Source organism: Salvelinus namaycush, chromosome 17 (assembly GCF_016432855.1).
Source record: "Salvelinus namaycush isolate Seneca chromosome 17, SaNama_1.0, whole genome shotgun sequence".
NCBI lineage: Eukaryota > Metazoa > Chordata > Actinopteri > Salmoniformes > Salmonidae > Salvelinus > Salvelinus namaycush.
In genome coordinates, this window is record NC_052323.1 from 25454757 (window position 1) to 25526845 (window position 72089).

At 43.3% G+C, this 72089-nt stretch overlaps 2 protein-coding genes across 5 annotated transcripts; one reads left to right on the plus strand and one right to left on the minus strand.

The window, feature by feature from the left end:
- Positions 1–4322: 4322 nt before the first annotated feature.
- Positions 4323–13503, plus strand: LOC120062499 (synaptic functional regulator FMR1-like). 4 transcript variants are annotated; one of them, XM_039012512.1, is made up of 15 exons: positions 4323–4621; positions 5050–5102; positions 5449–5551; positions 5809–5880; positions 5991–6139; positions 6463–6553; positions 6643–6759; positions 6889–7059; positions 7207–7285; positions 7384–7496; positions 8757–8843; positions 9094–9319; positions 9494–9673; positions 9882–9964; positions 10629–13503. In XM_039012512.1, exons 1-15 carry the CDS (start codon positions 4571–4573, stop codon positions 10815–10817), a joined length of 1764 nt encoding a protein of 587 aa, XP_038868440.1. In that variant the 5' UTR covers positions 4323–4570; the 3' UTR covers positions 10818–13503. The 4 variants fall into 4 exon arrangements, with proteins under 4 accessions (XP_038868440.1, XP_038868441.1, XP_038868443.1 ...); XM_039012513.1 differs by having other exon boundaries at positions 9885–9964; XM_039012515.1 differs by having other exon boundaries at positions 5449–5542.
- A 27336-nt stretch (positions 13504–40839) lies between these two features.
- LOC120062161 lies at positions 40840–53153 on the minus strand. Its single transcript, XM_039011968.1, has 4 exons — positions 52951–53153; positions 51476–52338; positions 50961–51091; positions 40840–41166 (listed from the first exon to the last, which is right to left on the minus strand). Exons 1-4 carry the CDS (start codon positions 53130–53132, stop codon positions 40840–40842), a joined length of 1503 nt encoding a protein of 500 aa, XP_038867896.1. The 5' UTR covers positions 53133–53153.
- Between the last annotated feature and the right edge of the window lie 18936 nt (positions 53154–72089).

Genomic DNA, 72089 nt, shown 5'->3' on the forward strand with positions numbered 1-72089 from the left:
ACAAGGTTAAAAATCTATCGATGTGCACTTGAGCAAGACATTTGCTCCAAGGTGCTGCACTACATGGAGACATGGAATCACTGGTCACTTTAATAATGGAACACTAGTCAACTTAATAATGTTTACATACTGCTTTACTCATTTCATATGTATATACTGTATTCTATTCTACTGTATTTTAGTCAATGCCACTCCGACATTGCTCGTCCTAATATTTATATATTTCTTAACTCCATTCTTTACTTTAGATTTGTGGGTATTGTTGTGAATTGTTAGATACTACTGCACTGTTGGAGCTAGGAACACAAGCATTTTGCTACACCCGCAATAACATCTGCTAAATATGTGTATGTGACCAATAAAATTTGATTTGATTAGACTTTTACTATGACTGACCCTGTAAAACATTTCACGCAGGTTAGCGTTTTTCTTAATGAATCTTGTTCTAGAGGCAGCTCTGCAGAGAGCTCACTAGCTGTCACATAAAATCTGATTTGAAACCTAACCCGAACCTTAAATTTAGACCAAAAAGCACATTTTGTTGTCATACATTTTTACAATATAGCCAATTCTGAGCTTGCAGCTTGCCAATCTAAGGGGAAATCGCTAAATTCTGTCTCCAGGACAAGACTCATGACAAAAACGGCAACCTGCACATTTCACTGCACCTATCTGGTGTATATGACAATAATATATATATTTGTTTTACAGCTTATAGTTTGACACATGAATGAAAATGCAAAGAGTAACTGATGCCATAAACAGAAAAAACAGAAAAAAAATATTAACTATACACCTATCATTTCAGACTATGCATTGTTGAGAAAGTATTGTATCACAACCATTCTTTGAATTGCTGTTGACTAGCAAAATAAACCCAGACTATTAATCTATAACAGGTAGGCCAATAGCAAAAAGGGATACATTTTTTGTATAAAAACATTCTACCTGGATTTATAACGCAATTTCTCCAACAATGCCTTGACTTAGATATATTTTAGAGCCTCCTGTGGCAGTGTAAAATGAATCCATTCCACAAGACTCCCCAAACTGGAAGTGATTTGTAGCCCCACACAAACGTATTAACGCTGCTGGCAGCCTGCATATTTATGCCAACTAGATACAGTCTGTTTCGATCTACTGTCTACTGAAACCGCAGCAAATTAAACAGCTCATAGGCAAATTTGTCATGTCTCAAATTTAGGTTTCATTACATTACATTAAATGTTGCATATTGGGGACATCATGAATGTGTGTATGGGGATGTACGATGGACATAAATTCTTTAAACTTAACAACACCACCAAACTCAGCATTCATATTATTTTTCCAGGAAATATGTTCTTCAAAGTAGCCACCCTTTGCCTTGATGACAGCTTTGCACACTCTTGGTATTCTCTCTACCAGCTTCATGAGGTATTCACCTGGAATGCATTTCAATTAACAGGTGTGCCTTGTTAAAAGTTCATTTGTGAAATGTCTTTCCTTCTTAATACGTTTGAGCCAATCAGTTGTGTTGTGACAAGGTAAGGGTGGTATACAGAAGGTAGCCCTATTTGGTAAAAGACCAAGTCCATATTATGGCAAGAACAGCTCAAATAAGCAAATAGAAATGAGAGTCCATCATTACTTTAAGACATGAAAGGTCAGTCAATGCGGAAAAAAAGACCTTTAAAAGTTTCTTCAAGTGCAGTTGCAAAACCCATCAAGCGCTATGATGAAACTGGCTCTCATGAGGACCGCCACAGGAAAGGAAGACCTAGAGTTACCTCTGCGGCAGAGGACAAGTTCATAAGAGTTACCTGCCTCAGAAATTGCAGCCCAAATAAATGCTTCACAGAGTTCAAGTAACAGACACATCTCAACATCAACTGTTCAGAGACTGCGTGAATCAGGCCTTCATGGTCAAATTGCTGCAAAGAAACCACTACTAAAGGACACCAATAATAAGAAGAGACTTGCTTGGGCCAAAAAACACGAGCAATTGACATTAGACTGTTGGAAATCTGTCCTTTGGTCTGATGAGTCCAAATTTGAGATTTTTGGTACCAACCGCCGTGTCTTTGTGAGACGCAGAGTAGGTGAACGGATGATCTCTGCGTGTGTGGTTCCCACCGTGAAGCATGGAGGAGGAGGTATGATGGTGTGTGGGTGCTTTGCTGTGAAAAATCTGATTTATTTTTCATTCAAGGCACACTTATCCTGCATGGCTACCACAGCATTCTGCAGTGATCTGCCATCCCATGTGGTTTGCGCTTAGTGGGACTGTCATTTGTTTTTAACAGGACAATGAACCAAAACACCTCCATGCTTTTTATTTTAACCTTTATTTAACTAGGCAGGTCAGTTAAGAACAAATTATTATTTACAATGACGGCCTACACCGGCCAAAACTGGAAGACACTGGGCCAATTGTGCGCCGCCCTATGGGACTCCCAATCAAGGCCGGATGTGATACAGGCTGGAATCGAACCAGGGTGTCTGTAGTGATGCCTCTAGCACTGAGATGCAGTGCCTTAGACCGCTGTGCCACTCGGGAGCCCTAGGTTGTGTAAGGGCTATTTGACCAAAATGAGTGCTGCATCAGATGACCTGGCCTCCACAATCACCCGAACCTCAAACCAATTGAGATGGTTTAGGATCAGTTGGACCACAGAGTGAAGGAAAAGCAGCCAACAAGTGCTCAGCATATGTGGGAACTCCTTCAAGACTGTTGAAAAAGCATTCCAGATGAAGCTGGTTGAGAGAATTCCAAGAGTGTGCAAATCTGTTTTCAAGGCAAAGAATAGCTACTTGGAAGAATGTCAAACATAAAATATACGTTGATTTGTTTAACACTTTTTTGTTTGCTACATGATTCCATGTGTTATTTCATAGTTTTGATGTCTTTCCTATTATTCTTCAATGTAGAACATAGTAAAAATAAAGAAAAACCCTTGAATGAGTAGGTGTGTCCAAACTTTTGACTGGTACTGTGTGTGTGTGTGTGTGTGTGTGTGTGTGTGTGTGTGTGTGTGTGTGTGTGTGTGTGTGTGTGTGTGTGTGTGTGTGTGTGTGTGTGTGTGCTATCGTTCAAACGTGTGGGGTCACTTAGAAATGTCCTTGTTATTGAAAGAAAAGCCATTTTTTGTCCATTAAAATAACATCAAATTGATTAGAAATACAGTGTAGACATTGTTAATGTTGTAAATGACTATTGTAGCTGGAAATGGCTGATTTTTAATGGAATATCTACATCGGCATACAGAGACCCATTATCAGCAACCATCACTCCTGTGTTCCAATGGCACATTGTGTTAGCTAATCCAAGTTTATCATTTTAAAAAGTGAATTGATCATTAGAAAACCCTTTTGCAATTATGTTAGCACAGCTGAAAACAGTTGTTCTGAATAAAGAAGCAATAAAACTGGCTTTTTTTGACTAGTTGAGTATCTGGAGCATCAGCACTTGTGGGTTCGATTACAGGCTCAAAATGGCCAGAAAAAAAATACCTTTCTTCTGAAACTAGTCCATCTGTTCTAGTTCTGAGAAATGAAAGCTATTCCATGCGAGAAATTGCCAAGAAACTGAAGATCTTGTACAACGCTGTGTACTACTTCATTCACAGAACAGCGCACTCTGGCTCTAACCAGAATAGAAAGAGGAGTGAGAGGCCCTGGTGCACAACTGAGCAAGAGGACAAGTACATTAGAGTGTCTAGTTTGAGAAACAGACGCCTCACAAGTCCTCAACTGGCAGCTTCATTAAATAGTACCCGCAAAACACCAGTCTCAACGTCAACAGTGAAGAGGCGACTCCGAGATGCTGGCCTTCTAGGCAGAGTTGCAAAGAAAAAGCCATATCTCAGATTAGCCAATAAAAAATATTAAGATGGGCAAAAGAACACAGACATTGGCCAGAGCAACTCTGCCTAGAAGGCCAGCATCCCGGAGTCGCCTCTTCACTGTTGACGTTGAGTTGATGTCACAAAGTGCTGTACAGAAACATAGCCTAAAACGCCAAACAGCAAGCAATGCAGGTGTAGAAGCACAGTGGCTAGGAACAACTCCCTAGAAAGGCCAGAACCTAGGAAGAAACTTAGAGGAACCAGGCTATGAGGGGAGTCCTCATCTGGACTGGCCACCACCCACCCCTCAAGAATATATATATATATATATATATATATACATATATATATATAATTTTTCATCAACCTTTTTAACTATGACGATTAATCCAATGCACAGTGATCACTGAACCACTCATTCCTGATGAGAAACCAATGAAATGAAACTGAGTGGACATTATTAAAAGTTGACCTTGTCACGTGACGAGGGAAAGGGAGGCTCTTATGTTTACATCAATGCGTGCATTGCAAGAGCGGTTTACTGTGTATTCTAGCGTCATTTAAAAGTTTCGCTTTCATTTCTTTAGAAATCTTCAACTGCAACTTTGCAAATCGAAATATTAAAGAGATACAACAGGGAAACGACGTTACTGGGGGATCCTGGACCAGAGCTTTGCACGCACCCAGTGTTTTTAGCAAACCAGCTAAGTTAGCATTACATTAGCTAGCTTAGCATAGGCGTCATGGACGAGCTAGCGGTTGAAGTCAGGGGGACGAGTGGAGCTTTTTACAAGGTGGGTTGGTAGCTAACTGCTAGTTTTAATGTTTCTAAAAGTATTTTGATGATTTATTTATTGCAATGTATCATTCAGTGAGCTATTTACCGGCTAGCTAATCTATCTAGCTAGGTTTAACGTCAGGCCCATACAAGACAGACAGTACAGCCTGCTTCTAGCCACAGACAGCCAACCAATGCTAGGTAACGTTAGCTAGCTACAGTAGCATCCTAGTTATCTAGCTACAGTTGTTTCCAAAAAAATAGGCCATAATGAGTATATAGTTTCGTGTTGTTGGTGGCATTTGTTCTAGATAATTAGCCTTGCTTGTTATCTAGCTAGCAGCAGTCAACGAGATTCATCTTTAGGCTTTTACCTCTTGGCTAATGACTGTTTTCCTTTGCCTAAAAATGTATTGTATTTTCTCAACCATTTTCTCCTTTTAGGCCTATTTGAAGGATGTTCATGAAAGTTCTGTCACTGTCTCCTTTGAAAACAAGTGAGTTGCTAGTTAACTAGCTCCCCGGCAACATAATCCAGTCAGCAAGCAAATTAGCTCACTTTCCAAATGAATCGTAGACTATTCAGTTAGCTAAGTAACGTTAGCTAGTTAATTAACAACAGTAACGTTAGGCTACTTTGAGTCAGACCCAGACATGAGAGCCCCATTAACCACTATGTATTACATGTCAATGCATTTGCTATAACTAATTAGCTAGTTGTTCTTGCAAATAACACTTTGTTTCTCATTTAATTGAACTATAGTGCATGTGCACACTTGTTCAGTTGTTTAATTTCCCTTTGCGACGTACCCTGGTTTCATTTGTTTATTTCTATTCTTTCAGTTGGCAGCCAGAACGTCAAATTCCCTTCCATGATGTTCGATTTCCTCCACCCACAGGTTTTCAGAAAGAGATAAACGAGAGTGATGAAGTTGAGGTATGTGCTGTAAGTAATGGATAAGGACTTCCCTTCCCACTAGTCAATGTCAATTAAGCCTAATACTTTGCTGAGATCTAGTAGGCTAGATTATACAATAGCTGCTCGATGGTTAGACTTTTTTTGAAAGCAGAAGGGAACTGCTGTTGTTCTTTCTTTTTGGTTATTTGCAGGTTTTCGGTTAATGTGTACCGCAAACAATGGCCAGTTTAAATGCATATCAGTGAGAAGAACTCAACAAAATGTACTTAATCAATTATCGACAGGTTTATTCTAGGGCCAATGACAAAGAACCATGTGGCTGGTGGCTGGCGACAGTTCGGATGGTGAAGGGTGAGGTAAGACCAATGCAGCTGTTTGAGCGAGAGTTTACATTTGTTTATTATTATGTAGCAACTGTAATATTTTAATGATGATCCGTATAACACAGTATCTTCTTTCCTCTCAGTTTTATGTCATAGAGTATACCGCTTGTGATGCCACGCTAAATGAAATAGTCACATTAGAGAGGTTACGACCTGTGAATCCAAACAAGCCAGCTACAAAAAACTCCTTCCTGAAAATTCATCTGGATGTCCCAGAGGACTTGCGGCAAATGTAAGTGGGCCTATTCAAGGCTTTTTTTAAGTAAGGTAATTGTTGTATGTTGTCATTGCTTCCATGTGTGACTTCCATAGGGGCCCCGTGTGGCTCAGTTGGTAGAGCATGGCGCTTGCAACGCCAGGGTTGTGGGTTCGATTCCCACGGGGGGCCAGTACAAAAAAAAAAATATATATATATATATATATATGAATGTATGTACTTGTAAGTCGCTCTGGATAAGAGCGTCTGCTAAATGACTTAAATGTAAATGTAATGTAAATGTTGATTTGATGCTGATGTGACTTTCTATGGTGGGGAACTGTGTTTTTTGTTCTTAGGTGTTTAAAAGACTCGCATAAAGATTTTAAGAAGGCTTTGGGAGCATTCAATGTCACTTATGACTCAGACAAAAAGCAGCTTGTTATTCTGGTACGTTTGATTATTTTTCTGGCTTCTCAAAGTTTCATAACTCAGCCAATGTTAGATATTGTTTCATCATATCAGTCCTCTTGTTTTAGTCCGTGAATGAGGTTACATCCAAAAGGGTGCAGATGCTGAGCGACATGCATTTCCGGAGCCTGCGCACCAAGCTGTCCCTAATGCAGAGGAATGAGGAGGCTAGCCGCCAACTGGAAGTACTTACAGTTTAAACACACTCTCAAATGAAGGCTAAGCCATGTTAGCCTTGTTAACCTCCAATAGGCTATCTCTCTGCGTGAGGAGAACTATGGCTAAGCCATGCGTGGGTTATGGTTTGTGTGCAGAGCTCTCGGCAGCTGGCGTCCAGGTTCCATGAACAGTTTGTGGTCCGGGATGATCTGATGGGGCTGGCCATTGGGACCCACGGTGCCAACATCCAGCAGGCCAGGAAAGTACCTGGGGTCACCACCATAGACCTGGATGAAGAGACCTGCACCTTCCACATCTATGGAGAGGTAGGGCGCTTACTACACTGCACCTCACCACTAGCACAAATATAATGAATGCTCATAAACCTCTTTACTCACAAGGTATATTTACTTGGTCATACTAGTGAAAGACGTGCATGTATTTTATCTCCTCTGGGTATGATTCAATTGCAGGACCAAGAGGCTGTCCGCAAGGCTAGGAGCTTCTTGGAGTTTTCTGAAGATGTCATCAAAGTACCAAGGAATTTAGTGGGTAAAGTAGAACATAAAATGTGTTGTTTGAAAAGTCATCAACTCATTGTCTTCATGTTATCATTGTTTCCTATTCTAATACCACATCTCCTTCGCCAGGGAAAGTCATTGGGAAAAATGGGAAGCTGATCCAAGAAGTGGTGGATAAATCTGGTGTTGTTAGAGTTCGGATTGAGGCAGAGAACAACAAGAAGCCACCTCCATTGGACGAGGTAAGTGGCTTGAATTGACGAAAAGTGGGCAGGGGCAGAGTGTATCACCCATTGAGCCCGGTTATGCGTTGGGCAGACCGCAACACCCTCTGGAGAGCTCTGCGGGTGTTGCAGTTGCCGTACCAGGCGGTGATTCAGCCCTAGAGGATGCTCTCAATTGTGCATCTTTTCACCTTCTCCGCTGTGGTCCCGTCAATGTGGATGGGGGTGTGCTCTCTCTGTTGTCTCCTGAAGTCCACGATCAGCTCCTTTGTTTTGTTGACGTTGAGGGAGAGGTTATTTTCCTGGCACCACTCTGCCAGAGCCCTCACCTTCTCCCTGTAGGCTGACTTGTTATTGTTGGTAATCAGGCCTACTACTGTGTCATCTGCAAACTTGATGATTGAGTTGGAGGTGTGCGTGGCCATGCAGTCATGGGTGAACGGGGAACAGGAGGGGGCTGTGGGTCCCTTGTGTTGAGGATCAGCATAGTGGTGTTGTTTCCTAACTTCACCACCTGGGGGCGACCCGTCAGGAAGTCCAGGACCCAGTTGCACAGGGCGGGGTTCAGATCATCACTGTATCTGCAAACTGTTGGCTAGATCGCATGTGCCAAGAGCATAGTAGGCACATTTGCTATTTAACAGTGTCTGTGACAAAACTATTGGTAGAGTTGAAAATGCAATTGGAAACACATTGAACTTCAGATTTTTATTTGGAACGTGAAAAATAAAGCAAAAACAACTTTTGTGCACTACGTCAGCACTCAAGGGTCGGCAGTAGGCTACAGGACTTCTAAGGGTATTTGATGAAAACATAGAAGTATATTTTCCAATGTTGGATTCTAAATTACATCACATTGGACAAATCCCTGTCGCTCACTAGTTCGCTGGCTTGTAGACTACAACAACCTGAACTGATGGACAATGTTGATTGGCAAGTGGAATCATGTCCATTGAGGTTGCAAGGTTCAAGTGGGAGCTGGGATCAGGTCAGCCCAGTATTGTCCAATGAGGTTGCAGGATGAGCCCAAGCAAGTGTACACCGCATGCACACCTAACAGTTGTTTTCCTCTTTGTGCGCACACCTGCAGGGCTGGACAGCAGCCATGTGATACACGTGACGTTGTGCACAATTTTCAGCCACCTGTTTTAGCTTGAGCGCTGCTTTCAAAACTACCGGCTCAAAAGTGTAAAAAACCTGTATAATGCATCTTTAACTAGTGAGGACTCTGCAGCCACTCGGTCCTCATTAGATCCCGTCTGTTTATTTCTCTTACAGGGCATGGTGCCGTTTGTCTTTGTGGGGACAAAGGAGAGCATCTCCAATGCTAAAGTACTGTTGGACTATCATCTCAACTATCTGAAGGTTAGGCGCTTGCCCCTATTGCTCTAATAAAATCTGCAACAGAATTGATGCTTTCATTGATGTTGAGATGTATGCCGCTTGGCAGATGCTTTGACCCAAAGCCTCTTACAGTTGAATACTTAAAGCAGCAGTTAGTCTACACATTGATGGGTTGCTTAATCAGAATGGCAGATTCAACTTAACTTTCACTATTAGAGGTAGGAGTGACTTCTAAAGAAGTACGTTGAATACATACACCGTGTCCCTATAGGAAGTGGACCAGCTCCGTATGGAGCGACTGCAGATAGACGAGCAGCTGAGGCAGATTGGAGGAGGGGGCCCCAGGGGGGGCCCAGGGACTGGACGGCCTGACAACAAGACCTTCATCGTAGACAACGGCGGCCTGGGGATGATGGGCATGGGCTCCCAGAGAGGAGGGAAGCCATTCGTCAGGGGAGGAGGCCGTGGCCGACGCGGTGGTCCCTCTTTAGCCTCAGGTATGTATGGGACAGATGGAACAGTAGTATGTATTTCACTAAGTGTGTATGAACATAGTGGCTCATATCACCGTTGGCAACTGAGTGAAACGAACTGTGTCTACAAGAAGAACTCTGTAAGCTGAACTCCATTTAGTTCCTGGTTTGCAGAATAACCTCTATCCCTCTTACCAGGCACCAACTCTGAGGCTTCCAATGCCTCTGAGACTGAGTCGGACCACAAGGACGAGCTAAGTGACTGGTCTCTGGCCCCCACTGATGAGCTGACTGGGGGCTTCCCCAAACGACCCGATACACGCAAGAGAGGAGGGCCTCGCGGGCGGGGAGGGAGAGGAAGAGGAGGAGGCTTCAAAGGTCTGCACTAACCTTATTCAAGCTTGCCTGTAAATGGAACATTCTTACTATAATACCCTGCTGTACGAGGGCCTAGTGTCTCTGTCTGTAGATAAATGCATTCATTGCCTTAGGGTTTTATGTACTACTGTTTGAGTCAGAGTAATGATTTCATCCTGCCATGATAACATTTTGAGTTTTAATCCTGTCTGTCTCTCTGGTTCCTAAGTAGCTGAAGACATCCAGTGGACTGAGTCACGCTCACGGAATACCAGAGACCCTAAGCTGAGGCCTCTGGAAGATTCTTTGCAGGTGAGGAATTCCAGACGCATCATGTCTTGCAACGGAAACCGTTTCCTTTTAAAGAACCAAACTGAAGACCGAGTAACGGAACAGGGAGACCTACCGGAATTTTTCCAATACAAACTTGTTTTCGTTGCAAATGGTTTCTGTTGCAAAAAGTTTTACAACAGAATCGGTGTAATTAAGACACCCAAGCTTTTCTTTGTTCCTGACCGTGTCCCTTTTGGAATACCTGTTTCCATGCCACAACAGGACCACCCTGTACCCTCTTTTATATCAACTAGATCTCAGAGGAGAAATGTACATAATCATAACGTTTGCCCTTTGTAGGAACTTGATTTTGTCATTTGGTCATATTTTATGACATATCATGACACATTTAGCAACTTAGTCATTGACCTCTGACAGAGGCTTATGTTTTATTCAAATTGGGGAGATGCGGGAACGACAGTCCCAGCTCCCACGCCTCTGGACTTTTGCACCACACGGCCGAACCGCAATTTATACTGGTGCCGATTTTAATGGTCACACACAAACGTAAAGTGATAGCGCTCTCGGGTGACAACATTGGATAGAATTGCATCTAACTCTAAGTGACTGTACTTAATAGTCCTGCATATCCCCAATGTAATTTACCTTCTCATACAGTGTCCTCCTGTCTCTGGTCCCACAGATCAGAGTGGACGGTAACAATGAGAGGAGTGTTCATGCTGCAGCCAGAGGCCCCGCAGGTGATGGACCCGGCCCTGGAGCCAACCGACAGAGACCCATAAAAGAGCGACCTATCAAGAAGGATAACCAGGAAAGCCCTGGTGGTGAAGCCACCGCCATAAGCCTGGCGATGGTGAACGGGGTGTCATAGACGCGGCCGACTGAAGGCACCCTCATCTCTCTCACCACACCATCAATCCAGAAGCTTCTTCATTAGAGACACGTTAGGCCAAAGAGGAGCAGGTCAGGGCTAAAATGAAGCACACTTTGGATAAACCAACTCCAGCGGCAGGTGGATGGGGTGTTGGGTGGGTTACTGTGTACAGGGAAGGAGCCATCTAGGGTTTTAGGGGTTAACAGGAGAAGGCAAACGGCGACTGCAGTCTTTTTCTTATTGACATTGTTGACAACTACCTATCAGATGATTTAAAAGCTGTGGAAAGAGAATGTGTTTAAAACAAAGAGGGGCCAACCTGATGAATCTGTATTTCTTAAAGGATATGGTTTTCTATCGCTTGTTCATGTACTCGCCTTTTCTCCGGATAGAGGGTTGGATTGTTTGGTCCTTCCTGCCTTCTCTCTCTCATGGCATGTGTTTATGGAGCCCTGTGTCACAGTGGAATATAGAACTCATTATCATGTGAGGTCACAGCTGCATCATTAGCAACAAAAAAACATAACATAAAAAGAACCCCCCTCCTGTCTGATCTGTGCCTTTATCTCCTGTGGATAGTATCACAAATAGAAATTGAAATCAGGGAAGAAGACGACATTGGGAAAACGGTAATGGATTTTACTTGTGTGTAGTGAACACACAGCTCACCATCTAAAAAATGAGAACTGTCTTTTTAACCTTGCAATGCATGTTCATTATTATCATAGGTTTCCACATCGGGGAAGTCAGCAATCTGAGTTGTCACTTTGTTTCTGTTTCCTTGTGCTGAATATTGCTTGAATAGGGATGATGATGATTGACTTTTTCTAGCTAGTGATATAGCATTTCTTTTTTGGAAAAAGGGGAACGACAATGAACTCAATATCAATCTTTCCACGGGCACACTGGGTTTGTGTGGATTTTGATTCAAGGTCTCAGATTATTTTGTCATTTCACACCATGGCTACATTTAATGTAGACTACTAGTGTCATTGTCTAGACACTGAACAGTATCTTATGACAGAATCACTTCTATGGACCTTTTAACATGAACTATGTCAAACTGGGGGGAGATATTGAGAACATGGTCCTTTCACCATGCATTTACCAACAATCACTTTCCTGTTGGTTTTTTATTTCATAGTGTCAATGAAAAGAGTGGCACACCTCTCTCCAAACCTAACATGTTGTTCATATGATATTGACAATTGGTCATTAGATTGTAAATTATAAAGTGGGTAGCATACTGTATATCTAATTTGTTAAAATAATTTGCTATTGTTTTGGATTGAACTTCAAATGTGCACTTCATCATTTTATTTGTGTTATCTGCAACTACTAAATAATATGAACTATAATAAACTATGTGATAAGATTTCTTCGGCAGGTGAATCACATGAATGCTGTCAACAATATTACCAAGTTTAGATACCCTATAGCTAACAGAGTCTCCTGTACCTTCACCGTACAGAGGATGAAGTTTAGTCCCATGTTATAACTGTTTGTCTTATATCGGATCAGTGCTTGTGCATTAAAACCTTAGTTTACAGTTGATTCTTTAAAAAAAACTACTGTGAGGATATAGCTAGTGTCTTGTTTTAATTTATTTTGGGGTTTTCTTGTTTACTCTAAATTGCAATGTTGAATGGTGTACAGGTAATGGGCATCAGTCAACAGCTGTCAGCCTCTTGTCTCGCTGTAATTTTGCTCATGTCCAATTAACAAAATAGTATTTCAGCAGGCTAACAGCCACTGCTCTCCCCAGCGTTGACAGTCAACAATTGAACTGGCCCAGTCTGACTAAGATGATGAAATTACATAGATAGATTTTATTATATTAGTATTTTGTACTAATAGCAGCAAAAAAGTTAAAAAAAATGAAATGGTGGGTTTAGTCCAGCTGAGGGGTTCAGACTTGAAGAGAAGTTTGATGAGGTTGTTATGAACTGCCTGAGCAATGTGGGCCATTCTCTTCAGAATGGCACCAACCATCTGGGACTTTATCTAACCCTGCCAGGGGCATAAATTGTTTACTCAGCCATCTGGGACTTTATCTTACCCTGCCAGGGGCATAAATTGTTTACTCAACCATCTGGGACTTTATCTAACCCTGCCAGGGGCATAAATGGTTTACTCAGCCATCTGCGACTTTATCTAACCCTGCCAGGGGCATAAATGGTTTACTCAACCATCTGGGACTTTATCTAACCCTGCCAGGGGCATAAATGGTTTACTCAACCATCTGGGAATTTATCTAACCCTGCCAGGGGCATAAATGGTTTACTCAGCCATCTGGGACTTTATCTAACCCTGCTAGGGGCATAAATGGTTTCCTCCTGGTATTTGAATGATCTAATAAGATGCTGCAGTTCAGTCTACTCTTGTCAAGGACAAGCAATATCTCCGTGTTGCCAAACAGACTGTTTTCTAGTTCTTTAACTAACTAACTGTAAAACATTTCTTCTTGCACACATTGTAGGCAGTTTGGTTTGGAAGCAAAACTGCAACCAGAAATATTGTAGATACTGGACCAAGGTAGAATGACCTTGTATGTTACTGCACTTTGGGCAATATTTTCTTTGTACATATTAGCGAAATAGATTGGGTTTTATGTTGACATTGTTTGGTTATAGTGCGATATATTTTGTATGCAAGCAGTTTCAATAAATAAAGGTGGATCTTACTCTGCTAATGTTTAATTTAGTTTAAGCATTACATATATGTTGATGGCTGTCGATTGGCCAAAAAGGATCGTGAAAGTTAAGCATTTGTAGTCATATTTCTTCCAAGAACAGTAGCTGAATGATACACTATATATGATACACTATATATACAAAAGTATGTGGACACCCCTTCAAATTAGTGGATTCGGTTATTTCAGCCACACCCATTGCTGATAGGTGTATAAAATCAAGCACACAGCCATGCGATCTCCATAGACAAACATTGGCAGTAGAATGGCCTTACTGAAAAGCTCAGTGAATTTCAACGTGGCACTGTCATAGGATGCCACCTTCCAACAAGTCAGTTTGGCAAATGTCTGCCCTGCTAGAGCTTCCCCGGTCAACTGTAAGCGCTGTTATTGTGAAGCGGAAATGTCTAATTTATTTGATTGATTGATTCAGTTTCTTGCCCAAAGGAAACCTGACAAAGAACCATGGAGAAGGAGATAAAGGAAAACCATCCCCCAAAAGACAGCAGATCGGTAGTGGTGGTGCTTTCTCCTGGAAGCATTTTGTTCCATACAGGAACAAAGAGGATTATGTATCAAAGTAATGATTTAGTTTGATTCACTACACCTACATATATAGGGACTTGTGCAGGACATATTTCAGTACCACTGGTATATACAGTAGCTACTGTATGTCATTTATTTGAAGAGAGCCCATGGGAGTTTCTCTATTTTGACCACATGGTGGAGCCCTGGCACAGACCTAGTCCAACACAATTAGCCTTGTTCCAAAAATGGTTTGTTGCACATTGAGCAGTCATGACATGAACTTAAGCAATGCAACTTTTGCAAGAGATATATGCCAATTATACTGAGCACAGAGAGCCCTCTCTCTCTCCCCCCTCTTTCTCTCTTCCTCTCTTTCTCTAAAACTTTGGCAGAGCCATTTAATCTGTAATTTCTCTATCCCAGAGACTGACCTAGTTTTGGTCAGACTAAAAACAGGCTGCATTGAGCGAGAGAGACCTGAGATGGCCTCTTCTTTCGCCCGCTGCTCTCTCTCCATCTCCCTGCCCCTTTCCCTGTTGTCACTGAAGGCCTTGTCAATTGAACCCAGCACTCCAGAGCCCCTCTTCCCCTGCCAGTCCCCTCCCTCCCCTTCCCCTGGCCCACACTGCCTCTACTCTCATTAATACATGCATGGGAAAAATGTATGACAACACATGAAAATGTGCCTGGAGTAATATTTCATTATCGTAGGTGATTTTATTAGTCAAAATAGTGTTTGGGCTGAACTCAATGTGCTGCGGTTTTGAACACATGGTAAAGGCATTTAAGAAATCTCAAATAAAGTCTGGTAATGTAATGAAGCATTTTATAGAGAATGTTTTATTTGGTTTATATCGCTCTGTTAAAAGACGTTTGTTTTCAGTCGTTGAGCACAATAAAACTGAGGAGACCTTCTCATTTATTCTCTTCTGGCAGACTGGCACTCTACCAAGCTTTCCTTTGTCTCTGGTTCTCTCAAATGGGTCCAACTTTCTTGGCATGTCTGAAATACACACAGTCAATATAGTTGCTTTCTGAAGGACTATACACATCTTCAATGTGGCATGTTGGATTAGCTTTCCTTTATTGAGCTGCCAACTTCTTGCTAGATGCCTTGCCTCTCTCTTTCGTGTGTATGTGTGTGTAAGCATAATATACTGGGCAAAAATATAAATGCATCATGTGAAGTGTTTGTCCCATGTTTCATGAGCTGAAATAAAAGAACCCAGAAATGTTCCATATGCACAAAAATATTATTTATAATTTGCCTACTGGTGTCGTAAACGACTTCTGTGGGCAAATGCTCACCTTCGATGGCCACTGCCACGCTGGAGAAATGTGCTCTTCACGGATGAATCCCGGTTTCAGCTGTACCGGGCAGATGGCAGACTGTGTGTATGGCGTCATGTGGGCGAGCGGTTTGCTGATATCAACGTTGTGAACAGAGTGCCCCATGGTGACAGTGGGGTTATGGTATGGGCAGGCATAAGCTACAGACAAAGAACACAATTGCATTTTATCGATGGCAATTTGAATGCACATTAGATAACGTGACGAGATCCTGAGGTCCATTGTCGTGCCATTTATCCGCCTCCATCACTTTATGTTTCAGCATGATAATGCACAGCCCCACGGTCACAAAGATCTGTACACAATTCCTGGAAGCTGAAAATGTCCCAGTTCTTCCATAGATTGCATACTCACCAGACATGTCACCCATTGAGCTTGTTTGGGATGCTCAACATGTATGAATGCGTGTTCCAGTTCCCTTCAATATGCAGCAACGTCGCACAGCCATTGAAGAGGTGTGGAACAACATTCCACAGGCCACAAGCCTGATCACCTCTATGCGAAGGAGATCATGTGTCGCGCTGCACGAGACAAATGGTGGTTACACAAGATACTGACTTGTGTAAGATCTTATCCACGCCCCTACTTTTTTAAAGGTATCTGTGACCAACAGATGCATATCTGTATTCCCAGTCATGTGAAATCCATAGATTATGGCCTAATGAATATATTTAAATTGATTGATTTCCACATATGAGCTGTTACTCAGTAAAATCTTTGAAATTGTTGTATGTTGCGTTTATATTTTTGTTCAGTGTAGAATCAACTGAAGCCCATTATCCATTCCATACTCACCATGGCATCACAAAGAGTGGTCTAAATGTGAATTTGAACAACAAAACATCCTTGTTCCCTAAACTAGAAAACAAATGAGTTACCATTAGATTTGCTACTACCAAGGTCTGTGTATGTTATAATTAAACTGTTAATCTGTATTACTTACCTTTGTGCTCCCCATTTGGACGGAGACTAAAAAATAAATGACTCAAATGTAATGTAATGTAGATAGTAGAGTATGCAGTGACAGTCATTTCCGATGTGCACTACTGCTGATGGGCTAGCAGAGGGGGCCATGTTAAACATCAGAGCTAACACTCTCCTAATTGAAAACTGAAATTAAAGTATTGATTTAGGTTTTTTCTCCAGACAAATGGGCCATGTTTCCGATAAGCCAACATGATAGCTGAGAGCAGGGCTCTTCCTTTATCCCACATTCAACCAAACAAAGGTCTGTCTCATCTCGACTCAAGAGTCAGTCCCTTACCTAAATTGTGAGTAGTTTCTGCTAGTATAGAATAGACGCTTACCTGTGCGGTTAGTTAGCAAGTCTTTTACCCAAGTAATAAATTAAGTTTTCACTGAATGTGCTAAATCCTCTATGACTCATCCATTGAGTAAATCAGGCCATAACTCACACCGTCAAAATCAATTTGCACAGGAGCTATTTTAGAGCTGATGTCAGAAGCTTGTCTGCTAATGTATTTTGATTACTATGAAGTCTCCCCTCCCTAATGACTTGATGCTTGTGTAATTCTCAGCCATCAGATATCTTATCTCTTTGAAGAAGAAACAATGACTGAGTCTTTATATGCACATCAATGGGACTTAAACTGGCTCTTTTACATTCCACATCATCTGACTGAACGCCTCCTTGGTGGGATGGGATCCAATGTTTTGAAAGTGTCAATCATTTTCATTAGTGAAAAAAGCCCTTCGGTTGGCTCCTGTTTAGTAAGCGCAGTCATGTATAACTACTTACATAGTTTTTTTTAGTATCTGTACTTGACTTCACTATTAATATTTTTTACAACTTTTACTTTTACTTCACTACGTTCCTAAAGAAAATTATTTACTTTTTACTACATACATTTTCCCTGACACCCAAAAGTACTAGTTACATTTTGAATGCTTAGCAGGACAGAAAATGGTCCAATTCATGCACTTATCCCTGGTCATCCCTACTGCCTCTGATCTGGCGGACTCACTAAACACAAATGCTTCGCTTGTAAATGCTGAGTGTTGGAGTGTGCCCCTGGCTATCCGTAAATAAATAAATAAATAAATACAAGAAAATTATGCCGTCTGGTTTGCTTAATAATATAAGGGATTCAAAATGATTAATACATTTACTTTTGATACTTAAGCATATGTAAAAGCAAATAATTTTACACTTTACTCAAGTTGTATTTTACTGGGTGACTTTCACTTTTACTTGAGTGATTTTCTATTAAGGTATTTTTACTTTCACTCAAGTATGACAATTGGGTACTTTTTCCACCACTGATAATAGCTTTAGTTTGAATAAGCCCCTGTTCTTTGATTTGAAACCATATAAAGAACTATTCTTTATCACTCTAGGCAGGTGTATTTATCACTGAGAAGATTAAGATTACACAAGGCTGAGACTGAAAAACAAAAGTAATATGCTAAGATGTGATAGCCACTTCTGGGTGTTCTGTTGTGGAGTGCAATGAGCCTTTTTGAGTAATACTGTTTTCTAGTCAGGGAAGTTAGTGCAGCTGCAACCTGATATAATGATATACACTGAGTGTACAAAACTTTATGAACACCTGCTCTTTCCATGATATAGACTTACCATGTGAATCTAGGTGAAATCTATGATCCTTTATTGATGTCACTTGTTAAATCCACTTCAATCAGTGTAGATGAAGGGGAGGGGACCGGTTAAAGAAGAAGCTTTACGCCTTGAGACAATTGAGACATGGATTGTGTATATGTGCTATTCAGAGGATGAATGGGCAAGACCAAAAATGTAAGTGCCTTTGAACGGGGTATGTTAGTAGGTGCCAGGAGCACCGGTTTGTGTCATGAACTGCAATGCTGCTGGGTTTTTCACGCTCAACAGTTTCCTGTGTGTATCAAGAATGGTCCACCACTCAAAGGACATCCAGCCAACTTGATACAACTGTGGGAAGCATTGGAGTCAACATTGGCCAGCATCACTGTGGAACGCTTTCGACACCTTGTAGGGTCCATGCCCCGACGAATTGAGGCTGATCTGAGGGCAAAAGGGGGTACTCAATGTTAGGAAGCTGTTCTTAATGTTTTGTACACTCAGTTTATAATATAATATATATAAAATATATGCCATTTAGCAAATGACTTACAGTCATGAGTGTATACATTTTTACATATGGGTACTGTTGTCGCCCACTCCATGATTGATGGTTCCTGTGTCCAGTAATATATTTCCAACCAGAAATGGGTAAAATATTTAGAGCAGGAGGAAGCATACCATACCATACCATACCATACCATACCATACCATACCATACCATACCATACCATGGAGTTAAAGGCAGTTATTCTGAAACAGGTTCCAATCTCTCAGCGTTGATAGACTCAAGGCAACATATTTTCCCCTGATTTGAAAAAAAGGAAAATGTCTTGATGCTGAATTCTGTGAAATGTCAGGCTCAGTCTCCTACTCCTGAAGTGTAGGCTGGCTTTGGCTGCGTTTCTCCTCCAGTGCATCCAGCATGTGACAGCGCCTCTGTATCCAGGGCTGTCGTAGGAGGCAGGGCGGAGACAAGTGGATGATAGGTCCTGACAGGTCTCTGGCCTTACACCGGGAGCGGGGAGATAAGGCTTTTGTCACGCCCCATGCCACAGCCTTCGAAAGGCCCCTATCCCCACACCTCCCACAGACAGACAGATAGACAGACAGACAGATCCTCCCATGCTAACTGTTTTCACACTCTGATGGGCTACAGCAGGGACCAGGCAGGTGTGACATGAGCGTAGCGTTTACAGGGAGGGAGGGAGGGAGGGACAAACAGAAAGAACATGGATCTGCTCCATCCTCCTCTTTTCTCTGGGTCAATCCCATCTCTTTATTTTCAGGCTGCCTTTCATAATTTTAGCAACATACGCCTCCATCATCTTTTCTCGGCCAAGACAATATAAGCATATTCATTCTCTGTTAAATACTGTATTTAGCATAGGCATTTGAGAACTTTCACTGTCTACATTCTAATAATACATTGGAATTAATCTGATATACAAAATGTTCTCTCTTTTCCCTCGCTGTCAGAGTTCTAAGTCACCATATTGGCATCTACAATCCGTTAAATCTGTAGTGTCCTCCAGAGTCTTTTCACATTAGCAGCAGTCAGTACAGTGTTTGTATGCAGTTAGCCCAGGAGATTTTCTTCACAGTGGGAAGGGGAAGGCATTTCCCTCTGGATCCAGCAGGGAGCACTCCTCCACAGCAGCAGGACAAAGCGGGAGGTCGGAGAAGCCGGAGCACGTCAGGTGGGATCCATCTGGGACACACAACTCACAATCGGGGAAATGACAAACAGTGTACATGTAGCTATATTCTGCCGGTGGCGTCTGACTGCTGCTCAGAGGCAATGTGTGTCTCTGGCTGTCAGGCCGAAGGGTGTGTGAGGCCCATTCATATGAGCTGGACGACACTGAATAGTAACGTGCTGATAAACACTTCCAGACCTCTTTTTCTCTCAGTCTAGAGTCTGTCTATCCATTTTTCCTTCCTTTGGTCTCCTCCATTCATCCCTCTATAAATGTGGTGCTGGTGACAAATAGCAAATGTGTATTTCAAACAGGAAATTATTGCACCAGGATCATGCATTGCAAGAATTTATTAGGACTGTTTTCCTCTATCAGCAAGAATGAGCAAAACACAAATTCGGCCATGATTTGGGGTGGACAGTCCATAAACACTAACTTTTGACAGAACTTTCACTTTGTGAGATGTATGGACAGCTGGCAAATGGGAGCAGGCTTTGGAAGCGTGTGTCTGATTGCCGGTATATGACTGGCCCAGATGGGTGAGTGACAGCAGTGATGCTTCACACCTTCACCTTGTCAACAGATAGTAGATGGATGGTTCCTTCAGGTGGTTGAGTAGCTGGACAGTGTGGATGCAGCAGCATCCAGATGGCCCATTACTACTGATAAAACTTTGTTTTATCCCCCATGTTCACTAAAAGGTCACAGTCTCTGCTGGTTCCTTTTCATACTCTGGGCGGGAGGGGGGGGGGGGGGGTTATTGAGCGCTAATTAGTTTATTTTTCTAATTTGATGTAACAGTGATAGTAAGGGAGGTAGCATCTTACAATTCTTCCATTAATTCCATACTCCTTTGATATTGCAACTTTTCATTTTGTATGGAAGATTCTGTAGATGTGTATTCTAGTTTGTTCTAAGTAGGCTATTCAAACATATTTCAACTTTATACAACAGGTGGGTCTAATCCTGAATGCTGATTGGTGTCCAGTGTTTGGGGCCTATGATGCTCTGTGTGTTCAGACTGCAGGAGGCTGTAGGATGGCAGGGCTGGTGTATGTGCACCCCAGGGTGCATTGGCTCCCAGCACGGCCACAGCCAGCCTCAGACAGCAGCCACAACCATCCTCAGATCAGCCTGAGAGCGTTTAATGAGGCCTGGCTTGGCTGTACTCACACCAGCAGCTCCCATGGAGCTCAGCGGTACGTTCACGCTACAAGAATTAGGAGGGACAGAATGTTTGGGCCCTTTTCTCCTCCTCAGTCTATGACTAATCCCGTCATCCCGTCATCCCGCAGAAAACACTATCATTATCAATTCCCCTGGATCCAGTGGCAGGATTTCTGTGATTCTGTTCTTCAAAGCCTCTCCATCTATGTGGTCATTATTTCTGCTGGGGAATGTTCTCTCTGGCTCCACACAAACAGATGATGCCAGAAATGAAAAGAGCTAAGGGAAAAACACAAAGGGAAGAAAAAAAACATTCCAAAACTAACACAGAGATTTCACCACAAGAAAATAATTGATGGTTTATAATACAATGCAGGTGGTGGTGGTATAGTCTTTCATAGGACATGCTGATAACTACATCATGGTTATTCTGACATGTTGAGGATGACAGGCAGATGGCACATATAGAACTGTGGCGTATCTGCTTCGATTGTTTAGATATGGAACGGCTTCTATAAATGTAACATTGTAACATTTATTCATATTGGCATTCTGTATCCCACATGCCTTTTCTATCTTGGACAGGCACTGTCTGCAACACCAGGATCTGTAGAATATCCCCTTGATTTGTTTAGTTATGGGATGGCTACCAGGACATTTACAATGAGATAAAACACCATTGCATGTATTCCACAGTAGTTTATTATTTTCATTGTTTGTTATTGGAGCTTTGAGCGCACAAAAACAGTATTGAAAAACCTATCAATGCCAACAAGATTTCACTGTTGAAATTAGCCAGAGGCACTTCGGTTTTGTGCACAGCATTATAGCTTTCTCTCTATTTTCACACTCTGAAAGCGTTCTGGATGACTGCTACATAAGAGGGGCTTTCTAGACAAAAGAAAAGAGACAGAAGAGAATATGGAGTGTACAGTGAATAGCACTGGGCATGGCTTACAAACAAAGAAAAATTACACCAGTCACTCAGCGGCACAGAACTAATACTTATGTTATTTGGCCACTGTTTTGAGATAAAATAACCAAAGGCATGTTCATATCAAGTGCAGCCAGTCGATGCATTTGTCAAACGTATATTGAATTTGGGGTGGAAAGTGGGGTGGGCTAAGGTAAATAGCTGTTGAATAGGTTTGCAAAAGGAGAGGTTAATTCTATTCCATTCAAATCTTCAATTCTGCCACACAAAAATACTGTAATTTATAATGAAGAAATGTAATAATGCACCAGGAGAGTCAAATGAGTTTCACTCTGACAGCCAGGAGTGAGAGAGAGGATTATTCTCTGTGCCTGACAATAGCTAATTAGCATCTGTCACTCAGCAGGCAGGATTGCCGTGGAGAGGTTGATGTAGTGCCCCGCTGCAATGCTACTGCCAATTATCAATGAACACATTGGAGAGTCTTGTTTAAGAGCTGTGCTCATATAGGAGAGCACATTTACAACATTCAAATGACTATATTCTTGGGACCATGAAAAGAAAGGCAGTTTAACACCGTTTCTCTAGAAACTGCATATTCACATCAACACTTTATATGAGCTGAATATATGACACACACAGGCCGAGTGATGCTGTTGCTTAGGCCTGTTGTGGAACTCATGCATAACGCATTAATGTTGTGAGCCAAAATACTCAATCAGAAATGCAATGATACCAGCTAAATGGATCCAGCCAACCAACAGTCACCTTCAGGGAGTTTTGACTGGACCTATGGGTTTGTCATTTTTACTTATTAAACTGCCAGACATTGGTAGCATACACTGCTGCAGTCTGACAGGATGACTTTCATCAGACTCACCTTGATGTAGTCTCCACCTCCCCCCAGTCAGTCAGGTAGGATCCTGAGCCTCCACCTCCCACCCCAGTCAGTCAGGTAGGATCCTGAGCCTCCACCTCCCACCCCAGTCAGTCAGGTAGGATCCTGAGCCTCCACTTCACCCTGTGAGCCAGGGTTGAGGAGAGTTGAGATTGCGGTAGGAACAAGCTGACACGAAGAGAGACGTGAGCGAGATAATTAACTCTGAAATTACAGTGGTATAATTAGGAGATGATCCCCCTCAGACCATATCAGCTTAGCCCATAATGACTCTTATTCATTTTAGGGAGATGAAAAGGGACACGGAGACAATTGCAGGGCCTCCACTCGCTCTGATGAGGTATTTTCCAATCACTTCTCACAGCTTCTGACAAGTGATTTAACCACAGGCAATTTCAACAAACGGCTGCTATGATGTGTGTCTCTCGCAGTGAATTATGTCCAAAGCGATTGTCCAAAGCGATTGGGAAAATTGTTGATGAAAAATCGAAATGTTTTATTTTTCACCCATGTATGGAAGGATGATGAAGCCATCTATTTTAAAACATAATTTTGACAAGTGTATATAAAGATATTCTACATCATGTGTACATGTGTATGCACTGTCAAACCTACATACACACTGTACTGGGTACTGTAAGGTCTTCAGTGGTAAGGCAGTACAGGCTGATACTTCAGATTAGGATTTGGGAATGGTGCTCTCCCTCTATCCCAGCTGCCAGTGTAACTCTGTGTTTCCCTGCAGCCAGTTTATGGGTCAACAATCTAAATGCAGGGGGACTAGGAGGTTCTGGGAGGTTCTGGGAGGCTCTGGGAGGCACTGGGAGGTTCTGAGAGGTGCTGGGAGGCTTGTGGGAGGCACCGGGAGGTACTGGGAGGCACTGGGACACTTCTGGGACGCTTTTGGGACGCACTGGGAGGCACTGGGAGGCTACTGGGAGGCTTCTGGGAGGCATTGGGAGGTTTCTGGGGGGCACTGGGAGGTACTGGGAGGTACTGGGAGGCACTTGGAGGTACTGGGAGATACTGGGAGGCACCCAGCGCATTACGCAGAGCAGTGCTGGAATCTACCCCAGACTACCCAAACCAAACACCCAACCAGCGAGAGAGACTGAAAGGCCCTTTCAGTCTCTCCAAATAGACTCCCACAGCTAAATAGACTCCCACAGCTTTCTCTATAGTCATCACACATTACCAACTACACCCCAAACTGAATGACAAACCACAAATACAGATTAGTAACAGCTTACTAAAATTCCTGAACATCTAATCAAATGGCTATCCAGACTATTTGCATCCCCCTCCCCCCTCTATTTTACACCACTACTACTCTCTGTTGTTATCATCTATACATAGTCACTTTAATAACTCTACCTACATGTACATATTACCTCAACTAACCGGTGCCACCGCACATTGACTCTGTACCGGTAGCCCCTGTATATAGTCTCGTAATTGTTATTTTACTGCTGCTCTTTAATTACTTGTTACTTTTATTTCTTGTTTCTTATTGTTATCCGTATTTTTTTAAACTGCATTGTTGGTTTAGGGCTCGTAAGTAAGCATTTCAATGTAAGGTCTACACCTGTTGTATTCGGCGCATGTGGCTAATACAATTTGATTTGATTTGATTGTATCATGCTTTATATGCTGTTTAGTTGATATTGTATTATTTAGCATTTCCCTAAGGCTGTTTGTCTTTTTTTCTGGGTAGAACCCAGTACTGTGGTGAATTGGCTGTGTAGTTGAATAAGCCTTTAGTCATGATAAAGGAGATGTCTGCTGCTCTGAAAGGCAACATTCCCCATGTGAGGCAAGGTGTGCTGTGTACCTGAGCACCCTGGCATAACGACCAACACAATGAATTATCCACCCCTCCTCAGCTTTACCACTGGCCATACAGAACAGGTAATAAAGCAGACACTACGTGTTTCCATTTGGGCCATATGGGTTCCAGATGGTTCCTCCTGATACTAGCTGGCTAACAGAAGACCAAGTTGTTCTAATCGCACGCCATCCAGAAAGCCATTTGGGTCCCAGAGTGTGTCTGACCGAAACCTAGGTCCCTTTACTATTCTGGAAAATTCATATAAACTCGGGGGCATATGCCATAAATCCAAATAGACTCCCAGCCTTTACATGTGAGGTGGAGAGATGTATCATGATAAGGCTTTGTATTACCTTTGGCACCACATGGTAGCCAGGCAAATCATGATACAGTCATGTAGGCTAACATGTCTCTTTTACTGTGGCCTACACTCCTGCTCCATATTACAGGACCCATGCAGTGTGCTGTTGATGGAAGCAGACAGTCCTTCTAGACATACTGCTGATGTTTCTAATGTTTCCATCACAGCTCCCTCACTACAGTATACATTAATCTACAGAGCTGTTTCCTCCACTGCCGTGCTGCCGCGCCGCCTGTCTGTTCCCCACATGGCCTATGCAGCTATAGCGCCGCCAAATAATTTATAGCAGACCTCTTTTCATTGTTATGATTACACAGGAGATTGATTGGCTCAATAAAAATATGAAATGATATCATCTGTCTCAAACATATATCCCCATTACTGTGAACCTTTATCATTTCTAACACCTCTGTCTGCTGTGAGAATGTAGAGCCCAATAGGTCACGGTGCTGTCAACAACACCCATTTATTCAGTCAATATGGGTCATAGATACTCTAAACACAACTCATGAACTTGCCCTAGTCTATGATCAGTCAATATGGGTCATATATACTCTAAACACAAATCCTGGTCCAAGCACACCAAGACAGTCGTGAAGAGGGCATGACAAAACCTATTCCCCCTCAGGGGGAATATGGCATGGGGCCTCAGATCCTCAAAAGGTTCTACAGCTGCACCATCGAGAGCATCCTTACTGGTTGCATCACTGCTTGGTATGGCAACTGCTCGGCTTCCGACCTTCAGGCACTACAGAGGGTAGTGTGAACGGCCCAGTACATCGCTGGAGACAAGCTTCCTGCCATCCAGGACCTCTATACCAGGCGGTGTCAGAAGAAGGCCCTAAAAATTGTCAAAGACTCCAGCCACCCTAGTCATAGACTGTTCTCTCTGCTACCGCAGGGCAAGCGGTACCGGAGCACCAAGTCTAGGTCCAAGAGGCTTCTAAACAGCTTCTACCCCCAAGTCATAAGAAATAACCTGCCCAGGGACTGCGGTTGAAAACTAGCCGGCTGGCTAAAACCGGCACTTTTACTGAAACGTTGATTAATGTGCACTGTCCCTGTAAAAAATAAAATAAACTGAAACTCCTGAACATCTAGTCAAATAGCTACCCAGACTATTTGCATTGCCCCCCCCCCCCCCCCTCTCCACACCACTGCCACTCTCTGTTGTCATCTATGCATAGTCACTTCAATAACTCTACCAACATGTACATACTACCTAAACTAACCGGTGCCTCCGCACATTGACTCTGAACCGACACCCCCCTGTATATATTGCTATTTTTTACCGCTGCTCTTTAATTACTTGTTACTTTTATCTCTTATCCTTATCCGTATTTTTTGGTTTTTTGAAACTGCACTGTTGGTTAGGGGCTCGTCAGTAAGAATTGCACTGTAAGGTCTACTACACCTGTTGTATTCGGCGCACGTGACTAATAACATTTGATTTGATTTGAACTTGTCCTAGTCTATGATCAGTCAATAGTAATATGACCTTTGCATCTGGAAACAACTGTTGTGAATAATGCTAATGCATGGTAATGCACAATTATCCCACACTGCTTAAACATGCATATGCATCATCATTTCTAAAGGTTATAACGTTATAACTTATAATAAAATATTGTTTGTTATGATTTCCTCACAGGCCTATTAACCATTGACTCTTTTTTTTCTTCTTCATCTATAGTTGTTTTTGACAGCTGACGTTTACACTTAAAATGGGTGGGGCAAATAGAATTTTTGCTAACCTCAATTTGGACTACCCGGGCTCGGAGTCGCCGCTTCTGCCTGTCTCAAGCTCCGCCTTTTGTTCACTGTGAGCGTTGGAGACGGGAGGCAGGCAGGAGGCAGTGGTGTTGTCCTTGCAGTGTGTGTCAGTTCGCCAGAGAGAACACCGTACAGCATAGCTAGTTACATTTAGCAGATCCACAGAATTGATATATGTAGACTGACGCATAGGCTACGTTGAGCAGGCACCGGTTCCTTCCTGAATCAGACAACGGGGACCAACCATGGACCTATTCGAGTTTGACTTCTTTAGGGACTGGGAACTGGAGCAACAGTGGTACGTACAAGTGTTTCTTTTTATTTACATGATGTAGCTAATAACGTCTTTGTCAGAGGCTTTTTTCTGAAGACTAACCTAGCTGCGCTGCCACATCGATGCGCCCTGGCTTTTGGCGTTGGACTCCTGGAATGCTCGCATTCCTTCTCAGAACACATTAAAGTGAGAGATGAGTGTGAGGAATTATTTTAGAGCTCTGCGTATCTGCGCTTTGCCTCTATTGTCAGATTGTGCATTGTAGGACTATGTAGCGCTAGGACGTATTCGGTGCGCACACACTCACAGGGACCTATAGTGCCACCTCATGAATGGGGGAAGTTCACAGTTGCTGGTTTTGCTCTCTGTAAATATCAGCTTGAAATCGGGATGCGTAATTGTATAGTTTACACCCTAAACACGCGTTTCATAGGGGTTTTATTGAGGTCGCCAATGTAGCTACTGTGGTGAATTGCATGACAACTGAATCAATTGTCCTTGTCTGTCTTATTGTTTTAAATACCCCAGCTATTATTTGTCAAATGCTCTGCTCTAAAACACAATTTAGACTATTTGTGTAGGCTTATTGTCAGGTTTGATTTGTAATGGATTGTATCGATTCAATAGGACATATCGCTATACATTATAATGGCCTATCACGGTGGTTTATTATGACATAGTCTAAGTTTACGCTGCTCCACATCTGGTCAGCGATGTGCAATATATTCGGTAGGCTACCTATTAGAATAATTATATTCTTAACCATATGATGATAGAATTTCTAATAATTTCAATTTCTTCCCAATTTTAAGAGAATCTGTGGCATCCAAATTAAAGTATGCAAACATTACTAGAGCTAGTAACTTTAATTTGGAAGCTATTGATTCCCTAAAGATTGGGATGTTCTATTCCCGGTCGGAAGTAGCACCATCACAGAGAGATAGTAGAGGGCAAATAAATGTGATAACACAACCCATGACAGTAGGGACCAGCCTGCAGGATTTGATCCTCCCATTCTCCCCATGATTGGTAGCCTATCACTCATTTGTGTTTTCATTCTAGTCCATTCATCCCTCCTCTTAGTTTTCCTCTCCCCACTCCCTCACACAATAGTATTTGATGTGTGGCTCAATAGAAGGATTTCAACCACATAATAATTAAGTGCTGCATTAATTGTTTTATTTTTGTATAATCTTAGATGAATATACTATGCCTAGCCTACTGTAGCCGATACAACAACCTACTGTGCATTTTGACTGTTCAATTACCACGCGACTACAGGGTTTACTAATCGTGGTTGTTTCCATTGCTGCTTCATTGATTTTTGAGACACCTCTTTGCTTTAGTTGTTTTCTTTTAAACTCTTTCAATTCAAATCATGCCTCTTCATCACGTCCCTTCTACCTCTGAGAGCTAGACTGGAATGTGTAGCTATAAACAAACAGCTCATTACAGCTTTCCATCAAAATACCTTTTTTTTTGCAATGTAGTGTCCCTGGTTGTTTCACGAAATTATGAGTGATTGAGCATCATTTCATGCTGCGGTAGTTGGTTTATAATGGTTGGTGGGATTTTAATTTTAAAATGTAATTGTTGGGTGTGCATTAGTTTAATCTGACCACAGTACCACGATCTGTTAAATAACTAGATCACACTGTAGATCTACCAGCAAGAGTTACATCATTTAATAGGAGTTACCTTGGTATTAGTGCTGAGCGATTAACTGACATTTCAGTTATTTGACTTTTTTAAAACAACTATTTGAAAGACGTTTTTTCTGTGAGCTCAATGCGCACAATGCACAGTTTCGCTAGAGAAAAATCAGACCCAGCCTGAACTGTGATGTAGTAGGGAGTTTTAGTTTCCAACAGGCCAATATTCTACATAGTTTAGCGCATAAAACGTGGTAATGAACTACAATAACCATGTTTCTATCCCGTTTTTATGCGAATAAAGTCATACCATATAAACAAAAAAGTCACGACAGCTGTGATGGAACAGGACGTTTCGGTACAATTTTGTAAATGCTGACAGATCATTTGTTTGTTTGACATGTTGGGATCTTTTTGTGTCCGTACAATTAATTCTGCGAGAAATGGTGGTACAAATGGCTTTAAGCGCAAAAATGGATTTAATAACCGTCATATCGAAGTACATTTTGAGTTACGCGATGATATGATGTGTGGTCCTTCCACTACGACAATGCAGTTTATTAGGTTACAGATCTGGCTATTCTGTTTTTTGTGTTTTGCATGTTACTGTTAAAAAAATTAAAAACAAGTTATGATGAGCTTCACAATGTGTTGAAAGTTCACGGTGATCTTGATGCTCATTTCCAATAAATATCGAGGGTATTTTTTATGTGACAAATAAAAATATTCTCGCTCTTATCTATAATAATCTCATTGTGTAGACTAGCCTACCTGCAGAGCCTACACGCAATGTATCTGCAAACTGTTGGCTAGAGCGCATGTGCGAAGACCAGAGTAGGCACATTTGCTATTTAACTCAACCGTTTTTGTGACAAAAGCATCGGTAGAGCTGAAAATGCGATTGAAACATATTGAATTTTAGATTTTTATTCGGTACATGAAAATTTAAGCGAACAAGTACATTTTGTTTGTACTACGTCATCACGCACTGATTTTTATCTACAGAAAGTCAATTTGGTGGAAACACAACACTTGTGGGAAAATGCACATATTTTCTTTATGCGGATTCTATTGTATTCGCATGAAAATCTGTCACCAATTGGATGGAAACCTAGCTAATGACCATAATCCATTGCACATCTACTTGTCCGGGTTGTGTTTATTTTACTTCTGCTGGAAGAGACAGAAGAATGCATGATAGTGAGGGGATGTAGTGAGCAGCTGTTACTTTGCAAGGTTTCTACCTGAAAATACATGATCTAAATGATTGTTAGTTGGTATTCAGCAGTCATAAAAGTATATCTTATTTACTTTGAAGAACTACTAAAATAGTTTGTCAGACAGCATAGACAGCAGCTCTATAGAGATGAGATGACTTGGAATGAAATAATAAAGTAATTAAATTAAAAATATATATTTTATTAAAGTAATGTAAATAAATTATGCTTAATAAGGGATAAGCAGTAATGGCCAGTCACTACCATCATGGGACTTTTAATAATTGTTTTGTTTCAACCCATATAATTTAAGCCGAAATCAGAAAAACGTGATTCTTTATTACTAATCGTACTGACCTCAAAAATCACTAATCACTCAGCACTACTTGGTATTAAATAATTCAGCTTGAAGGACACTGGTAGCTGAGATATGTTTGTTTACATATATTTTTATTACAGAAAATAAGAAATGTCAACGTATACTCTCACATAATGTAGATGATTCCCATTGATTGATGCCTGCCATTACTGCTTTGGCTTCATCAATAGTTTTTTTCCCCCGCTTCACAACTAGAACTTGTGATAGTGATGTAAAATGATGTCCACCTCTTAAGCCAAGGGCAACACGGATATTGATTTGAATTTGATTACTCTCATGCTGGTTTAGGTACAGCAAGTGTTGGGTTTAATCAAGTCAAGGGGAAGGGGAGAGGGGGAGAGAGAGACTAACTGTACAGAGGGAGAGACTGTCTGCACGGAGGAAGAGACTGTCTGTACAGAGGGAGAGACTGTCTGTACAGAGGAAGAGACTGTCTGTACAGAGGGAGAGACTGTCTGTACAGAGGGAGAGACTGTCTGTACAGAGGGAGAGACTGTCTGTACAGAGGGAGAGACTGTCTGTACAGAGGGAGAGAATGTCTGTACAGAGGGAGAGAATGTCTGTACAGAGGAACAGACTGTCTGTACAGAGGAAGAGACTGTCTGTACAGAGGGAGAGACTGTCTGTACAGAGGAAGAGACTGTCTGTACAGAGGGAGAGACTGTCTGTACAGAGGGAGAGACTGTCTGTACAGAGGAAGAGACTGTCTGTACAGAGGAAGAGACTGTCTGTACAGAGGGAGTGACTGTCTGAGAGTGCCACTATGCCTTGCCAGCAGCAGTAGAGAATAGGCGGCTGGGTTCTTGGGACGGTGGTGTAGTAGGGCTTTGCTCCAATCTGCAAGTCATGTATCATGGCCTCACCACCAGTAGTAGCAATCATTTGATGATAGTCATGGTTCTCCCTTTCTCTCCATAATGGTTTCTTGTCACTCGAGGAGGAATTAGCAGATAGACAGGCAATTGACGGTTGTGTGTGGAGATATAGGCCTGGACTACTGTACTGTACACAGTGATGCCTCATTCTGTTGGCATTGTGAGGAGAAATGATAGCTCAATAAAGTAACACCTACAAATAATTTGTGCTAAAGCCTGTTTTATGGACATCCACACCTTGGACTGGGTTTAACTTGACCCTTTTAATTAGGCCTAGCTATTTATTGTCACTTTCTCTTTTAATTGTCTAGCTTCATTATTACTTGACTGATCCTCAGGGATTACCCTGACTTCAGTGTCTCGAGAAATATACATTTTCCCTTTTACTGGTACTTCTCAGCAGGGATTGCTGTCCAAATAATTCATTTTTATTTGTCTTGAAATGCGTAAAGCCTCACAGCGTTGCCGGACGATGAGGAGAGAAAAAGAGAGTCTATTGAGGCGATGTGGGTTTTGGATATGTAACGGGATACCGGCAAGGTCCCTGCCTGGTGAACCGGGATGGAAGGGAAAATACAATGTTCAGTCTACTTCTACTGATAGTCTCACCAAAGGGGCCAAAACTCTGTAATTCTGAACCCACGTGTCTGGGGGAATAAGCTGCTGTGGCAGCAATATTAATAGATAAAACACTTCTGAATCGAACCGTTATAAAGACTAATTAACACAAGCCATCGTAAATATTATACAGCTGACTGTAATGTAATTCAGACCTTTGAGCAAATACCTACATTAGAAGTGGATGTGAGGTGTACAGTGTGGGGACTGTTATGTAGACATAGACATTTACAAGCATTTCGCTAAACCCGCAATAACATCTGCTTAACATGTGTATGTGACCAATAACATTGGATTTGATTTGAGACATAATTGTGTCTTATTGCTGTAATATAAGAGCGTCCATAGAACAGTAGTTGTTGTATGAAACAGTGGGCTTCCTGTGGCTGTATATGTAACCACAGTTTTATATATTTATATATATATATAACCTCAGTTCTACAATTATAAAGCATGTTTTTAGTTCTGGACAAGAACTAAATTTAAAACATTTTGAAAGCTGTGCCTTGTAGTCCCTTTTCTGCAGTTTATTCACAGGGATGTAGTTTTCTCAAGGTCTACAGCAGACCCACCACATTCCACCCTGGTGCACAGACCACAGCTGGGGGCCACATATTATAATGTGTGCCTGAGGAGCCTCTCTCAATGCCAATCTCATTTGTGCCCGGCATGAAGAGACAGCCATGCCAGGCGGTCTGCTGGCATCTCTCTGTCCGTCCACCTCCTCTCCGCTCTGTCGCCGTGACACGGACTCACAGCAGTTGGCATCCTGGATCCGGGAGGTGCCTGCCAAGTCCGCTGCCTCGAGGACTCGCTCTGCCATCTGCCAACGAGCGGCGAGTGCTGTGGAATGATAAAGCAGAGCCTGTCAGTGATCATGTTCTGTGGAGACTAAAGGTGAGAGTGGCACGGCCCTTCTGCCCTCCGGTCCAGTGTGCAATTAACAAGTTCATCTGGAGCAGCTCTTCCTGTCAGAGCTGGGAGACCTCACCTCACTAATATCCACCTGGCCTCGGCCAAGAGCTGGACTGAAGCTGGTGGAGTGGAGTTGCTGGGGAGGGGGCAGTATTTGATGTGTGTCTCAATAGAATGATTTCTTTTTTTATCCTTGGCTGGGTGTTAATAGCCTGTGGTGGAAAGTGTATATTTCTGTGATGGAGAGGAAGTGATTCAAGATAAGGTAACACAGTAAAGGAATAGTCTTTGACTATCTAGTACAGCCTTGTCATAGAGACTAGCAAACCTGTGGATACATACTACCGAGCAATGGGATCACAAACCACCCACTCTAATACACACACTTCTGCATCATAATCAGAAAGCATGTGACTACCTTCACCCACCCTTAACCCTGATGAAGGGACCACTCATACCTCATCACGCCTGTCACAGTTTATCAGGCCTTACTCAGCCCTCCAATAGTCCCTCACTATAGTGGTGGAGAAGAGAAGAGATGAAGAGAGGGAATTCACTAAGACTGGGCTCAGGGGGATAAGACCCTTCCACTGCCAGTCCTTCACTAGCGGCTAGCCCAACTCCAGCTAAGCTCCTGGCTGGCACAACCTACAGTTAATAACTCTGCACTAATTACCATGGACCTAATAAGGACAGTAGTGATGGCCAAATGGAGGTAAATGGGGCAAAAGCTTGGCCAAGTAGGCTTGACACTGTTCTTATGCCGCCATGTGTAGAAAGAGCAGAGAGGAGAGACCGATGTGGAGGAGTCAATACTCTATGCACGCTTGAATAGACAGACTGGTTTTAAATATTCAAAACTATTGACCATATGTACTTGTGGAGAGTCTTCCCTCCTACTAATCTGTTGCAGTGTTGTAATACTTAGTTCATCATCATGTTACTTTTTATGAACTATGTTCTTCTTTGATGAGGACTATGTAGCGTATTACATCAAGCCCTGCTTAGAGGACGCTCTACAAACTCTGGGAATTGAGTTTTCTTGAATTCTAGCTGAGAGGACTTGAGCGAACTGTCAAACTCTGGGAATTGAGTTTTCTTGAATTCCAGCTGAGAGGACTTGAGGGCACATTTGCAAGCCTTCTATGTGCTAGTTGCCCTTTGGGGAGAAATGCTGCTATATTATGTCCTGGATTTTCTCTGTGCATCAGCTTTTGATGTCTTGTTGGACTTTCATATATTTAGTTATACATCATTCATTCTGTTGTTGTTAAGCCTTACCACCAAAACAGTTAACATTGTTAACATTTCTCAGAACAGTACGTGTTAGACAAGTTAAGTAGGTTCATTAGAGCAAAGCAGTAAATTAAACTAACAGCTCTGACATTTTCTCTCGTCAGCCTCCAAGGTTGTATTAACTTGGTAGAATAAACCCACTTCTGAGAAAACCATTTAAATGATAATTGAATGAAACAAGCAAGAAATACAGTGAAAATAATTGAAATCTATGAGCACGGGTCCTCAACAAGGCTGCCATGTTGCACTGTCACCTGATTGGTCGGGCTCTAGTTTCAGTATCTCTAAGTTAATAGCATACCTTTACTTTCCAACTACGAAGGCCAAGTGCCTCCACTGAAAGCACTGTATGACAAATAAGATGATTCAGTGGAGCCAGGCAAGGAACGGTCAAGATCTTTTCTCTCATGGTAAAGTTTGCTTTAGGATGACCTTTAGTGATTGTTCCAGTGTGAGCCAAAGTAAATTTCTAATTCTTTCAATAAAATATATAATATTAATGGTAATGTGGAATAAGCAATAGTATGTGCTTCCTCTGCCAGAGAACAGAGCTTGTTGTGACATTATTTCACTGTTTGTGTTTAGAAGCCGATCTGAATAGTTTTGACATGCCACATAAGTAACGATCTAACATGTACAATGTAATGACCTTTATCGAATACATGTTTACTAATACTGTACTTCAACCCCCTCTAGGCTTTGTCGTCACAGGCATGCTTTGCCTTAGGGTACAATACAAACAATGTAATATTATTCATCTACAATTAATATTGTTAATCATGAATGAGCTAGTACAGTTTATGATGGAAGACGTCCCACTCGCTGAATGCACGCAGCAGTGGATTACACACTGCTTCCTCCCCCCTTCCTCATCCTCACTGTAGAAAAAGGGAGAGGTAACGTTAGCTAGTGGAATATATTTGCAGGCCCTCCTGTCCTCTCTAACAGAGAGCACAAAGGAAGCCTAGTGTCGGGCTGCCTGTGAATGAATCACACCTTGTTTGTTTGGGGAGACAGATGAGCAGTGGGAACTGTTGTAGCTCTACACGCCAAACACCTTTGCAAGAGGAGGAGCATCTCCCGTTTACCCAGGCCCCTCTAATCAACCTTTATTTATTGCAGTCTCAGTCTTAATTCGAGTTTTGTGTACCATTTTACCAATGTGTAAAATGTGCTTTCCCGTTTTGTCAATGCTACTATTCAGTTATCACTTGTACCAATGCGATTCATTCTCTGTCAGGTACGACCTATTCAGAGTTGTAGTGTACGCAGTCTTTTCAGTATGCCCCTATGCATTGTTTACATACAGTTGACGTCGGTTTTATTACCACAAAAATAAATAGTTTTATTACCACAAAAATAAATACATGTAAAATAACTTAAATAGAGATTGGCTTTGTTAGAGTCCCTGTGCTGTTAATTGTAGTGAGCAACAAAATGAATAGCATGGAGAAGAACAGGCTGCTGTTATCTGTCGAGGGGAATACACTAACCTGGTGATTCGGACATTTTGATGGGAGCCAATCTAGGTTGAGCTTTAGGCCCCTTAACAATCAGTTGAGACTGAGACTCACTTAAAACTAATGCAATGGTACTGTAGAGAATATGAACCATTGGGCTCAATACATAACACAATGCATTTGTACTTTTCTCATTATGTAAAATATGAAATCATTTATTGCACTCAATTAGTATTTTGAAATTGTAATAATAAGTCATTTTCCTGTTACAATATCACAATATATTTTGCAATCAGAACATTCTGAAATGCATATTCAATGGATTATCTTGGGAATTGAATTAATTAAATATAATGTTTTCCTCAACATTGGACAATACATTTGATGGATATTACAATGGCATTAAACATATGCTATCAAAGTAGACTTCTAATGCTGTTATTCATATTAGTCCTCTGTTATTTGTCCATTGTCAGATTAAGCACTTTTCTCTGGATAAAGTCAGTAGCTTTTCAGTTCTTTAAGGAGTTATTTTCCTAATATTACAGTGGAGAGAAGGGGGGTCAGGGTAAACCCCATTAAGTCAGGCAGTTTATTTGGTTTAGTAACACCCCTCATCACACTAAAAACCCAGAAGAAAACACATCTCATGCTGGGAAGCACTATGTTAGTTGTTGCAGTAGAATAACTGTACTGAGTCACAAACCCGAGTCACAAACCCGGATCCGGGATCCCCCCCATCAAAAAAGCTGACTAGCATAGCCTAGCCTAAAGTGACAGGGATTTCATATAATAAAATGTTCATGAAATCACAAGTCCAAGACACCAAATGAAAGATACACATCTTGTGAATCCAGCCATCATTTCTGATTTTTAAAATGTTTTACAGGGAAGACACAATATGTATTTCTATTAGCTAACCACGATAGCAAAACACACAACTTTTTTTTCCCACAATTTTTTTCCTGCATAGGTAGCTATCACAAATTCGACCAAATAAAGATATAAATAGTCACTAACCAAGAAACAACTTCATCAGATGACAGTCTGATAACATATTTATTGTATAGCATATGTTTTGTTCGAAAAATGTGCATATTTCAGGTATAAATCATAGTTTTACATTGCAGCCACCATCACAACTCTCACCAAAGCAACTAGAATAACTACAGAGAGCAACGTGAATTACCTAAATACTCATCATAAAACATTTATGAAAAATACACAGCGTACAGCAAATGAAAGACAAAGATCTTGTGAATCCAGCCAATATTTCAGATTTTTTAAGTGTTTTACAGCGAAAACACAATTTAGCATTATATTAGCTTACTACAATAGCCAACCACACAGCAGCATTGATTCATGCACGTTAGCGATAGCGAATAAACCAGCAAAAGATATTACATTTTTCACTAACCTTCTCAAAACTTCATCAGATGACAGTCCTATAACATCATATTACACAATACATATATTGTTTGTTCGAAAATGTGCATATTTAGCGGCACAAATCGTGGTTATACAATGAGAATAGTAGCCAAGCTGCCAACAAAATGTCGGGAGAAATCTTGGGAGAGGCACCTAATCTAATCAATAACTAATCATAAACTTGACTAAAAAATACAGGTTGGACAGCAAATGAAAGATACATTAGTTCTTAATGCAACCGCTGTGTTAGATTTTTAAAATTAACGTTACTACGACATACAGCGTGCGTTAAAGCGAGACCGCACCGAAATTAATGGCGGAATAGTAGTGTAACATTTTTCAACAGAACAACGAATTAACATCATAAATAGTTCTTACTTTTTGATGAGCTTCCATCAGAATCTTGTGCAAGTTGTCCTTTGTCCAGAAGAATCGTTGCTCGGTTGTAGATTGTCGTCTTCAACTTTGGAATTAGCAGCAAACGTTAGCCATGTGACGAAGACGTGTCCAACTCACTATAACGCAGCACAAATGAAATACCGAAAATCGCAATATACTGATATAAACTGATATAACTCGGTTTAAAATAACTACATTATGATGTTTTTAACACCTATATCGAATAAAATCAGAGCCGGATATATCTAAAGCCTATAACGAGAGCTTTTCAGAATGCCATCCTGAGGTCTGTCTTGCGCCATGACGAACGTTGAAAAGAGTGCACCCCCCGTTCCAAGAGCCTTTATACGGCCTCAGATCTACCTAGCAACCCCATTCCAATTCTCACTGCTTACTGACATCTAGGGGAAATCGTATGCAGTGCATGTCGACTCATAGATTACATGCAAATTAATAAACTGACCCTGGAACAGAGTGCCCGATTTCAGATTTCTCACTTCCTGACAGGAAGTTTGCTGCAACTTGAGTTCTGTTTTACTCACAGATATAATTCAAACGGTTTTAGAAACTAGAGAGTGTTTTCTATCCAATAGTAATAATAATATGCATATTGTACGAGCAAGAATTGAGTACGAGGCAGTTTAATTTGGGAACGAATTTTTACAAAGTGAAAACAGCGCCCCCATATTGACAAGAAGTTATTAAGACACATAGCCTAACCTTCTGAGGTGTCTATGTTAAGACACATAACATAGACACCTCAGAAGGTTAGGCTATGTGTCTTAACATAGACACCTCAGAAGGTTAGGCTAAGACACATAGCCTAACCTTCTGAGGTGTCTATGTTAAGACACATAGCCTAACCTTCTGAGGTGTCTATGTTAAGACACATAGCCTAACCTTCTGAGGTGTCTATGTTAAGACACATAGCCTAACCTTCTGAGGTTTCTATTCTTCTTCTTCTCTTTTCTCCCCTCAAGCAATACAGACGCATCCACATTGACTCAGGATGACAGGCGAGCATGTGAAGTGTGTGTAAAGTAGTGGCAGGTAGCCTAGCGGTTAAGCGAGTTGGGCCAGTAACCATCACTGGTTCAAATCCACAACCCGACTAGGTGAAACATCTGTCGATGTGCCCTTGAACAAGGCACTTAACCGTAATTGCTCCTGTAAGTCGCTCTGGATAAGAGCGTCTGCTAAATGACAAAAATGGAAATGGAAGTGTATGTGGACCTCCCAGACCACTAAAGTCATCATCGAGGCTAATGTGTCAGCCATGCCTTTGTGATGGAGACAGATGATATGTTACTGTGTGGTCTGTAAGGTGCATATTGTAGTAGGCCTATTGCAGTGGCTGGCATACTCTGCTGTCTGACTGTTAGTTACAGTAAACCAGCTGTGCCTTTCGCAGTGCAGTATGTCTCAACGTAAGGGTGGTGTCAAGGTTGACAAATTAACACCATGGCATAAATATATTAGCTTTTTTATTTTTGTCCCGCCGCTGTAATTCCGTTCCTCTGGCTCACAGGAATGTTTTCACAGAAAGAGGCAGACATTAGCGTCACATTAGGACTGCTTCATTATTTCTCTCTTCCTTAAAGCTCTTGTAGAATTCCCCCAAGCTCTTCACGTTATCTGAACCTAGTGGGATTCCTCGCTGCCTTCTCTCTGTGTGGAAAATCCAACCTTTTAGTGAAAAAGTGCCAGAGGGATTTCTAGCTAAAAGGCCTGTGTGGCTGTGGAGACTGAGAGACACCCAGGAAGTGGCGGCTGTGTTGGGAGGGAAGTCAACAAGCAAATGATCCAGATAGTGGTGAGAGGAAAACAACATCAGTTGAGGAGTGATGGCCACTTCACGGTGCCTGGTATTGGTGATTGTTCGTGATTTTTCGTGATTTTGATGTTCCTGTTTTCCTAGTGTCTTTCTTCACAGATCCTATGGCATTGACCCTAAGTGTCAACAACATACCTGTTGCAAATCAATTTGACACTGTTTTGGTCGAGTGGCCTGCTAGTCGACTAGACAAGAGGAAGAGTGTAGTGTGTGTTTGTGGCCACACCCTCGTTGATATTTTGCTATTGATCTCTGCTCTAATTTCTGCCTTCCTCCCGAGCCGGACACACAGCAGAGATGTGTTCAACCAGTTTTATTGTGATGTGACCAAGATGGATGTGACATTGTCCTCTATTGCACACCAGAGTGTGTGAGTGTTAATGAAGCCATTAGCACAGTCCGAGACACTAGAGAGAACATTGAAATTCTCATTATTCTGCAGTATTAAACGGTAATATGCCACCTTCTCTCCATACTCTCCTCCTCTATCTATCTCTACTTATAATTTCCCTCCCTTTTCTTCTCTCTCTTCTCCCCTTGCGTGCTCTCTCCCTCTCTTTTTCTTACTGCTTTCTCTCTGTCACTGATCCACTCTTGCTGTCCCTTTAAAGCTTCATGAATTCATTTTGTATTTAAAGCAGTTAGATACATAAGACTGGTGGTGTTCATAATAATGTATCTTATAATTACCATCCTCCCACACTGGCTCCAGAATTCTTTCTCTTTCTTTCTCTCTTTCTCTCTTTCTCTCTTTCTCTCTCTCTCTCTCTCTCTCTCTCTCTCTCTCTCTCTCTCTCTCTCTCTCTCTCTCTCTCTCTCTCTTTCTCTCTCTCTCTCTCTCTCTCTCTCTCTCTCTCTCTCTTTCTCTCTTTCTCTCTCTCTCTTTCTCTCTCTTTGAGGCCTACAGAAGAAAGGAAATGGGCTATACAAAATTCGTATTAGCTGGTTGATAAGCTGAATCAGGTTAGTTAGAACTGGGGTTGGAGCGAAAAATCTACATGAGATTTGCTCCCCAGGAACAAGGTTGGAGAGCCCTAAAATAGTGACACAGAGAAAAAGCCTTGACTGGGTCAATGAAAAGCAGAGCGGGAAGGAATTCCTGGTCTGGCACCAGGAGAAATCTTTACAGGAAATGTCCGTGGCACACAGGAAGCAGCGAGTGTGTCGGGACAATACCCCAACCTCTCGTGCTCATTGATTGGCTGAGAGCAGGTTTGTGCTCCCAATTAACATTGTTCAGTTTCATTAGGGTCATATTAGACACAGCCGGCTTCTGCTGATCCTGACTAAGAATCCAGCAACCGGCAAATCAATTAGAACCAAGGAATGGCTTCTGCCTCTGTGCCTCTCTGCCTCTCCTAACAAATAGACAGACAGCCAGTTAACTGGGGCTGTCAGCAGAGCGGCTCTGGCAATAATGGCATCGTTTCTGGATTATGACTCTCTGGGCACCCTGGTCAAGTGTGGTTTCTTATATTGAATTAACTTCACTAGGATGACGGTGGGTGTAGTTGAACACATCAGTTCCATATTGTTACAGATCCCAGGGCGTGCTAGCAGAAACATTAGATTTGTCTCACGTCATTAGGTGTTCATTGGCTGGCTGAGCTGTAGCGAACCACCAGCATCTTAATTGGTTACAAGCAAGATCATTTTTGGATTACATTTTGTAAAATTACATTTTGGATTACATTTTTTATCTTATCCATATTAATCGTATCAGAATGATCATATAATATTATTCTCCTTATTCCATGATGTCCCTTCATATCTGCGCTATTGGTTGTATGTGTGTTATTGGGTGGAAGCTGTGATTAGAAGCTTAGGAAAGTGATGTGATTGGTCGGTGTGTGTCACAGATTCCCCTCATCCAGGCTTTTGGGAGTGAGTTTCTTCCAGTCCCCTCTGTGGCGTTGCTCCAGGTCGCATCCTGAATGCTATCTGCCTGCTGCAGGAATGCCAGGGCTGGAGCAGTGGCACCGGTTGGGTCTGCAGCTGAGCAGACAGGAGCGTGGCGGTAGCGTAGGTGGTGGCGCGAGGGAAGATAGCGGTGGCTCTGGTGGCTCTGGTGGCTCTGTGGCTGCAGATAACAGGGGACTGGCAGGCGTGGGCATGGCCATGGCAGCCCGCGGTCTCACACCGCTGCATCTCTGGCTGCCAGGAGGGTAACACAGGCGACCTCACTACCCTACCCTACACACACATACACACACACGTGAACACACTTGTGTATGCACACACACACATACACTTTCTATACATTACAGCAACACACACTTCTGTCTAACACAGCTCCTCCTCTGTCTGTCTCTCCTCTATCTATCTCTCATCTGTCTCTCCTCTGTCTGTCTCTATCTCTTCTGTCTGTCTCTCCTCTGTCTCTATCTCCTCTGTCTGTCTCTCCTCTGTCTGTCTCTTCTCTGTCTGTCTCTTCTCTGTCTGTCTCTTCTCTGTCTGTCTCTCCTCTGTCTGTATCTCCTCTGTTCTTCTCTCCTCTGTTCTTCTCTCCTATGTCTGTATCTCCTCTGTCTGTCTCTCCTCTGTTCTTCTCTCCTATGTCTGTCTCTCTTCTGTCTGTCTCTCCTCTGTCTCTCCTCTATCTGTCTCTCCTCTGTCTCTCCTCTGTCTCTATCTCCTCTGTCTGTCTCTCATATGTCTGTCTCTCCTCTGCCTGTCTCTCCTATGTCTGTCTCTCCTATGTCTGTCTCTCCTCTGTCTCTCATCTGTCTCTCTCTCCTATGTCTGTCTCTCCTCTGCCTGTCTCTCCTCTGCCTGTCTCTCCTATGTCTGTCTCTCCTATGTCTGTCTCTCCTCTGTCTCTCCTCTGTCTCTCTCTCCTATGTCTCTCTCTCCTATGTCTGTCTCTCCTCTGTCTCTATCTCCTCTGTCTCTCCTCTGTCTCTCCTCTGTCTCTCCTCTATCTGTCTCTTCTCTGTCTCTCCTCTGTCTTTATCTCCTCTGTCTGTCTCTCCTCTGTCTGTCTCTCCTCTCTCTGTCTCTCCTCTGTCTCTCTCTCCTCTGTCTCTCTCTCCTATGTCTGTCTCTCCTCTGTCTGTCTCTCCTCTGTCTGTCTTTCCTCTGTTCTTCTCTCCTCTGTTCTTCTCTCCTATGTCTGTCTCTCCTCTGTCTGTCTCTCCTATGTCTGTCTCTCCATTGTCTGTCTCTCCTCTGTCTCTCCTCTATCTGTCTCTCCTCTGTCTCTTCTCTGTCTCTCCTCTGTCTTTATCTCCTCTGTCTGTCTCTCCTCTGTCTGTCTCTCCTCTGTCTGTCTCTCGTCTGTCTGTCTCTCCTCTGTCTGTCTCTCATCTGTCTGTCTCTCCTCTCTCTGTCTCTCCTCTGTCTCTCCTCTGTCTCTCTCTCCTATGTCTGTCTCTCCTCTGTCTGTCTCTCCTCTGTTCTTCTCTCCTCTGTTCTTCTCTCCTCTGTCTGTCTCTCCTCTGTCTGTCTCTCCTCTGTCTGTCTCTCCTCTGTCTGTCTCTCCTCTGTCTGTCTCTCCTCTGTCTGTCTCTCCTCTGTCTGTCTCTCCTCTGTCTGTCTCTCCTCTATCTCCTCTGTCTCTATCTCCTCTGTCTGTCTCTCCTCTGTCTGTCTCTCCTCTGTCTGTCTCTCCTCTGTCTGTCTCTCCTATGTCTGTCTGCCCTCCAGCCCTACATTGTTGTTGTAAAATGAAGGACTGACTAGTTTGGGTGGCAGTGTAACCTATGACCAGTTTATGAATGGATTCATTATTTATCAGAAGTTGAATTTTCAGCTGTAGTATTCAGAGTATGCTACTTTGAGTTCTCACTGACCTCCATGTTATGAGCCAAGGTAAAGTATTGCTTGCTTGCTTCCTAGATGAATGTCACATAGTTTATTTTCAAATGTTTCAATGTCTTTTCTGTGTCTGCTGTATCCCCGAGGAAGGCCATTTAGCGAACCAATCCACATAGGTCTATTTCCAACATTTCAATACCTTTTCTGTTCCTAAATAAAGGACTTCAATCTATGCTTTGAAGCTTGTCTGGTTAAAAGGCAACAACAAGCTGCTGTAAAGTATCTATATTTCCTCTGTATCTACATGCTTATAGGCTTACAGAGGAACATAAAAACAGAGGCAAATGATGCACTGCTTCTCCAACCACTTGGCATCAAGCTCTCGGCCGCCGCTGTGCCGGCCTGAAATGGCCAAGGGAACTAAAAGGCAATTGTATTATTTTGATAAAGTTGATTTTATTGGAGAAGCAATAGGCTCCAACTATGCATGAATACTCTGGGTTTTTGTACAGGATGACATGCAGTGCATAGAAATGTAATTAGCATTGAATGGGGAGCAGGGAGATGGATCCAGTGCTCTTTGACAGACAACAATTGGAAGGTCAGAAGCTTGAATGGAGCCACTGACCCAGTCAAGAGGGGACTTGAGGGAGACAGCGAGCGGAAAAACCCACCATCTCTGACCACCATGTCTGACCACTGTGGCTACCGTGACCTTTCTGATTGGTGGAGGAGCGATCCATGTGTCCAACATGTGCCCTGCACAGATCACTGCCCTCTTTTTCTGATGATTGCGTGGCATAGATATGGGTGTCTAATTTGTGTGAGAGACATGCCTACTGTTGACTGTGGTGGGTGGGGATGTGTCTAACAGAGAGAAGCTAACATGGCTCCACCAGACTGGTGTGAAGAGGTCCAAGGCTTGGTTCTTCTTTTTTCTCTCTGCTCAATTTACCGTGGCAACAGATATGAGAGGGGCTGGTTGTTAGTGCTAAATGGCCTGCAAAAAATGATTCACCTTGTGCTGTAGGGGCTGTTTGTGAAGTGCTCGATTACGTTCTCTCTCAGTGAGGGAGTGAGCGGAGAGAGCGGAGGGCTGTGGGGTGAGACTGGAGCTCTTTGTGAGACCAAACACAGAGACAGTGTGTGAGGAGAGAGAGTGGCCGGTCTCTGGACCCTGCTCATCTGAAATGGGAATGAGAGAGAGAGGAGAGGGGACCCTGGCAGCTTGGCACTGCTCTGTTTGTCTCAGGGTAGATGAAACAGCATTGATACTGCACTGCTAAAATAGTACATTTCAATTAAGGGGTAAACAAATATTTATTTTCATCAGATAAATGTCCTTTGTGTGGTTTATGATCACTTACTTTTGGCACTAGCTTAGAAGGGTGTTTTACCATTTTGCCTTAAAATGTATTTTTCATGATTGATGCAATATTGGGGATACTGGTTGGTGTGACTTTGAGGGGGGGGCTTGTCCCTGTCACCAGAGAGGTAGTTGGTTTGAGGGGGGACTTGTCCCTGTCACCAGAGAGTTAGATGGTTTGAGGGGGGCTTGTTCCTGTCACCAGAGAGTTAGATGGTTTGAGGGGGGCTTGTTCCTGTCACCAGAGAGTTAGATGGATTGAGGGGGGCTTGTTCCTGTCAGCAGAGAGGTAGATGGATTGAGGGGGGGGGGGCTTGTTCCTGTCAGCAGAGAGGTAGATGGATTGAGGGGGGGGGGGGCTTGTTCCTGTCAGCAGAGAGGTAGATGGATTGAGGGGGGGGCTTGTTCCTGTCAGCAGAGAGGTAGATGGATTGAGGGGGGTGGGGGGGGGGGGGGCTTGTCCCTGTCACCAGAGAGGTAGATGGCTGTATCTCCCTCCTTATCGTTGTAGTTTCTCTCCTCCTTATCATCTCAGTGTAAGTCTGTGAGTGTGTGGCTGGAGCTGTTAGGAGCAGTGGGGATCTTGTTATTCCTTGGTCCAGACATTTAATTGCCGCACGGATCCCTTTTACGGGATCATTTTCGTAAACAACCGCTGAATTGGCAGCGCTCCAAACTCAAAAATAATACTAAAAATATTTATAATCATGGATTCACAAGTGAAATATACCAAAACACAGTTTAGCTTGTTGTTAATCCACCTATCGTGTCAGATTTTGCAAATATGCTTTACAGCGAAAGCAATCAAAGCGTTTGTGAATGTATCAATCAATGCTAGAACAGCTAGCCTTAAATTAGCTTGGTCACGAAAGTCAGAAAAGCAATAAAATTAATCGCTTACCTTTGATAATCTTCAGATGTTTGTACTCACGAGACTCCCAGTTACACAATAAATGTTATTTTTGTTCGATAAAGATTAGTTTTATAACCAAAAATTGCCATTTGGTTTGCGCGTTATGTTCAGAAAACCACAAGCTCGTTCTGGTACTGAAGGGCAGACGAAAATTCCAAAAAGTATCCGTAATGTTCGTAGAAAATGTCAAAGGTTTTTTATAATCAACCCTCAGGTTGTTTTTAACATACATAATCGATCATATTTCAACCAGACGGTAAACTGTTCAATTCTACAGAGATAGAAAATGTTGAGCCAAATCTCTCGTGCGCAGGAACCAATCAAAGGACACCTGGTCATCCACTGACGCGTTTTGATAAATCTCGCTAATTTTTCAAAATAAAAGCCTGAAACTATGTCCAAAGCCTGGTCACAGCCTGAGGAAGCCATTGGAAAAGAAATCGGGTTGATACGCCTTTAAATGGAGGAGGGGCAAGCAATGGAACAAGGATATATATTTTTTTAAAGCACTTCCGTGTTGGAGTTCCTCAGGTTATCGCCTGCAAAATCAGTTCTGTTATACTCACAGACAATATTTTGACAGTTTTGGAAACTTTAGAGTGTTTTCTATCCTAATCTGTCAATTATATGCATATTCTAATATCTGAGCCTGAGAAATGGTCCGTTTACCTTGGGAACGTTTTTTTTCCAAATATAAAAATTCTGCCCCCTAGCTTCAAGAGGTTAACACACAGTGAGAGCTTCCATAAGGAAGGCCTTACATGTGAAGAGATTAAGTGGAGAGGAGAGAGAGCACTGGCTCGCTGTCTGTCGGATGCTGCATATAATCAGGCCTGTCCACTTTTAGTATTCACCATCATTAACTCAACAGCGGCAACATAAAAGTACCAACTGGGGTAATGTTTTTTACCCCAAATTGGTATTGATTGCAGAGACACTGTCTGTCAAGCAGTAAGACTTTCTATTTTAATTACCTTTTATAACACAAGTTAATCGTTTTAATTCCCCCAAATATGTATATATTTTAACATTTCCACACAATTTCATCCATTCAACTTTATTTATTCAAAGCGTTGTTGTTCTTTTATACTCAGAGGTTGAGAAATCTGCCATTGAGCTAATATGACATACCGGTACGACCTAAAATGGCCACCGATTTGGTGAAATAGGTGATATGGATGCCGGTGCGATCAGACTTTTAGTTCTAACTTTGTATTGCCATGGGATTGTTTTTCCATGGGATATCAACTCAGTTCCTATTGCATCTGAAAGATGAGACTCAACTTGGTATAAAGACTGGAAGCTAAATACACTGAGTTTACAAAACATTAATAACACTTTCCTAATATTGTGTTGCACCCCCTTTTTCCCTCAAAAAAGCCTAAATTCGTTGGGGCATGGACTCTACAAGGTGTCGAAAGCGTTCCACAGGGATGCTGGCCCATGTTGACTCCAATGCTTCCAACAGTTGCAAAGTTGGCTGGATGTCCTTTGGGTGGTGGACCGTTCTTGATACACACGGGAAACTGTTGAGCGTGAAAATCCCAGCAGTGTTGCAGTTCTTGACACAAACCGGTGTGCCTGGCACCTTCTACCATACCCCATTCAAAGGCACTTTGATCTTTTGTCTCGCCCATTCACTCTCTAAATGGCACACATACACAATCCATGTCTCAAGACTTAAACATCCTTCTTTAACTTGTCTCCTCCAATCAAATGTATTTATAAAGCCGTTTTTATATCAGCAGTTGTCACAAAGTGCTTATACAGAAACCCAGCCTAAAACCCCATAGAACAAGCCGTGCAGATGTAGAAGCACGGTGGCTAGTAAAAACGCCCTAGAAAGGCTCTGAGTGGCCAGTCCTCTTCTGGGTGTGCCAGTGGAGATTATAAGAGTACATGGCCATTAAGGCTAGATTGTTCTTCAAGATGTTCATAGATGACCTACACTGATTGAAGTGATTTTAACAGGTGACATCAATAAGGAATCATAGCTTTCACCTGGATTCACCTGGTCAGTCTATGTCATGGAAAGAGCAATTCCTAATGTCTTGTACACTCAGTGTATGCATTTAAATGTTTTAGTTATTTTTTTGTTATATTGGATGCTACAACCCCCAGGGGCCAAATCTGGGGCTCCATATCTCTGATCTTTTCAGGGTACATGCATCTACCTCTGTGTCAAATGTGGTGCTTTTATCCCAAAGTGCAGTCAATGTTTGTTTAGCACCACTAATATACAACAGAGAGATTCTTTTTCATTCCTCCATTTTAACACAGAAATCATGGTAAATGTTGTTGTTTTTGTGGGGAACTGCGTGCGCTACTTGACAAAGACCTAAAAGGATCAAAAAAAGGATTTAAAAATGATGATGTTGTTGACCCCTGTTGGTGCTTTTAGGGTTTTAGGGTTAAGAGTCATGCTGTCGGCAGACGAGGATATTATACGCTTTATAGAGGCTTCAGATGGGTTTGTATGCCACTGTCATAACACTGTCATAACCTTAAAGCAAGCCCTTTATGTGCCTGTGGGGTGGAGCAAATCATGCACCACATTCTTGAAGTCTGTCTAATCCACAAACTCAGCAGAGGCCTACTCACCCTCAACGCAGCAGGACTAGATTCAATAAATAAATAACCTTAAATGCCCATTCATGTCTGTAAATAATGTAAAGTAGAAGCGTACTAAGGAGGGAATATCAAACTCTTTGGATAGAGGTGAAATAAAGGTCCCATTTGTATCGCTTTCTTTCTGCTCAGTTTTTCCACATCCGGACAATGAAATCCGGACAATAGATATTATTGCTAGTAAGTATCATAGCAGGACAGAGCACCAAGACTGAAAGCATGTAGAAGAGAATTAATATTCCTGTTTCATCTTGAGAGAGAGGAGATGTGGTGGAAGTGCATCAGATGGACCTGTGTTTATCTTTTCTCTTCTCTCCGGTCCTCGCCTCTCCTCTCCTCTTCTCTCCTGTCCTCTTCTCGCCTCTCCTCTTCTCTCCTCTCCTGTCCTCTTCTCTCCGGTCCTCTCCTCTCCTCTCCTCTCCTCTCCTGTCCTATTCTCTCCTGTCCTCTTCTCTTCTCTTCTCTCCTCTCCTGTCCTCTTCTCTTCTCTCCTGTCCTCTCCTCTCCTCTCCTCTCCTCTCCTCTCCTCTCCTCTCCTCTCCTCTCCTCTCCTCTTCTCTTCTCTTCTCTCCTCTCCTGTCCTCTTCTCTCCGGTCCTCTCCTCTCCTCTCCTCTCCTCTCCTGTCCTCTCCTGTCCTCTTCTCTCCTCTCCTCTCCTCTCCTCTCCTCTCCTCTCCTCTCCTCTCCTCTCCTCTGCTCTCATCTCCTGTCCTCTTCTCTCCTCTCCTCTTCCCTCATTTCCTGTCCCCTTCTCTCCTCTCTTCTTCTCTCCTCTCTGGTCCTCTTCTCTCCTCTCCTCTCCTCTCCTCTCCTCTCCTCTCCTCTCCTCTCCTCTTCACTTCTTCTCTTTTTTCTTTCTCTCCTCTCCTCTTCTCTCCTCTCCTGTCCTCTTCTCTCATCTCCTCTTCTCTCCTCTCCTGTCCTCTTCTCTCCTCTCCTCTTCTCTCCTCTTCTCTTCTCTCCTCTTCTCTCCTTCTCTTCTCTTCTCTTCTCTCCTCTTCTCTTCTCTCCTCTTCTCTCCTTCTCTTCTCTTCTCTCCTCTCCTCTTCTCTCCTTCTCTTCTCTCCTCTCCTCTTCTCTCCTCTTCTTCTCTCCTCTTCTCTTCTCTTCTCTTCTCTTCTCTCCTCTTCTCTCCTCTCCTCTTCTCTCCTCTTCTCTTCTCTTCTCTCCTCTTCTTTCCTTCTCTTCTCTCCTCTTCTCTCCTCTCCTCTTCTCTCCTTCTCTTCTCTCCTCTCCTCTTCTCTCCTTATCTTCTCTTCTTTTCTCTCCTCTTCTCTCCTTCTTTTTTCTCCTTCTCTCTTCTCCTCCCTTCCCTGTTATTTACTACTGAATTTAATTAAATTTATTTGAGTAACAGACATATACAACAAAATGTGCAATGTGCACCCAGAGGATGGCACTTAAAAGTATTAATTAAAACTTGTTTCCAAAGTGTTCCTCTGTGGTAAAAACAATAACACATAAGATTAAAAAGCAAGACACATCTCAAACAGCCATAAATACATTCATTTTTATTGACATCCTAGTAAGTGGCACTATTCACTGAACTTTTCCCTAACCTTAGAAATCAACTACCATATTGATACTGTGTATGTTGACTGCTGAGGGCTAGCTAGAGGGCTGAGGGCTAGCTAGCTAGAGGGCTGAGGGCTAGCTAGCTAGAGGGCTGAGGGCTAGCTAGCTAGAGGGCTGAGGGCTAGCTAGCTAGAGGGCTGAGGGCTAGCTAGCTAGAGGGCTAAGGGCTAGCTAGCTAGAGGGCTGAGGGTTAGCTAGAGGGCTGAGGACTAGCTAGAGGGCTGAGGGCTGTTACGCACGCCTCTATAAAGAGGGAACGCAACTCCCTGCTGCAACTCAACTCTCCGTGAAGCGAAAGAGGTATGGACCGTAGGTGCGAGAAAGGACGACAAAGGCAGAATTTACCGTTACTAGGATTTATTTCCTACACGGTAATATGGGGAAAAGGGGCTGGACGGAACCAAAGGAAAGAAAGTAAATATCAAAGCTCCCCCTCTCCTATCTAACCTGCCTACCCACTTAACTTACCTAACTTAGCACCACCTGGTGCCCTAACCAAAATACAAGGGGTGGTCCGCCCAGGTCTTACCTAGTGTGCCTAGACATTGAATATACTACGGGTATATGTATGCCTCTTGCCTAAGCACTCCCTAAGTGCCTTCCCCTTCCCCCCTGGGAACAAATGAAACAGAATAATTATTAACAATTTCACAAACACTTTACAACAAAACTGAGTAAACTAACTCAGGCCACTAAAGAAGCTTTGACAAAGCAACAAACACAGAACATATCAAAGCTGCTACAAACAACAACTAACACATTACATACCACACTTTCTGTTAACTTCTTTGGGATACCCCCCCCCTTCTCTCAATTTCCGCCTGAAGACATACCCAAATGTAACTGTCTGTAGCTCAGCCCCAGAGGCAAGGATAGGCATATTCTTGGTATCATTTGAAAGGAAACACTCTGAAATTTGTGGAAATGTGAATTGAATGTAGGAGAATATAACACAATAGATCTGGTAGAAGAAAATACAAGGAAATAAACATACGTTTTTTGTTTTTATTGTTGTTGCATCATCTTTCAACTGAACAAGAACAGGCAAACATTCAGATATGATGCTGGGGATAATTCTGATGCAGAACATAAGATGGCAACAGTATTAGAAAAAAGTTTCAAAACGATATCTTCAGGAACGAGTGAGCTACATGACATTGAGCATGTAGTCACCCAGGTGTCCCACACAAGTTGCCCAAATGTACCCAAATGGCCAAATTGGTACAGTGATACATTTTGAACTAAATGACTATATACAAAATACTAAAATGCTATTCTAACACACACCCCAACAAAAAATAATAATAATAATATAAAAATTTGAAAATTTGAAAAAAAATTAAATAACAAGGGTAACTATTTACACACATTCAAAGTATAATATACAATATTGTGAAGACCCTCAGTCCTCTACATAATATTGTTCTGCTGATGCCATGCCCAATAGCAGTCTCTTTCTGCTGTAAAGCAGAGGGTTACTGAACAGGTGGTGCAGGTGATAGGGCATTTCCTGTGACAAAGGGCACAACGACGTCTCCCCACGGTGCCCTTTTTTCCCTGAGGCACATTCATGCCTGCAGAGATGAATCTGGGCAGGTGAACAGCAGAGGTAGAGGGGCCAGAAGGTGCTGCAGTAGACTTGCTGTAGCAAGCAAGCTCCTGGATGAGCAGCTCTCGGAAGGCTAGCTGTGAGATGTGGGGCTGTCCACGGCTCTTAGCCATTTCCTTCTGGAGGATGAAGGAATTCACCACAGCAATGTCAATGAAGTGATAGAAAAATGTCTTGTACCACTTCATTGTTTTATGGAGCACATTGTAGTAGCCAATCAGTGCATCTGACAGGTCCACACCTCCCATGCTCTTGTTGTAGTCCTTGATAGCTAAAGGAATGGGGACATTTTTAGTGGTCCATGACCCAGAACCATCCTTTACACGTCTGATTACATGATCTCCACTGAAGGACTTGTGAATACTGGAACACATGACAACCTCTCTAGTATCCATCCACTTCACAAACAGCAGGCCGTCTTGGCGAATCCATCTCATGGTACCCCGCTCAGCCCGCTTAGGCATGTCGTTCACCCTGGTCTTTGGAAAGCCCACTCTGTTGGTCCGAATGGTGCCACAGGCCCACACCTCCAGCTTCCTCAGGTCTGTGAACAGGGTAGGGCTTGTGTAAAAGTTATCTACAAAAAGTTTGTAGCCCTTCCCTAGCAGCTGAAAATCTAATAACTGCATAACAGAATCATAACTGAGTCCCTTACCGGTCGCAAAACTGCTCTTCCCCTCATAGACAAAAAAATTGCACGTGTAGGCACACGCAGAATCAGCCAAAACAAACAGCTTGTAACCCCACTTAGTTGGTTTATTACGCATGTATTGCTTTAGGCTAATTCTGGCCTTTGAGGCTACCATCCTCTCATCGATGGACAGGTTCTGGCCAGGCTGAAAATAAGTCTTGCATGCCTCAACGATGCTGGGGTAGAGAGGTTTTATTTTGCAAAGCTTATCAAACCTTGCTGTGCCTCTCTTCTTCTCGTTGTCCTCATCAACTTCTGGGTCACTGATGTGAAGAGCCCGTGAGATTGTCAGAAACCTTTTGCAAGACATGACAGCGGAGGGGAAAGGCAGTTGATAGAGGGGAGCAGTTTTCCAGTAGTCTTTCAGGGTTTTCAACTTCACAATACCCATGTAAATGACCATTGACAGGAAACAAAAAAGATCTGACATGGAAATGGGCTTCCATCCCTCTTTCTTGCCTGCCTGCTTCTTAGCACCATACTTGTTAGTGTTCAACACCAGGGAATCAACAACAGATGAGGTGAAAAACAGCTGGAAAAGCTGCATGGGGCTATACTTAGATGTCATATCCAGCTTTGGGCCTAATGGCCTCTTTGGTCTGAATAATGGAGGTGGAGGCGCCACATCCTCCTCCAGCACAGAGTGCCAACGACCCTCCTCCTCTCTGATTGCAGGTGTATCTCTTCCCCATCGCCGCTTCTTTGTCACACCTGGCAGGGCGGGGGTAGATGTGGAGCCGGAGACAGCAGGGGTCCGGCTAAATGAACAAGCTCCCCTGGGGGAAGGGCAACTTGGCAGTGGGGGCTCCCAATCAGAATCGGAGGGACTGTGAAATAAAGACACAGACACACAGATTATATATTGAGTAGTGAAACAAAATCATTTTGGGGATCTGTGGTTCTATTCCATGTTTAGATCAAATAAATGTAAAATATCTCATATATACAGACACACAGATTATATATTGAGTAGTGAAACAAAATCATTTTGGGGATCTGTGGTTCTATTCCATGTTTAGATCAAATAAATGTAAAATATCTCATATATACAGACACACAGATTATATATTGAGTAGTGAAACAAAATCATTTTGGGGATCTGTGGTTCTATTCCATGTTTAGATCAAATAAATGTAAAATATCTCATATATACAGACACACAGATTATATATTGAGTAGTGAAACAAAATCATTTTGGGGATCTGTGGTTCTATTCCATGTTTAGATCAAATAAATGTAAAATATCTCATATATACAGACACACAGATTATATATTGAGTAGTGAAACAAAATCATTTTGGGGATCTGTGGTTCTATTCCATGTTTAGATCAAATAAATGTAAAATATCTCATATATACAGACACACAGATTATATATTGAGTAGTGAAACAAAATCATTTTGGTATTATTTTCAAACAACAGCATGAGAGTTACTTACCAATCGAGAATTGCGTCTTCTCCATACAAAAACATGTCCTCAAATTGGGAGTCCAAACTTGACACACAATCTGATACATCTTCTTGTAAATCTGTGTCACTTTCTCTAGCAATCTCATCAATAATTGCATGTAGATCTGTATAGCTGGACTTTGCCTTTGATTTTCCAGATTTACTCGCCATAATTATTTCAATAATATAGAGGAAAATGCTCTTGACTCAATACTGCTAATGCGCAAACAACGTGGCTCCTTCGGGTAGAAATTTCAATGGCGAATGTTAGCGCAAACAACGTGGCTCCTTCGGGTAGAAATTTCAATGGCGAATGTCTGCATAACGCGTGACTTTCGTTCAAGACCGGGTCTTCCCAGATATAACCATTAGATATTGTTGTTTACCTCGGCTCATTGGCTCTCTACCAAACTAGATTTCAAGACGATCAGTGGTCATTGGGCCAAAATACAGTCAATCAAAGAAGCACTGGTCATGTCATAGGCGCTCAATGAGGTAGTTGTTTGGTGTGTTCAAATCAGTTCTTTTCGGTCAATATGTCCCGTAGAAATAACCATCATGTATGGTTGTGTTACTAACAAACAGAGGATTACAATGAAACCCACCTTGACTAGATACAGGTACATCTAGTGTGAGTAATTACATCAACTGTTTCGTCGAAAGTTGAAGGAGTCGAAACTCATGACACAAGCCGTTTACAAAATGTGTCGTGTTATGCTATAAAAAAAAAAATATCGAACAAAATGACCATTCATTGTGAAGATTGGACCTTTTGTATTGCCAAAAGAAGAAGATTTTTACAGGTAATTGATAATTTTATTGCTATTTCTGACTTTTGTGACGCTACTGTTTGGTTGGAAAATGCTAGTTATACTTGTGTGTCTGGCGCGCTGTCGTCAGATTATCGTAAGGTATGCTTTCGCCGAAAAGCATTATTGAAATCTGACACCACTGTTGGATTAAGAAGTAGATAAGCTTTTAAATGATGTTAGATACATGTATTTACAAGAACGTTTAATACTACGAATGGTGTATTTAGAATCTTTGCGCTATGCTATTTCACCGGATGTTAGCCAGATGGGACGCTAACGTCCCAGCTAGCCTAGAGAAGTTAAACAACCAACACTATATCACAATCTAATTCTCCAGCAAGGATCTCAGCCTGCCTATCATCTCTCTCTCTCTAATGATTTCTCCAAAACATTCAATTTCTCTCTTTCTAATGATTTCTCCAAAACATTCAATCTCCCTCTAATCTCTCATGATTTCTCTCTCCTTCTGAACAGAACACTGGCTTTTATATCTTCTGGTGGCAATGGTGATTAGAGTCAGCTGCTTCTTGACGAGGGGGCGGAGTCAGCTCCAATCATCAATTAGCCTGGTGTCGACCAATCAGCTGGTTGGGGAGGCTTCCAGGAAGCCATCTCCTGAAACACACACACTCAAATACAACACAGAAACTGGGGAACGTAACACGCCCACCACAAAAATTGCAAACATAGTTTGTAATAACAAAACCCAACGCTTCCCCAGTTAGTAAACCCGTGATAGAGCGTCAGCAACCACATTCGCTGAGCCCTTCACATAGGCTATCTGTACATTATATCTAGTAAGAACTTGTTACCTGACCTGGTTTTCGGCAATGGACCTACACAATCAATTATCACTCTTTCAAACGGTTCCCCCACCACAGGAATCGGGTAGAGCGGTGCTCGAGGAACTGTTTGATTCGCTTTCCCAGTGAGTTGACATACGTGACATGTTTTACAAAATTGGACCACATCAGACTTCAAACCTGGCCAGAAAAAATGACGAAGGACCCGGTTATAAGTCTTTGTGATCCCCAAATGTCCAGACCACGCCTGGTCATGGGCGAGTGACAGCACCTGCTGTCGGAACGGTGTAGGAACAACCACTTGACACACTTCACTCCAGTCATTAACAGTGTCATGAGCTGCCCATTTCCGCATCAAAACTCCTGCTTCCATAAAGTAGGCGGTCTCTCTAGTTTTAGCTTCCTCAATGGAAATTACCGAAGCAAAACACTTGCGAAGACTGGTGTCTCCTTTTTGACATTCAATCACCTTCTCAGGGGTGACAGACAAAAGAATGTCATGTAATTGGGGCGCGATTATCGCAGTCCCCTGCCTTAGTTTTTACTCCTGTAAAAACTGTCGGACTTGCAGAAGGAATACTCGATGCATTGTCTTCTACTTCAACATTCTCAAAAATGGAACTAGCCAAATCCACCACGTCGCCAAGCTTGCGAGATTGTGCCCTAGTTAACACACAAGCAGGAAAAACATGGGGAAATGCTTGAACCAATTTCTCATCTGTAGTTCTGATTTCTGGGTTGTCTACTACCTCTAACACAGGAGTAACGTTACCACCAGCAATATCATTCCCTAGTAGCAATGTGACTCCTTTTACTGGCAGCGTAGACACTACACCAACACGGAAACGTCCTGTTACCAAGTCTGACACTAAGTGGACCCAGTGTAATGGTACAGGTACTGTTTTTGTCTCTATGCCCTGTAATATAACATGTGAGCCACAATATGTTTCAGGAGACCAGGGTAAAGCATCAGTAATGATTACTGACTGTGCCGCCCCAGTGTCTCGTAAGATTTTAATGTGCTTTTGATCAGCTTGTTCTCCAGTTAAGGAAATACAACCGGTAGAGATAAACGGAGCATAAACAGGATCCGGTTTCTCAAATGCTGAATCAAGAACTCGGGCCAACGGACGAGCCAAAGACTTGACTAAACCCAAACTTTTCCTTTTTGGGGACGGTGACTGGGACTGTTTCGGTTTATTTTTCAAAACTGGGCAGTCCGCAATCACGTGACCCTTTTGGTGACAGTAAAAACATTCACGGATCTCATGAAAAGGCTTGTCAGAGGAAAAGCGACCTGAATGAGGCACTGATGACGTAATCAATCTACCTTCAAAACGAGGCGCACCAAAGACAGTCTTGTGTGTCAAAGCATACTCATCTGCCAACACTGCTGCCTGGGCCAATGTCACCACTTTCTGTTCATTTAAATGAACGACAAATCTATCTGGGAGGTTGCTTTTAAAATCCTCCAACAGCATCAACTCCCGAATATCAGAAAAGGTGTTAGCTTTGCTGGCTGAACACCATCGATTAAACAGAGACTCTTTGTCCCTAGCAAACTCAACAAAAGTACGGTGAGAGGGTTTCTTGTGGTTCCTGAAGCGCTGTCTATAAGCTTCAGGCACCAACTCATAAGCCCGCAACACGGTAGTTTTAACTGTTTCGTAGTGTAAACTGTCTTTCAGGGAGAGAGCAGCTACTACTTCCTGGGCTTTCCCAGACAATTTACATTGTAACAGGAGCGGCCAAACCTCGAGTGGCCAATGCAGCGCAGCGGCCACACGCTCAAACGCAGAGAAATAGGAATCAACTTCCGACTCTCGGAATGGTGGGACTAAAGCGATATTTTTACTTACATCAAAGTGGGCTTGATGATGAGCAGCTTTTGGAGTCGTACCGGAGCCAGCTTCTAGCTCCAGTTGTCGGATCCTCACCTCCTTGTCGGCTTCTATTTTCCTAATTTCAAGATCAAAATGCATCTGTCTCTCCTTATCTTTTTGCTCCATTTCTAACCGGGCCAGCCTCACCTTCAGCCTAGCAGTCCCGTCTGAACGACCTGAAGCAGAAGATAAAGGATCGAATCGAGGCAATGTAAAGTGGGTACGAGCAACCCCTTCCTCCGCCCTGTCCTCCGACTTGACATCGGAAGGTCTACCCGTCTCCTCTCCTTGCAATGAGAGAATTCTTTCTCTTACTAATCCCTCCCTGACTAGCACCAAAAGCTCAGCCTTCAGGGCTTTCTCAGGGATAATGAATCCATAATGGTCAGCTATAGCTAAAAGGTCTACTTTTCGAAACCTCAACAAACAATCAATAGAGGGCGCTTCAATGAACTTGGAGATGGCTGAGGCACCCATCTTGTACACAGCAATATACTGAACACACAAACTAAACAAGTCATCCAAACTCACAACCTACCATCACACCTCAATCACTAACCACAGAGAGCTCAGTGCAGCAGGGTCCGGTGGGTTTAATGGAATCCCGGATGAGCCCCCATTATGTTATGCACGCCTCTATAAAGAGGGAACGCAACTCCCTGCTGCAACTCAACTCTCCGTGAAGCGAAAGAGGTATGGACCGTAGGTGCGAGAAAGGACGACAAAGGCAGAATTTACCGTTACTAGGATTTATTTCCTACACAGTAATATGGGGAAAAGGGGCTGGACGGAACCAAAGGAAAGAAAGTAAATATCAAAGCTCCCCCTCTCCTATCTAACCTGCCTACCCACTTAACTTACCTAACTTAGCACCACCTGGTGCCCTAACCAAAATACAAGGGGTGGTCCGCCCAGGTCTTACCTAGTGTGCCTAGACATTGAATATACTACGGGTATATGTATGCCCTCGGGCCTCTTGCCTAAGCACTCCCTTAGTGCCTTCCCCTTCCCCCCTGGGAACAAATGAAACAGAATAATTATTAACAATTTGTACATTATATCTTTGTACAATCAGAGCCCACCGCATAAGGCGGCGGTTCTGATTGTACATTTGCTTCAAGAACACTAAAGGATTATGGTCCGTGAAGACCATTACAGGCAAGGCACTGGATCCCACATATACTTCAAAGAACTGTAAGGCTAGCAATAAAGCTAGCGTCTCTTGTTCAATTGTGGAGTACCTTGACTGACACGAGTTGAACTTACGGGAGAAGAAACTGACGGGCCGATCCACTCCGTCTTCATCTTCCTGTAAGAGAACCGCACCCACCCCCACTATACTAGCGTCAACCTCCAACTTAAAAGGTTTGTCAAAGTTGGGGGCGGCAAGCACTGGGGCACTACAAAGTAGCGCTTTAGCGGACTCAAAAGCATGGTTACAGTCCTTGGACCACCTAAATGGTACCTTGGGACTAAGCAGACATGAAAGGGGAGCTACTACCGTCGAGAAATTCTTACAGAATGTACGATAGTACCCTACCATCCCTAGGAATCTGCGCAACTGGCGTCGAGTCGTGGGAGCAGGAAAAGCAACAATTGCTTCCACTTTGCCAGTTACTGGGCGCACTTGACCTCGTCCCACTTGTTTCCCTAAGTAAGTCACCGTAGCCTTCCCAAACTCACACTTGGCCAAATTGAGGGTTAAAGAAGCATTCTCCAACCGCTGAAACACACTTTTCAAAGTGGAGAGATGATCAGACCAAGTAGACGAATGTATCACCACATCATCAAGGTATGCAGTACAATTTGGCACATCTGCAAACACAATGTTAACTAGACGCTGAAAAGTAGCAGGTGCATTACACATGCCAAAGGGCATCACAGTGTATTGTACAAAGTTATCAGGCGTAACAAAAGCCGATATGTCAGAAGCTCTAGAGGTCAGAGGCACCTGCCAATAACCTTTTAACAAATCTAACTTACTAACGTAAGCAGCAGAGCCAATTCTATCAATGCAGTCATCTAATCGAGGTAGAGGAAAAGAATCAGACTTTGTAACTGCATTTACTCGACGATAGTCCGTGCATAAGCGGGACGTACCGTCAGGCTTAGGAACAAGAATACATGGGGAACTCCAGGAGCTGTTACTGGGTTTTGCCATGTCATTCTGTAATAAATAAGCTACCTCACTTTTCATTACCTCCCTTTTCTTTGCATTAACCCGGTACGGATGCTGACGTATAGGAGCAGCGTTCCCTACATCCACGTCATGTTCCAAGATGGACGTGCGACTCGGAACGTCCTGAAACACACTGAGAAAACTGTTTATCAATAGGATAAGGTCCTTAGTTTGATCGTTATCCAAATGTTCCATTTGAGAGGGTAACTTCTTCAGCATCTCTGAATTACATAGGCGTTCACACTGCTGTAACGTATGGCGTAACTCCAACCCATCCTCCTTATCATCCTCTAGGTCCCAGCCAGGCTTCAGCACCACCGCAGCCACCCTGGAGACGGCGGGCTGGACCGGCTTACTTGAGGAGCTGTCTGGAGAGTCACGTACATAATATGCTTTTAGCATGTTAACATGACACACACGGGAAGAACGCCTTCGATCTGGAGTCTTTATCACATAGTTGGTGTCACTGAGTTTCTTTTCCACCAGATATGGTCCAGAAAAACGTGCTGACAGAGATGAGCCAGGAATTGGCAACAAAACTAAAACTTGATCCCCTGGTGCAAAAGAACGGCCAACAGCCTTTTTGTCATAATGCACCTTCATGCGTTTTTGCGAAGAGGAAAGAGACTTTTGGGCTAACGCACATGTGGCGTGCAGTCTCTCCCGCATCTTACTGACATAATCCAACACATTTTTAGGGGCGCTACTGGGTGTAGGAGATAAGATATGCTCCTTTAACACTTTCAGCGGACCCCTTGGGGTATGTCCAAACACAAGGTCAGCAGGGCTGAACCCTAAGGACTCTTGTATCGTTTCCCTAATAGCAAATAGGACAAAGGGCACCCCCTCATCCCAATCGGTACTGGTATCCATACAATACTTGCGTAGCATTGCCTTCAGCGTCTGATGCCAACGTTCGAGAGCCCCTTGACTCTCTGGATGATACGGACTTGAGACCTGATGGGAAATACACAATGTCTTTAACACATTTGAAAACAGCTTTGACATGAAGTTGGATCCCTGATCAGTTTGGATTACTTTAGGGAGTCCAAACGTAGAGAAGAACTTCACTAGTGCCTTCACCACAGTCTTAGCCGTAATAGTACGGAGAGGAATAGCCTCTGGGTATCGAGTAGCACTGCACATTATTGTTGTGCTAAGTTAGGTAAGTTAAGTGGGTAGGCAGGTTAGATAGGAGAGGGGGAGCTTTGATATTTACTTTCTTTCCTTTGGTTCCGTCCAGCCCCTTTTCCCCATATTACCGTGTAGGAAATAAATCCTAGTAACGGTAAATTCTGCCTTTGTCGTCCTTTCTCGCACCTACGGTCCATACCTCTTTCGCTTCACGGAGAGTTGAGTTGCAGCAGGGAGTTGCGTTCCCTCTTTATAGAGGCGTGCGTAACATAATCTCCTGAAACACACACACTCAAATACAACACAGAAACTGGGGAACGCTAGAGGGCTGAGGGCTAGCTAGAGGGCTGAGGGCTAGCTAGAGGGCTGAGGGCAAGCTAGATGGCTGAGGGCAAGCTAAAAGAGGCTTATAGTCTTGGAGGATATTGCTCCTGAGGAATCGCATATTTGCTCCTCAGCATATTGGCTTGAATTATAAAGGGGACCCATAAGCATCCTTAAGCATGATTATCAGTGCTGCCATTCAGTTGGGTGATTGAATTTGACAGAGCTGGCCCTGTGAAGCTCACCCCCTCTCGTGTCACCAGGTTTCCTTTCAATGTTTCATCAGTGACTCCTCTCCGAGGGCAGCTTCCTTTGTCTTAGTCTGTCCTGCGAGAGAGACGGGATACAACAAGGCTGTTTATCAGTGTTTATATATCATAAGTTTATGACCAACACTGCTCTTAATTCACCAGATTATGCCGACCCCACACACAAAATAAAATGTAGTTACTGAGATTAAGTCCATGAAGGATATAAATCCACAACCTCTTTCGCTTGGCTTGCCTCCAAGATCCTATCTGCATACCGATACAATTATTATTGATGTGCTGTGTGTGAAACAAGATGAAAACATCAACAACAAAGACCGTAATTCTGAGTCATGTCAACGACTCCTCCTCATCAAAGAATCAGCCTCCTCAAACATCTCACTGGTTAATTTGACAAGTTGCCCTCGTTTCAGGTCTTTGTTTCTTTGTGATTGCACTAAAGCTTGCTTGCTATTTTAGCATGCCAATGTTTCATGTAATGTACAGCAGAGAAAAATTAGAAAGAGGAGCAGCCAATGAATCACTACAAATTGGTGCTTTTGGGGTAGTGTCATTCAAAGGCCAGTCCTGCTCGCCAGGAACTTATGGAAACGGGGGTTCACTTTCAAAAGGAGTCTACAGGGAAGGAGGGGTGGCTGGGAATACCTACTGAGTAGGGAAGGAGGAGGTAGCTGGGTGTGTCTACTGAGTAGGGAAGGAGGAGGTAGCTGGGTGTGTCTACTGAGTAGGGAAGGAGGAGGTAGCTGGGTGTGTCTACTGAGTAGGGAAGGAGGGGTGGCTGGGAATACCTACTGAGTAGGGAAGGAGGAGGTAGCTGGGTGTGTCTACTGAGTAGTTAAGGAGGAGGTAGCTGGGAATACCTACTGAGTAGGGAAGGAGGAGGTAGCTGGGTGTGTCTACTGAGTAGGGAAGGAGGAGGTAGCTGGGTGTGTCTACTGAGTAGGGAAGGAGGAGGTAGCTGGGAATATCTACTGAGTAGTTAAGGAGGAGGTAGCTGGGTGTGTCTACTGAGTAGGGAAGGAGGAGGTAGCTGGGAATATCTACTGAGTAGGGAAGGAGGGGTGGCTGGGTGTGTCTACTGAGTAGGGAATGAGGGGTGGCTGGGTGTGTCTACTGAGTAGGGAAGGAGGAGGTGGCTGGGTGTGTCTACTGAGTAGGGAAGGAGGAGGTAGCTGGGTGTGTCTACTGAGTAGGGAAGGAGGAGGTAGCTGGGTGTGTCTACTGAGTAGGGAAGGAGGAGGTAGCTGGGAATGCCTACTGAGTAGGGAAGGAGGAGGTAGCTGGGTGTGTCTACTGAGTAGGGAAGGAGGAGGTAGCTGGGTGTGTCTACTCAGTAGGGAAGGAGGAGGTAGCTGGGAATGCCTACTGAGAAGAGAAGGAGGAGGTAGCTGGGTGTGCCTACTGAGTAGGGAAGGAGGAGGTGGCTGGGTGTGTCTACTGAGTAGGGAAGGAGGAGGTAGCTGGGTGTGTCTACTGAGTAGGGAAGGAGGAGGTAGCTGGGTGTGTCTACTGAGTAGGGAAGGAGGGGTGGCTGGGAATACCTATTGAGTAGGTAAGGAGGAGGTGGCTGGGTGTGTCTACTGAGTAGGGAAGGAGGAGGTAGCTGGGTGTGTCTACTGAGTAGGGAAGGAGGGGTGGCTGGGAATACCTACTGAGTAGGGAAGGAGGAGGTAGCTGGGTGTGTCTACTGAGTAGGGAAGGAGGAGGTAGCTGGGTGTGTCTACTGAGTAGGGAAGGAGGGGTGGCTGGGTGTGTCTACTGAGTAGGGAAGGAGGGGTGGCTGGGTGTGTCTACTGAGTAGGGAAGGAGGGGTGGCTGGGTGTGTCTACTGAGTAGGGAAGGAGGAGGTGGCTGGGTGTGTCTACTGAGTAGGGAAGGAGGAGGTAGCTGGGTGTGTCTACTGAGTAGGGAAGGAGGAGGTAGCTGGGTGTGTCTACTGAGTAGGGAAGGAGGAGGTAGCTGGGAATGCCTACTGAGTAGGGAAGGAGGAGGTAGCTGGGTGTGTCTACTGAGTAGGGAAGGAGGAGGTAGCTGGGTGTGTCTACTGAGTAGGGAAGGAGGAGGTAGCTGGGTGTGTCTACTCAGTAGGGAAGGAGGAGGTAGCTGGGAATGCCTACTGAGAAGAGAAGGAGGAGGTAGCTGGGTGTGCCTACTGAGTAGGGAAGGAGGAGGTGGCTGGGTGTGTCTACTGAGTAGGGAAGGAGGAGGTAGCTGGGTGTGTCTACTGAGTAGGGAAGGAGGGGTGGCTGGGAATACCTACTGAGTAGGGAAGGAGGAGGTGGCTGGGTGTGTCTACTGAGTAGGGAAGGAGGAGGTAGCTGGGTGTGTCTACTGAGTAGGGAAGGAGGAGGTAGCTGGGTGTGTCTACTGGGTAGGGAAGGAGGAGGTGGCTGGGTGTGTCTACTGAGTAGGGAAGGAGGAGGTAGCTGGGTGTGTCTACTGAGTAGGGAAGGAGGAGGTAGCTGGGTGTGTCTACTGAGTAGGGAAGGAGGGGTGGCTGGGTGTGTCTACTGAGTAGGGAAGGAGGAGGTAGCTGGGTGTGTCTACTGAGTAGGGAAGGAGGAGGTGGCTGGGTGTGTCTACTGAGTAGGGAAGGAGGAGGTAGCTGGGTGTGTCTACTGAGTAGGGACGGAGGAGGTGGCTGGGTGTGTCTACTGAGTAGGGAAGGAGGAGGTAGCTGGGTGTGTCTACTGAGTAGGGACGGAGGAGGTGGCTGGGTGTGTCTACTGAGTAGGGACGGAGGGGTGGCTGGGTGTGTCTACTGAGTAGGGACGGAGGAGGTGGCTGGGTGTGTCTACTGAGTAGTTAAGGAGGAGGTAGCTGGGTGTGTCTACTGAGTAGGGAAGGAGGAGGTAGCTGGGTGTGTCTACTGAGTAGGGAAGGAGGAGGTAGCTGGGTGTGTCTACTGAGTAGGGAAGGAGGAGGTAGCTGGGTGTGTCTACTGAGTAGGGAAGGAGGAGGTAGCTGGGTGTGTCTACTGAGTAGGGAAGGAGGAGGTAGCTGGGTGTGTCTACTGAGTAGGGAAGGAGGAGGTGGCTGGGTGTGTCTACTGAGTAGGGAAGGAGGAGGTGGCTGGGTGTGTCTACTGAGTAGGGAAGGAGGAAGTGGCTGGGTGTGTCTACTGAGTAGGGAAGGAGGAGGTAGCTGGGTGTGTCTACTGAGTAGGGAAGGAGGGGTGGCTGGGTGTGTCTACTGAGTAGGGAAGGAGGGGTGGCTGGGTGTGTCTACTGAGTAGGGAAGGAGGGGTGGCTGGGTGTGTCTACTGAGTAGGGAAGGAGGGGTAGCTGGGTGTACATCACAGAGCTCAGTTTAACTATTATCTAGCTACTCGTCCTACAGTCTTTTTATTTCAAACTGTCTGAGTTTCACTACAGTTTCCACTTCAAGGTGATTTAGTTCATTAGATACGTCAAACAATGTTGAGTATAATAATCATCATTAACTTAACCACTACTTTAATTGTGTAATTTCCATTTGTAACCAGGAGGGGGGTGTTCAACTCTACCATTTGTAGCCAGGAGGGGAGTGTTCAACTCTACCATTTGTAGCCAGGAGGGGAGTGTTCAGCTCTACCATTTGTAGCCAGGAGGGGAGTGTTCAACTCTACCATTTGTAGCCAGGAGGGTGGTGTTCAACTCTACCATTTGTAGCCAGGAGGGGAGTGTTCAACTCTACCATTTGTAGCCAGAAGGGGAGTGTTCAACTCTACCATTTGTAGCCAGGAGGGTTGTGTTCAACTCTACCATTTGTAGCCAGGAGGGGAGTGTTCAACTATACCATTTGTATCAAGAAGGGGAGTGTTCAACTCTACCATTTGTAGCCAGAAGGGGAGTGTTCAACTCTACCATTTGTAGCCAGAAGGGGAGTGTTCAACTCTACCATTTTTATCCAGGAGGGGGGTGGTCAACTCTACCATTTTTATCCAGGAGGGGAGTGTTCAACTCTACCATTTTTATCCAGGAGGGTTGTGTTCAACTCTACAATTTTTATCCAGGAGGGGAGTGTTCAACTCTACAATTTTTATCCAGGAGGGGAGTGTTCAACTCTACCATTTGTAGCCAGAAGGGGAGTGTTCAACTCTACCATTTTTATCCAGGAGGGTGGTGTTCAACTCTACAATTTTTATCCAGGAGGGTGGTGTTCAACTCTACAATTTTAATCCAGGAGTGGAGTGGTCAATTCTACCATTTGTATCCAGTAGGGTGGTGTTCAACTCTACCATTTGTATCCAGGAGGGTGGTGTTCAACTCTACCATTTGTAGCCAGGAGGGTGGTGTTCAACTCTACCATTTGTAGCCAGGAGGGGAGTGTTCAACTCTACCATTTGTAGCCAGGAGAGGAGTGGTCAACTCTACCATTTGTAGCCAGGAGGGTTGTGTTCAACTCTACCATTTGTAGCCAGGAGGGTGGTGTTCAACTCTACAATTTTTATCCAGGAGGGTGGTGTTCAACTCTACAATTTTAATCCAGGAGGGGAGTGGTCAATTCTACCATTTGTATCCAGTAGGGTGGTGTTCAACTCTACCATTTGTATCCAGGAGGGGAGTGTTCAACTCTACCATTTGTATCCAGGAGGGTGGTGTTCAACTCGACCATTTGTATCCAGGAGGGTGGTGTTCAACTCTACCATTTGTATCCAGGAGGGTGGTGTTCAACTCTACCATTTGTATCCAGGAGGGTGGTGTTCAACTCTACCATTTGTATCCAGGAGGGTGGTGTTCAACTCTACCATTTGTATCCAGGAGGGTGGTGTTCAACTCTGTAGAAATGTTGAATTGTGCTGCTGCTGTAATCTCCACCCTGCTTTTGTTCTTCCTCCAGGGATGAGCCTCTCTTCTCCCTTATTGCTAGAGCAGAGCAGAGGAAGGTCACGACTAGAGGCTCAGCTCAGCGCAGGGCTCTTGATATTTGTCTTCTGTGTCTGTGCCACACCACATGATCTTAGTGAGGTAGATGCTGTACAGCCCGTGACCCGGGTCTAATTCTGCTCCTGGTAAATATGCAGCTGCTCAATACAATGTTAAGACTGTTGGCCTGCTCGCTATAAATAGCGTGAGTGAGTGAGTGAGTGAGTGAGTGAGTGAGTGAGTGAGTGAGTGAGTGAGTGAGTGAGTGAGTGAGTGAGACTAACTCACTCACTCACGGCTCTTGTTATTTGGTCCCTGTCCAAGTCTTTTAATGGGCCCAAAGACAGAGTCACCTTGATGACTCAGCCAGCTCTGCGTTAATGTCTCTCTGATGGGTCTGAAAAAAACCCTCAGCTGCTGGGGTCCAGAGGCTGTAGAGAGCAGGAGTTAGCCATCATCACAGAAGGTGACGCGTTTCAAAACCACGGGCTGACAGATTTACAGGTGACGCGGTACAGATTCACTACACACCATCCTTTGTCCTCTAGATACATAACTCCAGTGTAACAAAGAGACGCCGCACTGAGAGCTAGAGCTCCTCATCCACCACGCTGATTATGATGAAATCTCTATTTACCTTCTCATGTCCTATCTGTGCCAGTAAACTCTTTGATGTTGTTGTTATTCTCTGGATACATTGTGAATAAAGCAGGTCACTTCACTACGTCGGGCAAATAATATCATTTTACTTTGTGGTTTAATGATAGTGTTTTAATGATAGTGGTTTAATGATAGTGGATAGCAATTTAATGATAGCGTTTTAATGATAGTGGTTTAATGATAGTGGTTTAATGATAGTGGATAGCAATTTAATGATAGCGTTTTAATGATAGTGGTTTAATGATAGTGGTTTAATGATAGTGGATAGCGGTTTAATGATAATGTTTTAATGATAGTGTTTTAATGATAGTGGTTTAATGATAGTATTTTAATGATAGTGGTTTAATGATAGTGGTTTAATGATAGTGGTTTAATGATTATGTTTTAATGATTGTGGTTTAATGATACTGGATAGTGGTTTAATAATAGACTTTATTCTGATTATGATCAAAGGAAAATATTTTTGTCTCTTGAAAAGTGGTTTGGTGGATAGGTGGTTTGGTGATCAAGTGAAAAGGTTTTGATCAAGAGAATCTCTCTAAGGTTTTGTCATAAAGGAGGATTTCCTCTTCAAAACTATGAGGGATTTTGATGACTCAGAGCCAATAGGGATTTTTATTCTGGAATCATAGAATGTTTTAGTTTTTTCACAATTAGTTTCTTTTATGGGCAATTATTGATTAAACGTTTCTGACGGGAAAGTCAACAATAAACAGCTTGTTTTCTTTTAATCTCAAATTCTTTTCACATTTCCAGAAGAATCTGACTTTTGTGAGCTCTTTATTTAAATTTTCTTGGATTGTTTATTCTGCTTTTATTACCAGAGGATTGTTTATTCTGCTGTAATTACGAGTGGATTGTTCCCTCGTGATAAAAGACTGTCTAGCTAGCCTGTGTTCAGTAATGTCTGGTAGTACAGTAATACAGTGCATTCGGAAAGTGTCCAGATTTTGTTATGTTACAGCCTTACTCATCAATCTACACACAGTACCCCATAATGACAAAGCGAAAACAGGTTTTTAGAAAGAACATTCACATAAGTATTCAGACATTTTACTCAGTACTTTGTTGAAGGACCTTTGGCAGCGATTACAGCCTCGAGTCTTCTTGGCTATGATGCTACAAGCTTGGCACACCTGTATTTGGGGAGTTCCTCCCATTATTCTCTGCAGATCCTCTCAAGCTCTGTCAGGTTGGATGGGGAGCTTCTCTGCACAGCTATTTTCAGGTCTCTCCAGAGATGTTCGATTAGGTTCAAGTCCGTGCTCGGGCTGGTCCACTCAAGGACATTCAGGGACTTGTCCTGAAGCTACTTCTGCGTTGTCTTGGCTGTGTGCTTAGGGTCGTTGTCCTGTTGGAAGGTGAACCTTCGCCCAAGTCTGAGTTATTGAGAGTAGGTTCTGGAGCAGGTTTTCATCAAGGATCTCTGTGTAATTTGCTCCGTTCATCTTTCCCTCTATCCATTCAGGCCAAAGAGTTCGATCTTGGTTTCATCAGACTAGACAATCTTGTTTCTCATGGTCTGAGAGTCCTTTAGGTGCCTTTTGACAAACTCCAAGCGGGTTGTCAAGTGCCTTTTAATGAGGAGTGGCTTCCGTCTGGCCACTCTACCATAAAGGCCTGATTGGTGGAGTGCTGCATAATGGTTGTCCTCCTGGAAGGTTCACTCATCTCCACAGAGGAACTCTGGAGCTCTGTCAGAGTGACCATCGGGTTCTTGGTCACCTCCCTGACCAAGGCTCTTCTCCCCGGATTGCTCAGTTTGTCCGGGTGCCAGCTCTAGGAAGAGTCTTGGTGGTTCCAAACTTCTTCCATGTAAGAATGTTGGAGGCCACGATGTTCTTGGGGACCTTTAATGCTGCATACATTTTTTGGTACCCTACCCCAGATCTGTGCCTCGACACAATCCTGTCTCTGAGCTCTACAGACAATTCCTTTGACCTCATGGCTTGGTTTTTGCCCTGAAATGCACTGTCAACTTTGGGACCTTATATAGACAGGTGTGTGACTTTCCAAATCATGTACAATCAATTTAATTTACCACAGGTGGACTCCAATCAAGTTGTAGAAACATCTCAAGGATGATCAATGGAAACAGGATGCACCTGAGCTCAATTTCGAGTCTCATAGCAAAGGGTCTGAATACTTATGCAAATATGGTATTTCAGATAGTTATTTAAATAAATTTGCTAAAATTTCAAAAAATCTGTTGGCTTTGTCGTTATGGGGTTTTGTGTGTAGATTGATGAAGGAAAAATTTAAATTAATACATTTTAGAACATATGAGGTTGAGAGGAGTGGAGTGGAGTTAATTCACACCACACTGATATCTTCAAACATTTCCCCTTTAGACTGGGATTAAAGGCTGTAGACCAGCCATTTCCCCTTTAGACTGGGAATAAAGGCTGTACACCAGCCATTTTCCCATTCGACTTGGATTTAAAGGCTGTAGACCATCTATGTAATGACATGCCGTCTCCTCTCTTCTCTCCAGCCCTGCACTGTTTTGACATCTCTGGGATTTTTTTTAGGAGTATTGTTTTCCCATTTATGAATGCTTGTGTGTTTGGCCTGGTCTCTGGGAAGAGTGATGAAAGCTCATCTGCATTCTGGTCAAGACATGAAGGCCTTAACCCTTGCCTTACTGGGAGCAGGGTAATTGGCCCCGGCTTTGTGTGTGCGAGTGTGCGAGGCTTTGGAAGCTGCAGCTCCAGCGTGTGTGTGTGTGTGTCCTTGGCGGCCTCTCCTCCTCATCACACTGTCTGGTCCAGGAGCGGGTTACCATGGAAACCGGGGAAGAGTTAATGCAGTCCGGGCTCCAAATGGTATTACAGTATCTTTTTTTATTTTTCATGGTGAGTCAAGTGGTTAGAAAACCTGCTTATGCTCATATGCTAATTGAAATAACCATCTTCCAAAATGTGTGGAGCTGTTTTCACACGGGGGGGGGGGGGGGGGATTATCGAAGTTGTAAAAGTGAGGTTGCCATACTAGATTTGGTTTCATAGGCCAGCAGATTTGTTTTTATATATTTTTTATAATTTTTACATTTGATATTTGTTGACCACAGATAATCACATCCAAATTTGGGATGAAAACCAGTGATCCCATTATGAAAATGGTTATCTGATCCGTGGCTTTTGCATGTTATCCTTCATGTTCAGTGTTTTTAACAACATTTGTGAAAAAATGTAACAAAGGATTGTTGAAGATCTGCTTGTTTTGATATCTGTCCAAAATGTGTTTGCCACAACTTGGGTTATTATTACATAACTACCTCACCAGGCACCGCACCAGGTATGTTCCTCACCAGGCATTAGACAGGGCTAAATTCAGGACCCCTTAGTGCTCTAGATTTTCCATTAATCCTTGTATTAACCCCTATGTAATCCTGGTAGTTATGTGGTCAGAGGGAGGCTGGATTAGTGTGGAAATAAACACTGCAGATGGAATGTCATGAGGGCAGGAAATTATCAATCTGTAATGACTTATTTAAACAGTAGACTACTTAAATAGGCATTGTTCTGATGCATTGACATACATGAAAATGGGCCTAATTACATTAGTAATACATTAGGTTTAATGAGAACTGCCATATATTTAGCATACATTTTGATCAGGGCATTTGTTGTGGATATTACAGATACATTACAGACACAGAGTGAAATACATGGATTATGCCTCACAGATATTAGCAAATATAATATAATTTGATATGGCTCTTCTCCTCTCCTCCTTTACCAGCTCTGTAGAGAGAGAATGAGGGGGGTTAAAATTATGTGTTGATCCTGTAGGCCGTGGTGGTGAACCCTTTCCTCCCAGAGGTAATTGTTGATTAATTTGTGAGTGCTTGCTTTTTGTGGTGTCCTGTAGAGGGGAGTGACGCAGGCATGCACGTCCACCCAGACCCCTGCCCCGGCCCCCAGGCCCCAGCTGCTTTGTGTGAGATTTATCTGTGCCTGTGCAGAGGAAGGTGGAGGGGCTCGCCCATCATCCTAATCTCCTTTTTGTCCTCTTACTCCCCCTAGATAAAGTAGCTGTCTGTTGTTATTCTTTGTTTTCAGAGATCAGCGGCCGTGTGTGTGTGTGTGTGTGTGTGTGTGTGTGTGTGTGTGTGTGTGTGTGTGTGTGTGTGTGTGTGTGTGTGTGTGTGTGTGTGTGTGTGTGTGTGTGTGTGTGTGTGTGTGTGTGTGTGTGTGTGTGTCAGCACAGTTCGAGTCCACCCAGTTGTGATGCAGACTACAACATCATGAACACTTTAGTTTGAGGCCCTTTGCCTGTCTTCCAGATGTAGTGTGTGTAAAATGTAGTGTGTGTGTTGGTGCATGAGATTGTCATTTTAGCAGAAGATATGAAACCTACATCACCCAATTCTGGGCAGCCTTGTTCATTGGAGAAATCCTATATGTTGGGAGTTGATAATCCCTCCCTTGACTGGAATTCCTTCTTAGAAATCAGCCTTATGAGAAACATAGGCTTATAGGACTATAGGCTACTGTTCCTACTGTATTCAATTAAGAGATATTTGTAAATCTTTCACATTTTCCTCATGTGCTTATTCTTATATATTACCATTCATATGCTAGGTTGAAATGTTAAAGCTAACACATTATACATGAATGATGATCCAGAGTAATAGATAAGTCAATTTAGTAAGTAGCCTAATTATTTTGATGGTTATTCTTTATAGATAAAGTATATCAACCACATCTTCATTACTGGTGTTGTTTTATATAAATGCATTCAGATTACAAAGAATATAACATTCCTAAAATATGTTTCCTTATCCAATAAAGCTTTTCTATGACAATAATTATCAGGAGGAGTTCCTGGCTCTCTATACTGTAGGTGCATACTGGTTAGAGGGTACACAGCCAGTCAGATACCATGTTCAGCATTAGTAACCCAGTGAATGATGTGCGGTATTCAAGTGCAATAAAGCCCCTCCTCCCTTGTGAGTGATCTGCTGTTTATAAACTCACACGCTTGGCGTGTGTTATGTTTGGTGCTCCAGGGCCTACTTCCCTCTGCCAGTAGGAGAACAATCCAATGTTCCTCCACCGAGTGTTTGTTTGCTTGGCTTCGACGTGGGCCCCCACCGGGCCTCAGTCATGGGCCCCCATCGGGCCTCAGATGTGGGCCCCCATCGGGCCTCAGACGTGGGCCCCCACCAGGCCTCAGATGTTGGCTCCCACCGGGCCTCAGACGTGCACCCCCACCGGGCCTCAGACTCCCACCAGTGACACACTCTTTCCTCCCCAGCAGCTCCCCTTACTTACCCCATGTGGTGACCATTAATCCCCCCCCCCCCCTTTCCCTCCAACGTCTTCTCCTGTTTCCGACATCTCTCTCCTCACAGTGTGTGGTGCCAGGCCAGCCAGCTGAGTGTTATTAGTACCTCTCAATGGCCTGGCCCAACAAACGGAGAGCCACACTTAATAAGGTCATGAAAGAGAGAGGAAAACTAAAGGGAAAGAAACGTGTTGGCTGCCAACAAGGCGTGTGTTAATATTGCCAATAAACAATACAGTCAAGCCTTCACTGAGAATAAATCATTGCTGATCTGTGTTTTTATTTGAGAAGACTTTCTAGGTTAATAAATTGGATAACATTCAAAACTAGCTATGGAAAATAAGAGGGCTGCAATAGAGAAAGATTGTGCTCTCTCTCTCTCTCTCTCTCTCTCACTCTTATTTCATGATGAAGGGATGGTAGGATGGACCTGTTGGAGCAATTATCATAAAATGGTGGTACAGGTTGTTAGCCTTCAACTCTCAGCAGTGAAAGTATTAGCTAACTGTGTGGTCAGGTCAAAGGGCTCAATAACATCAAGTCAAGAGCTTTACAATATGGCCGTCTAAAAATAAAAAACAGGCTGGCCCTAACAATGCCATGGGATTTAGGGCTAAGTTCTACAGTATTTCCATACCTTGTTACCGGGTCTTTACTGGTCTGCATACCTCTGGGTTTATCTGCATACTGTAGGATACATAACGCCAGCTGCTGCAGCTTCCTCCTTATCTTGTTTAACAGACAGCTGCTGCAGCTTCCTCCTTACCTTGTTTAACAGACAGCTGCTACAGCTTCCTCCTTACCTTGTTTAACAGACAGCTGCTGCAGCTTCCTCCTTATCTTGTTTAACAGACAGCTGCTACAGCTTCCTCCTTACCTTGTTTAACAGACAGCTGCTACAGCTTCCTCCTTACCTTGTTTAACA

Excerpts from the sequence above, each read along its gene's own strand:
- LOC120062499 (XM_039012512.1), top strand. The coding sequence starts at position 4,571 with ATGGACGAGCTAGCGGTTGAAGTCAGGGGGACGAGTGGAGCTTTTTAC. Across the intron at positions 5,552-5,808 it reads ATGAAGTTGAGGTATGTGCT|GTTTATTCTAGGGCCAATGA; the intron begins GTAAGTAATGGA and ends AATTATCGACAG. Across the intron at positions 6,140-6,462 it reads CCAGAGGACTTGCGGCAAAT|GTGTTTAAAAGACTCGCATA; the intron begins GTAAGTGGGCCT and ends TTTTGTTCTTAG.
- LOC120062161 (XM_039011968.1), bottom strand. The coding sequence starts at position 53,132 with ATGGCGAGTAAATCTGGAAAATCAAAGGCAAAGTCCAGCTATACAGAT. Across the intron at positions 52,339-52,950 it reads GAAGACGCAATTCTCGATTG|TCCCTCCGATTCTGATTGGG; the intron begins GTAAGTAACTCT and ends TTTATTTCACAG. Across the intron at positions 51,092-51,475 it reads GAAGAGCAGTTTTGCGACCG|CTATCAAGGACTACAACAAG; the intron begins GTAAGGGACTCA and ends CCATTCCTTTAG.